This window comes from Taudactylus pleione, unplaced genomic scaffold (assembly GCF_031769625.1).
Source record: "Taudactylus pleione unplaced genomic scaffold, aTauple2 ptg000366l, whole genome shotgun sequence".
Taxonomy (NCBI): Eukaryota; Metazoa; Chordata; class Amphibia; order Anura; family Myobatrachidae; genus Taudactylus; species Taudactylus pleione.
Genome location: NW_028284767.1, coordinates 10,526,177 through 10,583,191, shown reverse-complemented (window position 1 = coordinate 10,583,191; position 57,015 = coordinate 10,526,177). Strand labels below are relative to the sequence as shown.

Below are 57,015 nucleotides of genomic sequence, written 5' to 3'. Positions count from 1 at the left end.
AGCAATACTATGCAGCTCAGGAAACGTATGCAGCCAAAAGCACATCCCTGTACAGACAATCTATCCAACCAGCACCGGCAGAGGAGAAGGACAATTACCTGCGGGCTGCCAGGAGTTATAGGTTGGAGTAGGCTTATGAGCTTATTGCTACGGTGCACTGAACCTCACTCTAGGACTACAGAGACCATCATGCAATGCAAGTTCACCATGAGAATGGCTCGCAGGACCCTACTCGCACCGAATAGGATTTAGCCCAGTGTATGCACCCTGCTATTCTCTGTACTATACACACACACACCACTGCAAATATTCTGTAGGTATAAAACAAGAAAATTATTTAAGGATTATAAACAAATATACATATCAAACGCTGCAAGCTTTGCTCCATCTGGCCGACCTATGTACAGTACAGACATAACCACGCACATATAGTGACTATAAATCCTCTTAATCCCTCCAATCCATCAATTCATACAACAACTAATAATGCAATAAGTTTAGCTCAACAGGTGCAGTACACATTGCATCCATGCCACACATGGGAAATATTATCAGAGGAGGAAGACAGGCTCAGACTTCAAACTCATTTTCCCTAAACTTTATCCTCTAACAAGTCAGACATGTTACATACACAGTACAGGTGCGTATGTGTATCCAAACTAAAAAAAAAAAAAAAATACCTCACTGCTTCTATTCATTATGGGGGCTCCATGCTCGCTCCCCCAGCATCCAGCAAACACATGGAAGAGCATAAAACCCCTTCAGTAGCTGTACCTGGAAGTGACGTGAGTGAGGGCGGAAGTGGAGATTTCTGCCCACACTTTCCACAAAAATAAGAAAGTTGGCCCCTTGCTGGCTCGCTTCGCTCTCCACGCTGCGTGCACGATGGCTCGCTTCGCTCGCCACATGGTTATATTCCACCTCTATGCCCACTTGGATGGCAGGGAATGACGTTGGACACTGGCAGATGACGTCATCGTACATCTATTGAAGGGGATCTACAGTATCTCTACCCGCAAACACATGCCCAGCAGAAACTGCTACCTTCCTTTCATGAATCCTTCCCATGAGGCTGCTGCTGATCTCCATGGGTCAGAGAAGCATGTGATTAGATCCACCAATCAGTGCTCAGCACATGCCTCTCTGACCTGTTGTGGTGTCTCATGGGACATACTCGGCTCCGAGTCATGCACTGCACTTGTGTGCAGTGCACTCAGTGTGACTTTAGCACCTCTTAACCACTTGCCTGGCACGGTCATATCAGATACGACCACACCAGGCTGGACTTTCCCTGACATGGTCGTATCAGATACGACCAGTCAAACGCCCAGTGGGCGGCTTGCTGAAAGTTAACTTTAGGTTGGGGGGGAGTCCCTTTTAGGTTGGTCCCTCTGCACCCATTGCACGTCCCCATGTTCCGGCGCACCCCCACCTGGCAGCTGTAGAGGAGATGGAGCAGCCGCAGGGGAAAATAACGTCCCTGATGGTTAATATATTATAAAAAAGTAATGAATTCCATAGGCAAAAAACCCTACGGTTTCACATGTCCCGTTAAGGCTTCTTAGACTATATGATCTGAAATTCACGAAACCTATAGAATTTCTGCCAATCAAAACTTCAAAAAGCAATGAAATTCCGATCATTAAGGCTGACACCTTTTAATGGATGTGTTCCTTGCGCAAAACAGATATGGTATGCCATCACACCCTGTGGTTAACTGCAGATTCAGCACTCTCACAGAGTGAGATTGCGGTCACTCACAAAATGGTGGAGCTGCTAATTCACAGAATTGTGTGCTCATTGGAATACACACATGCAGTCTATGCAACTGAGGTCTGAGCAGAGGATAGAGCTGCGCTGATTAGATAAGAGTGGTGTGGATGGGTGCGACAGAAAGGCGTGTAGAGGAGGGAAGATTGATCAGTACAGAGGGGGGGAGCCAGAGTGATCGTGAAATTTTACATACGAGCGTATTAAAACACGCCCGAGGCAACTAAAAAAATTTGAAATTAATTACTGTTCATTTTTAATTAATTAAAAACTACAATTTTGGCTGTACGCTCATTGTGGGGCCTCGGAGTGAGCGTTTGATGTCATGATCTTAATGTTTATTATCGAAGAGCGCTTTAGCAGGCTTTCCTAGCATTCTCAGGTGTCTGACTATACCAAATTTCGCAACAACATTGACTTCTTTCTTTGAACTGTCTCAAAATGATGACTTTGCAAGGGCCCTGCTGTACTGTGAGCTGATAAATATTACAAATGGAATGCTTCTGGAAAAGTTTGTATGCGCAGAAAACAGGGAGTTGCTTTAGATGGTTATCCTGGTATCAGAGCAACAGAAGCTCTTGGCAGTGTTTACACTGTACATCCAACACATTTTGAATGCTTTTATCACCGAAGTTTGCTTTATACTGTTACAAGTCCTACTTCCTTCGAAGACCTTAGGACTGTTGATGGGGAAATTTGTCACACTTTTCGTGAGGCTTGCCAAACTTTAATAAAAAATTAATACAGCCATAGAAATTAACTGCATAAGTTTCTTAAGGCGTGACTAAAAAACTGTCAAGATGGAATATGACCACTTAGTACAAATCAGTATATACACTCGTCAGACATAACCTTAAAACCACTGACAGGTGCCATGAATAACATTGATTAAGTGAACAGTCAGTTCTTGAAGTTGATGTGTTGGAAGCAGGAAAAATGGATAAGCATAAGCATCTGAGCGACTATGACAAGAGCCAAATTGTGATGACTAGACGACTGGGTCAAAGCGGCGGGTCTTGTGGGGTGTTCTCTGTATGCAGTGGTTAGTACCTACCAAAAGTGGTCCAGGGAACAAGAACCGTAGAACCAGCAACAGGGTCATGGGCGCCCAAGGATCATTGATGCATGTGAGGAGCGAAGGCTAGCCCTTCAGGTCCTATCCCACAGAAGAGCTACTGTAGCACAAATTGCTGGAAAAGTTAATTCTTTCTAAAATAGAAAGGTATCAAAACACTCAGTGCATCACAGCTTGCTGTGTATGGTGCTGCATAGCCACAGACATGTCAAAGTGCCCATGCTGATCCATGTCCACCACCAATAGCGCCTACAATGGCCACGTGAGCATTAGAACTGGACCACGTTTTCTTCTACATCATGTCGACAACCGTGTGTGTTTATTTGGAAAACAGATGGCACCAGGATGCACTATGGGAAGAAGGCAAGCCGACGGAGGCAGAGTGGTGCCCTGGGCAATTTTCTGCTGTGAAACCTTGGGTCCTGGCATTCACTTTGACACTTGCTACCTACCTAAACATCATTGCAGACCAAGTACACCACTTCGTGGCAACAGTATTCCCTAATGGCAGTGACCATAATGCGAAAACTGTTCAGGAATGGTGTATGGAACATGACAAAGAGTTCAAGGTGTTGAGGGCCTCTAGAGTCCAAATTCCCCTGATCTCAATTCGATCGAACTGTGGGATGTGCTAGAAAAACAAGTCTAAGCTATGAAGGCCCCACCTCGCATCTTACATGACTTAAAGGAGCTGCTTCTAACATCCTGGTGCTGTATACCACAGGACATCTTACAGGCCTTGACGGGTCAGAGCTGTTTTGGCCGGGGGTGCCATTAGGTGGTGGCGGGGGATACTGACTATCCGGGCTTGTTGGAGGGGCCCGAGTCAGCTACTGAGGGGATATTGTCCCTCTTTGCATCACTGCTGAGGAAGACTAATGTTCCTCTTGGCAGCAGTTTTGGTCTCCGATCGGGTTGGCGCCGGCATAGCGGAGAGTCATAGCTCAGGTGTATGGGGCTCTTAAGTAAAAGACGCAAAAAGAGAGATGGCAGTAGGTGGGGATAGGGAGATGCATTGTGGATGCCTGGTAGAGAGGGAGAGAGAGCTATGGGAAATGAGAGGAGTGTGGAGAGAAACATATAGGAAGAATGGGCTAAGGAGATAGAGAAATGTGGTTGGGTTGAGAGAGACGAGTGGGGGGGGAGAGTTAAATGGATTAGACAGGAGACCGGGGGGAGAGTTAAATGGATTAGACTGGAGACAGGGGATAAGAAGGGGAAATACATGAGAAATAAAAGAGGCCGGCCAACACAACAGTGCACAACAGTTAGTGACCCGGTGAATGACATATCCATAATACTAGCATCATATAATTTTTCCATAAAATTACTGTTACCATAGAAATGGGGTTACTAAAACATATAGTTATATAATTACTTATCTGACACTAATATGACAATAATATTCAATAATTTTCTTTAAGCAAAGGTCATATGGCTATCTCCATAAACTACCCATTCCAGAGTGAAACAGACATATTAAATACGCACAATGTAAATGAAAGAACAATAATTGTATTGGCTAACCACACCCATTTTTTATTCACTTAAACCACATAATTGTTTACATTGTGCTTTTTAATTGCATCAATTCAATACTAATAATAAAGATTTCATATTTTAATTCATTTTATTGTACAAATGCCCTTAGTTTTACCTCTAGAAATGCCATTCACCAATTCCATTGCCTTGTAATCATGCCCAACAAGAAGAGTGTCCCACTGAAGTATAATTAATTTTCTCCCTTTTACTTACAATTAATTCTTGTAAGGAGTTCATAAGATTATGGAATCAGAGACTAGGTAGTGGCTATGGCCATCTCAGTAATCAGCTACAGTACATGGCTCTATGAGTATGGGTACAGAGCCTATTCTACATTCCTAGCGGAAGGGGTCCATGTTTGGACCACTTTACTCAGATAGAGGAGTGGGGCACATTTATTTTCCATAATAGGGGGATTTATCAGTTGGAAAATTATATTACTAATTTCATTTGTGACATTTAGATGTCTGTGAGCACTTTCATAAGTTTACACTCCTTTTATAAGCTTCCCAGTGATTTCCAGTTATCAACTCTCCATGGGTAGTCCAAATACCATAATGCTTTGTTTACAGGACTCCTTTCAGATGGATTCAAAGCCATTAACTCCTTGAACATTTCCAATGCCTCTGGTGTAAGTATCCTCCAGTGCCAAGATAAATCTTCTTTCCTGCCAGTTGTCTGCCAGACAATGAAATCTTCAAAGAATGGGTCACATGGCAGTGTCTTCTCCCATGGGAAATACCCGGTCATCAAGCAAAAGAGAAGAACGCCAAAGGCCCATGCATCTAATGTGAAATCAATAGGTACTGCTTCCCCATTTTGGGTATTGCTTAATTCTGGTGCAGTGTAAGGTATGATACCTGATACAAGTTTAAGCAAGGTGCCTTTAGGGCGAGTTAAGCCAAAGTCTGTTAATTTGATTCTTTGACACTGAGGACCGAACAGTAGCACATTTTCAGGTTTGACATCTCGATAGACCAGATCTCTACCATGGATAAACTCGAGTGCGCTGACTAGTTGATTGGTATACAGCTTGGCAATAGGCTCTGGGACTCCTTCCTGTTGTAACAAATGAAAGATGAGATTAGGATACCTTTAAAATTACACATATTGTAGCTAGTGATGTGTGCTGACCCTTGTGTTTTTGTTAATCCAGATTCATCTTTGTGTTTTGTTTTTTCAAAACCACCCTCACGTGTTTTAGTTTTAGATCTGTATTTAAAAAACAAAACAAAAACAGAACTGCTAAAATGATATATTTTTGACCTGTTTACATGCAATCCAAAACCCGAGTTTGGTTATTAAATCCGAGTTCTGACTTGGTGCCCGAAAGTGATTCCGAACTCGAAGTTGGTTCAACTCGGAACCCCTAAATTCAGTTGTTGCTGGTTCTCTGGGAACCGAACCCGCACATCTCTAATTGCAGCTAGTTTGACCTGTACTATTAGGACTTAAATGCTTAAAATATATAAAAATATTGAATATAACAACATTTAGCAGTTATTTAAACTATCAGGGCGTTATTCAGAGTTGCATGTAAGTCAGCTGCATTGTGCGCTTGTAACGGCATATGCACCAGTTGTATTGAAGGGATGGGCATGCTAGACGTAATTGATGGTCTAGGCAGGGCTATATGTCCAAAGAACTTCTTGCATACCACCTCCAGTCACCATCCACTGTCTCACATATACACTCACCAACCATTTCACCCACCACGTATACTACCACAGTTTACTCAACTGGAGCGTCCACCTTCTGTGTGTCTCTATATGTAGCCTGCCAGTATGTGTGTTTGTTTTTTTTTTTTTTCATGTGAAGCCTATGTGTTTTATTTTTTAAGTCCTGTGGGGGTCAGTGTTATTATTTTTTTTCTATCTGTGCCAATATATTTGTTTTTTTTCCTGTTGGGCTAATGTGTTTGTTTACTTTTCCTATCGGGGCCTATGTGGTTTTCTTTGTCCCATGTGAAGCTTATGTGTTTTATTATTTTACCTGTGGGGGGGGCCTATGTGTTTTTGTTTTTTCCTATCGGGCCAATGTGTTTGGTTATTTTTTTCATATCTGGGCTAATGTGATTTATTTTTTCCTGCTGGGGCCAATGTAGTTGTTTTTTCGTGTTGGGGGCCATTGAGTTTTTTTTTTTTTTTTTTTACTAAGGATTCTGTATGTTCTGATGCATAATGGGACACTTTTGAAAAGGGAGCCCAAATTTATATTACTATTACACCTAGAGCTAGATCATTACAAACTACACAACTACAACTATTTATATTGCATGCCAAGAGTTAAGTTCCATTCCCGAATTTAAATTAAACCTGATCAGAACATATAAATATGATGGTTTATTCCAACAAGGGGCACAAAAATCTTTTTTTGCTTACCAAAAAAATTAAAGAGAAAAAAAGAACCAGGCGCTGATTGGGCAAGGGGATCAAATATTAGTGCAGCAGTGTAAAAAGAGGTTATTGGCAACCTCACATACAAAAATTAAACAAGAGAAACACTGCGCTTTAATATATAAGCTGGGACATCAATATACCACACATGAATTAAAAGTAAAAAATATATAGTATTTATTAAATGGAGCCAAATCGCACCACATGGATCACATTAATTGATGTACATGAATAATTAAGAAAAATCAGTACAATAAATCCTATTAAACATAAAAAAAAGACAAATACAGTGTGTTCAACAGTAAAAAAGAGTTGATCAGACTCTTATATAAGGTACCGGAATAAAAATGAAAAACAATAAAGAATTTGAGACATATAAGGTGTCCAAGATAATTGTATTCAAATTTGTATACACTGTATTTGTTGTATTTGTATGTTTAATAGTATGTTTTGTACTGATTTTTCTTAATTATTCATGTACATCAATTAATGTGATCCATGTGGTACGATTTGGCTCCATTTAATAAATACTATATAGTTTTTACTTTTAATTCATGTGTGGTATATTGATGTCCCAGCTTAAATATTAAAGTGCAGTGTTTCTCTTGTTTACCAAAAAAATTAAGCTTGGGCCGGCCCTGTATACAATATATGCCAGGCTGCAGAGCTGGGTGTATCTCACACTGCGTCCATCTCTGTAACGGCGTATGCACCAGTTGTATGAATAGAGAACATTAGTATACAGTATATGCCAGATTGCAGAGCTGGGTGTATCTCACACTGCGTGCATCTCTGTAACGGCATATGCACCAGTTCTATGGATAGAGAACATTAGTACCAAACATTAGTACCAGTATGTGCCAGTTTAGAGAGCTGGGTGAATCTCACACTGCGTCCATCTCTGTAACGGCATATGCACCAGTTGTATGGATAGGGAACATTAGTATACAGTATGTGCCAGGCTGCATATACTGTATCTCACACTGCATCCATCTCTGTAACTGCATACACACCAGTTGTATGGATTGAGAACAGTAGTATACAGTATGTGCTAGGTTACAGAGCTGGGTGTATCTCATACTGCGTCCATCTCTGTAACGGCATACGCACCAGTTGTATGGATAGAGAACAGTAGTATACAGTATGTGCTAGGTTACAGAGCTGGGTGTGTCTCATACTGCGTCCATCTCTGTAACGGCATACACACCAGTTGTATGGATAGAGAACAATAGTATACAGTATGTGCCAGGTTACAGAGCTGGGTGTATCTCACACTGCGTCCATCTCTGTAATGGCATATGCACTAGTTCTATGGATAGAGAACATTAGTATACAGTATGTGCTAGGTTACAGAGCTGGGTGTATCTCACACTGCATCCATCTCTGTAACGGCATACGCACCAGTTGTATGGATAGAGAACAGTAGTATATATATGCCAGGTTGCAGAGCTGGGTGTATCTCACACTGCGTCCATCTCTGTAACGGCATATGCACCAGTTCTATGGATAGAGAACATTAGTACCAAACATTAGTACCAGTATGTGCCAGTTTAGAGAGCTGGGTGAATCTCACACTGCGTCCATCTCTGTAACGGCATATGCACCAGTTGTATGGATAGAGAACATTAGTATACAGTATGTGCCAGGCTGCATATACTGTATCTCACACTGCAGCCATCTCTATAACGGCATATGCACCAGTTGTATGGATAGAGAACAGTAGTATACAGTATGTGCTAGGTTTCAGAGCTGGGTGTATCTCACACTGCATCCATCTCTGTAACGGCATACGCACCAGTTGTATGGATAGAGAACAGTAGTATAAGGTATGTGCCAGGTTGCAGAGCTGGGTGTATCTCATACTGCGTCCATCTCTGTAACGGCATACGCACCAGTTGTATGGATAGAGAACAGTAGTATAGAGTATATGCCAGGTTGCAGAGCTGGGTGTATCTCATACTGCATCCATCTCTGTAACGGCATACGCACCAGTTGTATGGATAGAGAACAGTAGTATAGAGTATATGCCAGGTTGCAGAGCTGGGTGTATCTCATACTGCATCCATCTCTGTAACGGCATACGCACCAGTTGTATGGATAGAGAACAGTAGTATATATATGCCAGGTTGCAGAGCTGGGTGTATCTCATACTGCGTCCATCTCTGTAACAGCATACGCACCAGTTGTATGAATAGAGAACAGTAGTATACAGTATGTGCCAGGTTGCATATACTGTATCTTACACTGCATCCATCTCTGTAACGGCATATGCACCAGTTGTATGGATAGAGAACATTAGTATACAGTATATGCCAGGTTGCATATACTGTATCTTACACTGCATCCATCTCTATAACGGCATATGCACCAGTAATATTGATAAAGAACATTCGTATACAGTATATGCCAGGTTGCAGAGCCAGGAGAAAACACTAGTACAGTATTTGCCTGGTTCACTGCAGGACCATCTACTAGGGCAGTGACAACCAACTTGATACACTTTGGGGGCTACATTGGGTGGCCCTCTAACTTTTATATGGGCCGTACATGGGGAAACTGTGATGAAGATTATGCTATACAGTATCCATCCAGTATAATAGGAATCAATGATAAAGTAGAATTAGTAGTTCTCCTATAGAGTTTGTTCATGGGGGTTTGTCTATGTTTAGTATGGTACTAATTATTTACTAAGCGGTGGCTAAAGGCAGAACAGCTTGTCTTCTCTGGAGGAGCACCATGGTAGCCACTCATTGGGGGGAATTTGATTGCTGGCATTGTGCTTCCAGTCATTGCTGCCATCTCCATCTGCCCTCACATCGGGCAGTTATGGTAGTGGGTGCCACCCTGCAGTCAGAATCTCTGCTGCAGTGCCACCTGGAGTGTCCTTTGGATGCACCAGACATGCAAACTGCAGTCTGCACAGCCCCCAGAGCATCCTGAGGATTCTCCAGGCAGTGCTGTTCTCGCTGGCACTGGTGGCCCTGTCCTCTTTACATGATGTTATGCGCCTACAGTGGGTGGCTGGCACAGGGCGCAAGTCAGCCCTGGTGCTGATGTCTGCTACACGCATGTACAACATGTCTGTGAACACATGGATGTGTGTGTATCTTTTTATTGTAAATGAAGTACATTTTTGAAAAATGATTTTATTGATGAAGTTTGAAGGGATGTGGGTGCTTTAAAAATGTTGCTGTGCAGTCATTGGAAATAATCATAGATTGTTTGACAATGGTTTTAATTCACTTATACCAAGCAGGGGACGGGTTCAAAGAGGCACAGCCATGCCTCCATAATAGTGTGGCCACAACCCCTTTAGCAGCACAGCATCTATAGAAAGAATTAGATATTCACACCATGATATGTCACTCCCACACAGCTTGGCCACACACCTTTTAGTACCAAGGCTCAAACTTTCTGTGGCAACCATGATGCCAAAAGAAGGCCACTTTAAAAAGGGTTTGCTGCATGTTTAGGGGGATACAGAAGTGGATGCTGTTTGCACTACAGCTGTGTCTTTGGACACAGCTGCTGTGTGAAAATATGTAAATACTACAGGAGACCTCCTGTGTGAAAATATGGCCACCTGTGGCTTATGTGATCTACTGCTGCTTCCGAAGACACAGAATCGTATTACCTTAGCCTGCCAATCGGCTATCTAAGTATGCCTAAGCTTAACTCAAAACGGCTACCCAACGCCACTGCCGAAGTCAGTAAATATGCATCGGAAGACGCCTCCAGCCAGCATCTCAGATCCAATGGCTGCATCCGAAGATGGGATCGGATCAACATTGTGACCATCTAAGGCTATTCAGATTGGCTACCTTATCTGTGCTGACGAGGCCAGTAAATCTGCATTGGAAGGTGCAGATGCTGGCCTCGGCACTCCCAGAAAACAGGGACAACATGTCCCAGTTTTTGAGAATTCTGCACAGGGCTGCCTCTGCCTCACTCCCAGACAGTCAATCAAGCTATGACTTAGGAAGCACTGCGAATGATCTCGCAGGACCCATTCTGCACATGCATGGAACAGGTCCTGCGCATGTGCAGTCCCTTCGCCGTCAGAGATCTACTTAAACCATTGGGTTTGCAGCACATCTCTGAATCAGGCTGTTTATTGTGCTTTGTCATTGAAAAACCAAAACTATTGCTTTCTGGAATCAGGAAAGAACAGCAGTAGATGCTAAAGTTATTGCTATTACCAATTGTGGTTTACATATACATCCATGTTATAGGTCAGTGATTATCCAGCAACAGAGTGCTCCAATTACAGAACTTATAGTGCACTTTACAGTAAAATACTGAACAGTTTTGAGGTTTTTGCTAAATTTGCGGAGTAATCATCTGTGTTGCTATTATTGTATATAAGTGTTTTGTAAAGGTTAATGTGTGCTTAAAGTATAGTATATTGAAACAACAGAGAAATTACTCTTTTCCTGGTTATAGCCAAAGAGGTGATGCAGCAGCAAAGATAAAGAAACCTGTTTAACTATTGGAAAGCGTTATTGCTGATTGCCTATTCACTATTGTATGGCTAACTACTGTGTTGAAATTGCTATACTCTCTTTTGTGCTGTAATCTCCTGTTATACTTATGTGATTATTATTTTCATACAGAGATCAGCGCATGACCTGCATCCTCTTACCCGCCCTTTAATATACCTATATACCAAGACCGTCACGTTATGTAATTTTACTGTGTGTATGGGGCTAGTATATCTGCTACATCCTGAGATGGATAAGCTCATGGAGTCATTGCCAAAGAAGGAGGAAGATCCGTTGGAGCTTCCATCTCAGCTGTAAGGTACCATCTACACCTAACTTATCTGTGCCCACACCAACACCTGGGGTACCACATTATCATAGGGGCAACTGTTAGGATGCTAATCTGGTTTGTGTCTGTGTGTAGTCCATAGGATGGTACCTGTGGACTTGACTCATGATTATATACTAGTAAATCCCTTGGTGTGTCAGCATTAGTATCCAAACAGTATAAAAATATTGTTTTACGTGTTTACATTTCTGATAGGAGTTCAAAATGATCTTACCCTTGGCTTTATAATGGAGATGAGATCTTGATGCAGAGCAGCTTCATACAAGAATCCATAGTGTTCCGAAGATTCAAATGCAATGCCGAACATTCCAATGATGTTTGGATGAGTTGACAAGGAGAGAGCGACACAGTATTCATACAGGAAGTTCTGCCGCTTGGTAAAAGTCTTAGGAAGGAGCTTTAAAGCCATGGGTGTTCCTTAAAAAATAAGTTTTATTGAACCACTTAAAGCAGAATAGTTATAGAAAAACTGTAACAATATTAATGACAGTGACGTGCATGTTGGCAAAGTTTGCCCTCACATGCACAGTACACTATGCTCCTGTCATTTGCACTTTAATACTGTACCAAGGTTGAGCAGATTAAAATTTCTGTGATACGTTTAAAAAAACCCTGAAATACTGCAAAATAAAGGATGCGGTCATACACAAGAGTATATATAAATGTACTTTCAGTGTGTACTTTTCAGTCAGGGATGTATATTATATTTTTCACAGCTATGAAAAAATTACATTTCAGTTTTATGAGGACCCACTGAATTATAATGATATATACAGTAAATAGTAATTAACCTCATTACTAATCCGATGGGGCACGTAGTAGTGTAGTAGCATAAAATTAGTTTCTTTTACAGTTTTATTTATAAAATAAAATATTATAAAATTAAATGTGTATTTTTAATAGGGATGTGCGCCGGACCATTTTTGCCGGATTTGGATTTGGTTCTAATTTGTCGTCCGGCTTTGGATTTGGATTTGCCAAACTGCGGTGACTGGCTTTGGATTTGGATTTGGATTTTTTTTACAAAAATTGACAAAAAAAGCTAAAATCACATAAATTGGTCTTTTTTTTCTTCCTAGAGTATTATTAACCTCAATAACATTAATTTACAGTCAATTTAGACCATATCACAGCTTATAATATTGTTTTCAACATTATTGGCCAAAGGTTGCAGTGAGCTGACTGGTTACTAAGCGACAAAGCAGCGGCACAACGACACAGACACCACAGTATAAAGCACATCTATGACACATTGCCACACAGCAATGAAAAGCAATGCACCCACCCAGTGGGGTACGGCCAGCAGAATCACAGTACTTGTTTACATAGTGGGCTACGGCCCAAGGAGTCACAGTGCACAATCTTATTCACATTACACCGCACATAGGGCCTGATTCACATTACACCATAAAGTAGTGTCTCTTATTTATGTTACGACACACAGTAGTGCCCCTTTTACACAATGCCCACAGTAGTGCCCCTTTTACACAATGCCCACAGTAGCGGTGTCCCTTACACAATGCCCCCAGCAGTGGTGCCCCCTATGCAGTCCCCTTAGTAGTAGGGTCCCCTATACAGTGCCCCCAGTAGTATGCCCCCCATTAGCATGCCACCCAGTAGTATGCCCCCCATTAGCAGGCCCCCCCAGTAGTATGCCCCCCATTAGCATGCCACCCAGTAGTATGCCCCCCATTAGCAGGCCCCCCCAGTAGTATGCCCCCCATTAGCAGCCCCCCCAGTAGTATGCCCCCCATTAGCAGCCCCCCCAGTAGTATGGCCCCCTCAGTAGTAGGCTGCCCCAGTAGCAGGCCCCCCTCAGTAGTAGGCTGCCCCAGTAGTATGCCCCCCCAGTAGTATAGCCCCCCCCAGTAGCAGGCCCCTCAGTAGTATGGACGCCCAGTAGCAGACCCCCCCCAGTAGCAGACCCCCCCCCAGTAGCAGGCCCCTCAGTAGTATGGACCCCTTAGTAGCAGACCCCCCCCAGTAGCAGACCCCCCAGTTGTATAGCCCCCCCCAGTAGCAGACCCCCCCAGTAGTATAGCCCCCCCAGTAGCAGACCCCCCCAGTAGCAGACCCCCCCCAGTAGCGCCTCCGGCCCTTGCACAACTTTCACAAGTTAAAAAAAAACAAAACTTACCTGATTCCTGATTCCCCGCTCCCGCGCCGTCCGCTCTGCTGAGCCTGTCACACACTGCGGAGGGAGCTGGAAGACGGAGCTCATGTGTGAGCTCCAGCCGGCTCCCTCCGTGCAGCAGCCAATGAGAGTCTGTGTGACTCTCATTGGCTGCTGTGACAAACACACAGCTGCCGCTGGCGGCTGTGTGTTTGTGTCTGTGTAGGGCAGAGCGCTATCACAGCGCTCTGCCCTACACAATAGGATCCCTGATGTCGGATTCTCTAGTGAGAATCCGACATCAGGCGGCCACCGTTCGGCCCCGAACGGGGATCCGAGTCAGGCGGTGAACATCCGAACAGGGTTCGGGTGGACTCGGATCCCCAATGTTCGGAGCGGTTCGGATTCCACAGAATCCGAACCGCTCATCTCTAATTTTTAAATACACTTATTGCCTAAGACATAGAAGATTATCAACACATTAAAGTTCCTTTGCTGACCCAGAGACAGTAGAGTAAAGCTCTGTAATTAGAATTGCGGAAACACTTTGTTCCTGATGTTGTTGGACTCTGCGTACAAAAATGAAGCACTAAAACACTGCACATATAAAAAGCGCATTTACAAATATATACTAAAATCCAAGATACATCCAGACCTACATCAATAGTATATGCACTAGGTTTAAGCCAGGTGTACAAACACCCACAGACTCCACACTTACAAACAGCCACATCACAAGCACAAGGCAACTTTGCTGGGCAATTTGTTTTTGTTTACTGTCATTTTTCAAACACAGCCTGTAAAGTATTAGTTAGGAGCTGATTGGTTGGTACTTTATCTCTCTACTTTCTCTCTCGAGTGAACACTAATCAGCAATATTATCTACATTAAAGCTTACCTCTTTGCCGATGGATTACTAAAGTCACTTGGCCGTATTTTCCCTTTCCCAATTGTCTAATGAATTTGTAATGGTCATCTACTTCCATCTTGACCAGGTTTTGAGCAGTGATTTCCATCATCTCTTCTAGCATTGAAGCTGCTGCCACTTCGTTATTTGGGTTCATGACTAAGTAGTCCTAATATTAAGAAAATAGAAAAGAAATGCTAATGTCTAAAAATGTAAATAGACAATTCCTTATAATTATAACATATTAAACTAAATAATCATCTTAATAGTTGCTATAATTTGGAAAACATGTAAAGTATCTTTCCAAAAACAAGCTAGTCAGCCCAGTATGCCTCTCATGTGTTGGTAGGGGACAATACTGGCCCCTACAGTGCTCTTGTAATATCTTAATAGTAATATCATAATTGCAACCTTGTTGGATCCTAAGTAATTACAGTATGCAGTCAGGAGATTGACAGTGACTAGGTGACATATTTATCAAAGGATCCCCTGGCTGCCTCTCCAGGAAGCTTGGTGCCTCCAAAGACACTCCAAAACTCCAAAATAAGGACACAGGTACCGCCGGGGGGAGCAACCAAGCTCAGATCTTGAGCTCTCTCAGTGGCAATACCAATTACAATGACCTAGGTACACCCCTGGCATAGCCCTGCAAAAAAAAACATCTTTGTGCTGCTGTCAACACAGTTGGCCCAGTGAAAGGAGTGTGGAGAACTGCTACTAGCACTTCTCTAATACAAAAAGATGTGTCAAGTTATTTGATGAGAGATTGTCCTTGTCAGTGACGTAACTAGGGCAGGGCGGCGCGGTGGTGTTTGTCTGCTGCCGGCCATGTTACAGGCCCGCCCTAGTCACTCAGCCCTAGGTCCACACTACACAGTTTCACACGTCTGTGTTTCAGCAGCCAAAGAGAGTCAGACAGACTCTTATTGGCTGCTGCGCCCACTGCCAGAGCCGGGCTGGAGCTCACTCATGAGCTCCGCCTTCCAGCTACTGCACTGGGTGATGGGAGAGACATCATAACATTTCTCCCATAGTACCAAGCGGCAGGACGGAGGAGCAGACAGCGGTGGGCGCGGCAGGAGCAGGGATTCAGGTAAGTCAGTGAGTGTTTTGTGTCTGTCTCTTATGCACTACTGGCTGGGGGCACTAAAGGGGCACAGCATAGGGGGATCACTACTGGGGTCACTGTATAAGGGGTGCTACTGAGGGCCTTCATAAGGGGGATCACTACTGGGGGCATTGTATAAGGGGCACAGCATAGGGGGGATCACTACTGGGGCACTGTATAAGGGGCACTACTGGGGGCCTTCATAAGGGGGACCAAAACTGGGGGTACTGTATAAGAGGCACTACTGTGGGCCTGCATAAGGGGGACCACTACCGGGGGCACTACATAGGGGGGACTGTATAAGGGACACTGCATAGGGGGGCACAGTACAAGGGGGCACTGAATAAAGGGCACTACTACATGGGGCACTGCTACTGGGGACATTGCATAAGGGGCTCTACTACAGAGGGTATTTCAAGAGGGGCACTACTACTCTGGGCATTAAGGTGCATATGTAATGGAAAGAAATGTTCCCAGAGTGACGAGAAAGGGGTGTGTCATGTTGACATGCCCCATTTTTAATTTTGCCCTGGGCTCCATATACCCTAGTTACGCCACTGGTCCTTGTGGACAAACTCAGGCAGATATTCCCCTCAGAGGCACTGCATGGTGTCCTCAACCAGAATACTGACAGATCCTTTTCTCAAAAGCAGAGTACGCACAACATTATTTTATTGCAAGTGTGTATTTAATCATAGCTGGATTACAGGGAAAATACATGACCTATCCCTCATGGGCTCCAAGGATCCATAAATCCAAAGACTACTGGTAACTTGGGATCAGAGCTGTAAAATTTTCTGTTATCCTTTATTGAAACTTAATGGCTTCCGGGAATCAGTGGACGGCGGGTGGGCATGGTATGGGGCGGCACTCACAAGGACTGTGTGGTCACTTACTGATTTGTGCTTCAACCAGCCGTGCCGCTGGAGAGCTACTGACTGATGACATCATAATCTCACAAGTCTCTCTTCCCTGGGCTCCGGATGGGGATTGGGAGGGATGTACTGCAGTGCAGCAGCAGTCAGGGAGCAAGGCTCAAGTCGTCGAAGCAGAGTTTGAGGTAAGACTGTGGTACAGCAGCTGCTGCTGCATAAGTGATTTATAATTTCTTCATAAATTTAATATGCTCAGTATAAATATATATATATGTATATATCCCAATGTTAACTTCGGCACCAACTCAAAATCCATCCATGGCTTGCTCTGGTGCCCTCCTCAGAGGTATGCACCCCCTAAAATATACACCAGTAAAACACGAGGCAGCACTCAGAGACTTCAAAACCATCAACCCAATATGTGGGTATTTATTATGTAATCGTGGTTGACGTTTCGGGGAGCGTATCCCCCTTCCTCAGGACAACAAAGTAAAATAATGTAACAAACAAGTGAATATATAGTGTAAAAACTTACCGTCATCCCCCCAAGCATAGGCAAACGCAGGGGGGTTTCCGTCTGCCTGGAAACCCCCCTCCCCAGCCCACACCATGACCACGATAGAAATAATAATATAATATATTGTTACTAGTGCTGCATATTCTTCTCAGTATCACAAATTAAATAATTAGCACCACCTGTGGATCTTTAAACATGTATCAGCCAGTAATAAATAACCTGTGCACCAACTAGAAGATCTGGAAAACATGCACTGTTAGAGATGCACTGCTATAGAGCCCAATATGTACATATACAGTATGGCCAGGGCAGTGCTAGGTTTTTCTGCTGCTCCTCCAGGCTCCCGGATTTACTACAATAGTCTGGAATGGTGCCTACATCTAAAATAAATACGTTCAGCTCAGTCAGGACGGCCTACTGGCGCATCTAATGGCTTACTGTGATCACTGGTCCTGAATACGCTGGAATTAATACACACAATACACTTTGTATGACGCTAATTAAAGCTGGTTAAGTACTAATTCTGCCCTCTTCATTGACAGGCCACACTCACTCTAAAATTAAGCATTTAGAAACCCCCTCTGGAAATCCTGCGTTTGCCACTGCCAAGGAAGCCCAGGTCCCACGGTAATGTCTAAATCCACTTCACGGAGAGGACCCTGACGTCATCAGCCAGTGTCCAGCGTCACTCCCTACCATCCAAGTGGGCAAAGAGGGGGAATATAACCGTGTGGCGAGCGTAGCGAGCCACCAAGCACAAAGCATAGCGAGCCTGCGAGGGGACAACTTTCTTCTTTAGGTAGCCTTAATGGGCATGGAACTGCACATCCGCCCTCACTCACGTCACTTCCAGGTCCCTAGCATGAAGGGGAAATAATCTCTACCCTGGTCCCACCGGCCGTCCGTCCTGTACCGACACTTCCGGTCCGGGGCCACCCCGTCGCACCGGAAGTAACCTCATTCAGTCTGGTCCCAGGACCATGGCAACCTATGTATACAGACCATGAGTCATGTGCATGGATAAAAAAGTAAATAGTGCACTTCTATATATTAAAACATCCTTAATGCATCACATATAAATCACTGAAAACATTAAAGTCATGTTAAAAAATATTTAATCCAAGATAGTGCAAAAACGCCATGTAAATTTTAAAAAAAGTGCAAATGTGCAGATAGATCCTGTATAATTCACATATACCAGGCAATAAAAAAGAAATGTTTGGTGAAAATATGAAAAAACAAAAACATACCAATTAAAATCCGTGTTAATCAGAGCATAGTTTCTCACAACAGTTAACTTGCTGAAACAGTAAATCTCTATCCTACACCACCATCTAGTGGTTAAACAATCAAACTACAGGCTATTACAGAATAGGTCTTCAAATTGCACACGTCCCTGGGCACATATTAGATAAAATTAGAGATGAGCGGGTTCGGATCTCAGAGATCCGAACCCACCCGAATTTTGACATCCGGGGCGAGAACTGAACAGGCGTTTGGTTCCCCCGCCGAATCTCAAACCGAGGCAAAACCATAGAGACAAAATCTTGCGACTCGCGAGCTTTCGTATCTATGTATATAAGGGACCACGCGGCGGCCGCCATTTCACTCTGGCTGTGGAGACTGAACAGGGAGGGTGGGTAGTGTAGGGCTGGGAGAGGTAGTACTTGCATGTCTTTTGTCTATTTTTTTTCTGTGTGTGCGTGATAGGCTTAGCCGCACAAGATACAGCAACGCTACCTAGTGCTGCCCAACTCCAGTCATCATCAATCTGTGCTCTGGGCCCAAGTTCTGGACCCGAAAAAAAACAAACCAAAAATTTTTTATCTTTTGTCTATTTTTTTCTGTGTGTGTGTGTGTGTGTGTGTGTGTGTGTTAGGCTTAGCCGCACAAGATACAGCAATGCAACCTAGTGCTGCCCGACTCCAGTCATCATCAATCTGTGCTCTGGGCCCAAGTTCTGGACCCGAATAAAAAACAACAAAAAAAATGGTGTCTTTTGTGTATTTTTTTTCTGTGTGTGCGTGTTAGGCTTAGCTGCAGAAAATACAGCAACGCAACTTAGTGCTGCCCGATGCCAGTCGTCATCAATCTGTGCTCTGGGCCCAAGTTCTGGACCCAAAAAACCCAACAAAAAAAATTGTGTATTTTGTCTATTTTTTATCTGTGTGTGCGTGTTAGGCTTAGCCGCACAAGATACAGAAACGCAATATAGTGCTGCCCGACTCCAGTCATCATCAATCTGTGCTCTGGGCCCAAGGTCTGGACCGCCCCCCCCCCACCCAAAAAAAAATTAAATAAAATAGTGTATTTTGTCTATTTTTTTACTGTGTGTGCATGCTAGGCTTAGCCGAACAAGATACAGCAACGCAACCTAGTGCTGCCTGACTCCAGTCGTCATCAATCTGTGCTCTGGGCCCAAGTTCTGGACCCGAAAAAAAAATAAAACAAATAGTGTCTTTTTTTGTCTAATATTTTTCTGTGTGTGCATGTTAGGCTTAGCCGCACAAGATACAGCAATGCAACCTAGTGCTGCCTGACTCCAGTTGTCATCAATCTGTGCTCTGGACCCAAGTTCTGGACCTGAAAAAAAAACAACAAAAAAAAATAGTGTCTTTTGTCTATTTTTTTACTGTGTGTGCGTGTTAGGCTTAGCCGCACAAGATACAGCAATGCAACCTAATGCTGCTTGACTCCAGTCGTCATCAATCTGTGCTCTGGGCCCAAGTTCTGGACCCGAAAAAATACAAACAAAAAAAATGGTGTCTTTGGTCTATTTTTTTTCTGTGTGTGCATGATAGGCTTAGCTGCACAAGATACAGCAGCGCAACCTAGTGCTGCCCGACTCCAGTCGTCATCAATCTGTGCTCTGAGCCCAAGTTCTGGACCCAAAAGAAAAAATTAAAAAAATAATGTCTTTTGTCTATTTTTTTTTCTGTGTGTGTGTGTTAGGCTTAGCCGCACAAGATACAGCAACGCAACCTAGTGCTGCCCGACTCCAGTCATCATTAATCTGTGCTCTGAGCCCAAGTTCTGGACCTGAAATGATCCAGCAAAAAAAATAGTGTCTTTTGTCTATTTTTCGTCTGTGTCTGTGTGCGTGTTAGGCTTAGCCGCACAAGATACAGCAACGCAAACCTAGTGCTGCCCAACTCCAGTTGTCATCAATCTGTGCTCTGGGCCCAAGTTCTTGAACCAAAAAAACAAAAAAAAAAATAGTCTTTTGTCTATTTTTTTTCTGTGCCTGTGTGCGTGTTAGGCTTAGCCGCACAAGATACAGCAGTAACGCAAGTTGCAACCTCGTGCTGCCCAACTCCAGTCGTCATCAATCTGTGCTCTGGGCCCAAGTTCTTGACCCGAAAAAAAAATAGTGTCTTTTGTCTATTTGTATTCTGTGCGTGCGTGTTAGGCTTAGCCGCACAAGATACAGCAACGCAAACCTAGTGCTGCCCGACTCCAGTCATCATCAATCTGTGCTCTGGGCCCAAGTTCTGGACACGAAAAAAAAATAACTAAAAAGTTGTGTCTTTTGTCTATTTTTTTTCTGTGTGTGTGCGTGTTAGGCTTAGCCGCACAAGATACAGCAGTGATGCAAGTTGCAACCTAGTGCATCATCAACAATCTGTGCTCTGGGCCCAAGTTCTGGCCCCGAAAAAAACAAAACAAAAAAATAGTGTCTTTTGTCTATTTTTCTTCTGTGTGTGTGCGTGTGTTAGGCTTAGCCGCATAAGATACAGCAATGCAACCTAGAGCTGCCCGACTCCTGTCGTCATCAATCTGTGCTCTGGGCCCAAGTTCTGGAGCTGAAAAAAACCCCACAAACAAATAGTGTCTTTTGTCTATTTTTTTTCTGTTTGCGCACGACTGCACATGTGTGAATTTTGTAACCGCACCTTGGCTACACTATTGGTGCCTGTGACACAGCTTCAAGACTGCAGAAAATATGGAGGGCTGTCACATGACAGGAGAGCAAGGCCAAGAACCACATGTTGTAGCTGCCGCCAGCAGTGCAAGGCCATCATCTTCCTCGCCCTCTATGAAGGCCCATGCCCCAGGGCTTAAGTCACGCCATCGATATGGTAAAGCTACTTTTACTGAAGTTAAGAAAAAAAAATTGAAAGGGAATTTGCCTTTAGATAAACAAAAAATTGGCAATATGCCATTCACTACACGAAGTGGCAAGGAAAGGATAAGGCCTTGGCCTTTCTTTATGAAGACTGCTGGTTCTGATTCTGATAGCCCTTCGGAAAAAACAACTGTGTGCCCTGAGAATTCGAAATCACAAATCCCCGAGGAGAGTGCAAGTGTGTCCGTGGTTGCCATGTGTGAGCCAGACCTAAATACTACTGTACTGGAGGATCCTCCAAGTTCCAACACGTCACATGACAGGAGAGCAAGGCCAAGAACCACATGTTGTAGCTGCCGCCAGCAGTCATCATGTTAATGCAAGGCCGTCAACTTCCTCGTCCTCTAGCTTAAGTCACGCCATGGATATGGTAAAGCTACTTTTACTGTAGTAAAGAAAAAAAATTGAAAGGCAAGTTGCCTTTAGATAAACCAATATGCCATTCACTACACAGAGTGGCAAGGAAAGGATAAGGTCTTGGCCTTTATTTATGATGACTGCTGGTTCTGATAGCCCTTCTGCTTGTAGTAGTAGTGGTGGTGGTACCATTAAAAAATTGAAAGTTGTTAAGAAGAGTAAGACAGCTCCGGAAAAACCAACTGTATGCCCTGAGAAATCGAAATCACAAATCCCCGAGGAGAGTGCAAGTGTGTCTGGGGTTGCCATGTGTGAGCCAGACCTAAATACTAGTGTACTGGAGGATCCTCCAAGTTAGAACATTTGTGTGCCCTTTGTAAATGTGGGGAAGGGCAGTCAACATCTTGCAGACGTAGTCATCGAGGATGCTTCTGTGGAATTGCACATGGAGGAGGATGATATTTTGGTAGTTGAAGGCGCTAAGGATGATGAGGATGTTGATGATGAAGATGTTGGTTATGAGGATGTCCTTTGTGTAAGTAAGGCAACATCTGTTGCCCATGGATTGAAAAAGCCAAAGCCCATTGTTGTCATGCCGAGGCAAAAGACAAAAAAATCCACTTCTCACGTGTGGAATTATTTTCACCCCAATCTGGACAACAGTTGTCAAGCCATATCTAACCATTGCCAAGCAAGAGTGAGTAGAGGGAGGGACCTAAACCTCCTAGGAACCTCCTCCTTGTTACGTCACTTGGAGCGCATTCATCAAATATCAAAGTGTATGTTGCCAAGTTCCAAAACTCAAAACGTAATAAGTCCAGTATCACCTTCCTGCTCCCTATCTGTGGGATCCAAGCGCCTTCGATCTCCACCACCGACACCTGCATCATCAACATCCTCATCCGTCATCGGGAGTAGTCCTGCTGCATCCAATGTTGTTATTCGAAGCATGATTGCTCCTCTAATATCCGTGATTCCTCAGAAGGATCCTTGATGACTATGCCTGTTGCTGCTGCTGTTGCTGTGAGTGGATCTTCATCCCAGAAGGGGACCAGGAGGAAGACTACTTGTAATGTATCCACCAAAAAACAATTACCTGTCAAACAATCGTTTGCAAGGGCAAACAAGTATGACAGCAATCACCCATTTGCACAGCGGATTACTGACGCCATAACAGCTATGCTGGTATTAGATGTGCATCGAGTATCCACCATTACTGCAGTGGGTATTTCAATAGTTAATTGAGGTCCTGTGTCCTCGCTACCAGATCCCTTCTAGATTCCACTTCGCTAGAACAGCAATTCCATGTCTGTACAAGGACATTAAAAAAACCTTATTAATGTCCTCAGAAATGCCGTTGTACCCACTGTCCACTTGACAACTGATATGTGGACAAGTGGGACAGGGCAAACTAAGGATTATATGACTGTGACAGCCCACTGGGTAGGTGTATTGCCTACAACAGCAACAGCAGCAGCAACATCTACAAAAAGACAGCTGATACAGAGGCAGGCTACTCTTTGTATAACTGGTTTCACTAAGAGGCATACCACTGAGAATCTCTTAGAAAAACTCAGGGAAATCATTGCTAAATGGCTTACCCCACTTGGACTCTCCTCGGGATTTGTGATTTCGGACAATGCCACCAATATTGTGAGAGCATTACATGTGGGCGAATTCCAACACGTCCCATGTTTTGCTTACACAATTTGCCAGACTTATTTATTTGTGTATTTACATTTGGTGTCATATTTTTTAACCCAAGGCAAAATTTTCTTATTGTCCCTAGCCTGTTTAGGAGATAGTAATTTCTGCCTGTCTCTTTAGCGACAATTAACTCTTTTAAGGGATATCCCTTCTCCACAAATTTTTACACCGTTGAATTCAGCTGTTTTTCTGCTTCAGTTTTGTCACTATTACTCCTACACACAGGTATGAACTGTGAGTTGGGTAAACCCCTGACTGTTGCTATGGGGTGGAAACTATTAAAATGCAATAGCATATTGCGATCTGTGGGTTTTGAATATAACATGGTACCTAATTCCCCATTGTTTAATTTGATCAAGATGTCAAGAACATAATTTGTGTCACATCATGCATCAGGGTTAATTTGATGGGACTATCGGATAAGTTTTCTTTTGTCACTATATCTATTAATATCTGAATATCCCCCTGCAGGGCTGCCATCAGAAAATATGGGTCCCGGGGCAGACAAAATAGACAGGGCCCCTCCAGCCCTGGCCACACCACAACCCCAGACACTTACCTCGCTCCTTCTTCTGCCCAGGTTGCTCCTCAGTCCTCCTCACACGCAGTGGCTTGGCGTGACATCATAGTGATATTAGTCAGAGGCATAACTACTGTAGGGTAAATGGCGCTCTAATAAAAATGGTGTCCCTTGAAAACTGTGCCCAGTTGGCATGTAGTAGACCTACTACATACACACTGTGACCACTAACTGTCTGTAGAAGGTCCTGAGGGACCTGGACTTTTTATATGGCTAGTCCCTTGCTACCATATGGGGGTAAAAGTACATGTTATAGTATATAAGTCCAACACTGACTGACTTACTGTATAGAGAATAAGAGCTCTGCAGCTCAAGCTATGCAATGAACTATGGTGTGGCAGCAAACCAAAATGCAGCTGTCTCATTTAGATTTGCTCCTATGTTGCCAGTTGAATTCTCACTGGCAGCAGGGATAAATGTAGAATTTCTTGCCAGGGAATTTTTAAATGTTAGCTTTGGCCAGGCCGGCCTACACTCCCGATTTGGTCGGGAGCTTCCCAAATATTGGGTGCCGCTCCCGACCCCCCTGAAAGGCAGACAAGCCTCCCAGATGCCACCTGCCCCCCTCTACCCCATAGAAACTCCCGCAGTGGGGAAGGGGGGTGGGAGGGGGCAGTGACGCAATTCGTGCTGAATCGCGTCATCATGGCCCTGCTCCCTGCTTCAAAATGCCAATAATTTCAGCATTGTGAAGAGGGGGCGGAGCCATGATGACGCAATCGCCCGCCCCGCCCCCAATGCCTCGTAAATACCCGGCCACGCCCCCCACTGCCCGGAAGGAGGGAGCTGAATGTCGGCAAGTTTGGCTTTCGCTATAAAGGAGAAAACATTTTTTTTAAAATTCAGACAATATCAGTATATTTAAGTATATATTTACAAATATTTTATTATAATACCCCCCTGTCTGTATGATACTTCTGGTGTACCTTGTCTGTATTTTGATTATAATGCTCCCCTGTCTGCATTATTCTGCTAGTGCCCCCCTGTCTGTATTTTTATTCTGAAGGCCTCATGTCTGCATTATTCTTCTAGTGCCCCCCTACTGTATTTTTCTTTTAGTGCACCCCTGTCTGTATTTTTATTATAGTGGCCCCTTTTTTTACTTTGCCCCTCCCCATTATTATTTTCTTTACAAACAGTAGCTTCTCACCCCATGTTGTTTATTTCATTAATGTGCTCCGTCCTTACCCTTTTCTCCACACACACTCACGCTCCCCCCCAACCTGTCTGTATCTTCCACAATGTGTACTCTGCTCCCCCTCCACCTGTATGTTCCTGATAGTGCTCTCCTTCCCCCACCCACGATTCGTATCATGCTCCCCCAGGACTGTAGCCTGCCTACCTGCCAAAAACGTCCAGTTCCCTCCGTTTTCTCTCGTGCGGCTCCTCTGAGGCATAGTCATTGCTTCTTAATTACATCATGAGCTGCTGCTAAATGGTCTGCAGTGATCTTCGGCACCGGCTGTTTTTAGGAAGGAGCACCAGGCTCCTGTGCAGCTTTCATCCCACCCTTGTAATGCTACTGATAGCAGTAGCGGGCGGCGTACAGTACAAGGAGTGGGTAGGCGGAGCGGGAGTGTATCCCTGGGCCTGTTAGTCACTTACTGCTATTGTGCAGCAGCTACGTGGTAGGAGCGGGTGGGCCTTGAGAGTGTCTGGGCCCGGGACTACAGTCCCGGCAGTCCCCCCCTGATGGCGGCCCTGTCCCCCTGCCAAAAAAATCAACAAATCGACAATGTAACGAAAATATAAAATAATGGCCTTCGTAATCATTAAGCTGTCTTCAAAAAATAGACCTTTTTCTACCTCCCACATAAAAGTATTCGCGAAAGAGGCTGCTACCACAGAACACTTAGCACAACCTGTAACTTGTCTATAGAATTTACCATTGAAAAAAATGTCTTGAGCCCTAAGAATGGTTGCTATAAATGCTTCGGTTGTACGACCTGTTCATATTTAAGTACTGGAGACACCATTCTACATCCATATTCGGGCAGAAGATTTAAGGTTGGGTGGCCTTTAACATGCTGCACTAGCCATGTGATCTATGTAAATTTTTGCCCTTTTTTGGCTGTATTACATCTGAAAGATGGAGTGCCAATTCAAATTTAGGGTGGCACAACACCCGGTCGGCCATAAGGGCCGCCTTACAGTCGGGCACCAGTGAACAACCAGTGGCCCAATATTATGTATCAACACAGTATAGCTACCTTCAAATATAATATCATTGATCATGTGCCAATTTCCATACATAAAAAGAAATTCATTGGTGCAGCCCCTGGCTGTAAAATTGATAATAAATTAATTAAAAAACAATTCATTGGTGCATGCCCCGGGCTGAATAATTAATAATCAAAAGAAATTCATTGGGGCAGCCCCTGGCTGTAAAATTGATAATAAATTAATTTAAAAACAAATCATTGGTTCCTAAACCAACCATAACATTAATTAAAAATGTCAGGCAGCAATGCCCCAACCAGCACATAATGGAAAGGAAAAAAGTGCAAGATGGAATAGTCCTTGGGCCCTCCCACCCACCCTTATGTTGTATATGAAACAGGACATTCACAGTTTAACAAACTAATCATCATTGATCATGTGCCAATTTCCATACGTGGTGGAGACAGGATGAAAAAATTTTTACAACGTGGTGGAGACAGGTGGAGACAGGATGAAAAAATTTTTACAACTGTAATCCAGATGGATTTTCCATCTGGATTTGTTGGCCCCACGAGGTTAACACGAGTCTCTAGGCTTGATGTATTTTATCTAATATATGCCCAGGGACGTGTGCAATTTGAAGAATTATTCTGTAATAGCCTGTAGTTTGATTGGTTAACCACTAGATGGTGGTGTAGGATAGAGATTTACTGTTTTTAGCAAGTTAACTGTTGTGAGAAACTATGCTCTGATTAATACAGATTTTTATTGGTATTTTTTAGTTTTTTCATATTTTCACCAAACATTTCTTTTTTTTTGCCTGGTATATGTGAATTATACAGGATCTATCTGCACATTTGCACTTTTTATAAAATTTACATGGTGTTTTTGCAGTTGTTTATCTTTGATGAAATATTTTTTAACATTTAGAATGTAAGCTCTCATGAGCAGGGACCTCTTCCCTCATGTGCTTCTCTTTACGTTTTCTTCTGCTCCTTACTCCCCATAAGGGCACCTAACACGTGACTGCCAACTCCCTGCTGCTTATTGTGAGTGCTTAATCGCTATTGCAGCAATATATATAAGTTGTGTCCTTGTCCTGCATGGTAATGTACTGTAAGTTACTTGTTTCTTGTTCACCTATTAGTTCTATGTACTATGTAAGGCGCTGCGGAACACTTGTGGCACTATATAAATAAAGGATAATAATAATAATAATAATAATAATAATAATAATAATAATAATAACATGACTTTAATATGTTTTCAGTGATTTTTATGTGATGCATTAAGGATGTTTTAATATGTATAAGTGCACTATTTACTTTTTTATCCATGCACATGACTCATGGTCTGATATTGTATACATAGTTTACTGACATGAATGAGGTCACTTCCGGTGCGACGGGGTTGCCACGACCAGAAGTGTCGGTACAGGACGGCTGGCCGGTGGGACCTGGGCTCCCTTTTGGGGGGATGAGGGTAAGTTTTTACACTGTATATTCACTTGTTTGTTACACTATATGTTACTTTGTTGTCCTGAGGAAGGGGATACGCTCCACAAAACGACGACCACGATCACACAATAAATACCCACATATTGGGTTAATAGGTTCAAAGTCTCTGAGTGCAGCCTCGTGTTTTACTGGTGTATATATGTATACACTTATAATTAAAAAACAAACAAACAAACATATTTTTTGCTCGCCTGGCTATGTCGGCTGAATCCCACCTTGAGGTTGGGGGCTATGTGAACATTTGTAATGGGGCCCCAAAAGGTCTAGTTACCCCTGTCATGGATGGCAATTGCAACAGTGTACGCAGATTGACAAATGATGCGTACTGCGCATGTGTATGCACCACAGTGTGCATGCGCAGGTTAGGATTGCGATAGCATTGCGATCATGCACGCAGATGTAACGTTTCTCTTAGCCACTTATATGGACCCACTTGTGAAACTAACACAATACATGAACAACAACTGCAACATATGGCTCATGGGGCTCATTTGCATTTGGATGTAGTCAGTATTATGACACGCCTCTCAGATGTAGCTGTACACGCCCACTTTACCACCACGCTCATATGTGTCGCTTTCACAAAATCCCTGAAATGCTTTTTCAACCTTACAGCATGGTGCACTCATGCTGTTTCTTGTTATAAGTTTCAATATAGCTAGTTAAAAACATGTTATGTACATACCAAAAAAGATTATGCTATCAACAGATGTTAAAAAAAGAAAGGCATAAAATAAAATAGGACTGCAAAAGAAGACAAAAAAATTTCTGAATGCATGAGCAAAGTATTTTTAATTGGTGTCTGTGACATAGTGGGTCTTTCCCACATTCTGAGGAAAGGGTTAACCTCCTGTAACCAGAGGGGAACCACACCCTCACCACAATTATAACCAGCTAAGGTATAAAACCCTGGTAAGTTTAGTTATTTAGTGGAAATGTCAGCTTCAGCAGCTCTCTCTATGCTGGACAATCTGAACCATGACTGCTGTGAATACTCTGCTCGTTTGAACTGCTGCCTCATGTAAGCTGATTTATTGTTCTTGAATTGTGTTTGCCTTATGTAAGAAGCCATTACTGGCTATACCTTTTCAGCTCTGGAATAAAAAACTTACTTGTTTGCAACACCTCAGTCTCCCATTGGTCGTCTGAACTTACCCGCTACATTGTGGTATCAGAAGTGGGATAAAGTGGGTTCTGTGCCAGGGATCCTAAAGAGACCACCATGGAAGTCGTTTTGCAACAAATGTTGGACTTTTTTAAACAGCAACAAACAGTGGTAACTGCTCCAGTACTCCCCAAAATGCAGGCATCAGATGATGTGGAGGCCTTTCTTACCACTTTTGAAAGGGCTGCTACCTTGCAAGCATGGCCCAAAGATTCCTGGGCCATACGGATTACCCCTCTGCTAACAGGTGAGGCCCAAGCTGCATACGCCACCCTGTCACTGGAAAATGCAAAAATATATGACACAGTGAAGTCTGCCATAGCGGATCGGTTTGGCCTCTAGCCAGAAACGTACCATCAGAAATTCAGGTCTCTGTCCTTTGATCCTGATGGAAGGCCATTCATCCTGGCACAGAAACTGGCCACCCATTTAAATGGCTACAGCCGGCCCTACATAATTACACCTGGCTGTTTGTTGCACTTCTTCCTGTACAAGTTGCTCGCTGAGTCCGGCTGCATCGAGTTGAGAATTTGGATTCTGCTGTCTGGCTAGTGGAAAATGCCTTGCTGGCGCAGGATGGTATGGAGAGCCTTTCTTCTTTAATTACACCGGAGTCTCCCTGTCTGTCTCCACAGGCAGTTTGGTCTCAGGATAAGGTGCCCCCATGTATGGATTTGGATAGGCACCAGTACCCCTCACAGGTGATGGCTTCATGGAAATTGAGGTCCACAGCTTCACCCTTCTTTTCACGTAAAGAGGGTTTTCAGCCCAGAAGTAGTTCTATGGGGAAGGTGATGGTTCATGTTTTCCAGAAGTTGGAGGTCCAGAGTGGAGGACTTCCCCAATAACTCCAGCTAAAGTATGTTCCTCCTGTGGCCAAGGTGGGCATCAAGAATGGGCATGTCCACATATGGATTGCTTTTTTTCCGGTGTCTTTACAGCTATAGAGAACTGCCCTCTTCCACCTAGAATACAGGAAAGTGAGCAAGTCGGTAATAGACTGGTCGAGGGCTTGGTGGACTCTGGCTCTGCTAATACACTGATACAAAGGGATTGGTTGTCTTCAGAGTTGTTCTTGCCTCACGAACTAGTTCGCATCTGTTGTGTGAATGGAGATCTTCCGGCCTTTCCCGTTGGCATGTTCCCTTTGATAATCAGGAGAAAGACTAATAAAGTACGTGTGGGTGTGTGTCCTTGGTTACCAGCCCCTGGGCTAATAGGTCATGACTGGCCTCATTTCTGGGCTCTACCAGAAGAGCAGGTGCCTGCAGCAGCCCTTGGAGAGCCATTTCCCTTCTCCCCTGATTTGTTTCTGTCTCGGGTAAAGGGTCCTAAATCAAAGAAACAAAGGAGAAAGGATCACAGAGACTGGCTTGCTTGTGATGTTTTGTTGGGAAAAAAGGTCTCTTCCCATAATGCTACTGCTCACAATGTGCCTGTAAATGCTGATGTTCCTGTTCATGTCAGTGTATCTGATAATTCTGATGACCATGGTATTGCTGAAAGGTCTAGGAACACTGATGTGTCTAGCAGCCCACCTAATTCTCGTAGCTCGGGGAATAATGCTGAGGTTCAATTAAGTAGTATTAATGAAGAGGTCTTAACACTTCCCCTTGCACCTCAAGTTGATTTAAGAAAGGCCCAACAGGAAGATCTTGCTTTAAAAGGGGCCTTTGAACAGGTTCTTTCAGTGGATTGTGTCCTCTTGTCACATGTAATAGCAGTAAAATATCCCCATTTGGTGTTGCTTAAAGAGGTTTTATATTGACTAGACAAGCACAAACAAATAGGGGAGGTGATACAACAGTTGGTGGTCCCGGGCCATTCAGAAGCAAGTTCTGGTTTCAACCCATTAAGTTTCTTTGGGGTGGTCATTTGGGATGGGATAAGACGGTCAGAATAATTTTCCCGTTCTATTGGCAAGGGGTTTAATGCTGAGGTCTCACGGTTCTGTTCCACTTGTTCAGAGTGTCAAAAGACAACAGTAAAGCGACCATCTCCTTCCCCGCTGATCCCTCTCCCAATTGTAGGGGTCCCATTTGAAAAAATAGGGGTTGATTTAGTGGGTCCGATTGAACCACTGTCTAAAGCAGTGTTTCCCAACCTCGGTTCTCAAGGCACACTTACAGTCCAGGTTTTTGTGATATCCATGCCTGAGCACAGATGGTTAAATCAAAATAACTAAGGTACTAATTAAGACACCTGTGCTTAACTGTGGTTATCCTCAAAATCTGGACTGTTAGTGTGCCTTGAGGACCATTGTTGGGAACCCCTGGTCTAAAGGTTATAAATTCATTTTAGTTGTGGTTGACTATGCCACCCGTTATCCGTAGCCATTTCCCTTAAGGGTCGCTACAGCCAAACAGGTAGCGACTAAGTTATTAGAGCTGTTTTCCAGGGTTGGATTACCTAAACAAAATTTTACCGACCAAGGGACAAACTTTATGTCTAAGTTAATGCAGGGGGTGTTAAAGTTGTTAAACACTAAATCTGTCAGACCCTCCATATATCATCCCCAAATGGATGGCTTAGTCAAAGGATTCAACCGTACACTAAAGTCTATGTTAAAGAAGTTTATAGAGACAGGAAAAAGTTGGGATGAGCTTCTACTATTTGTTGTTTGCAATCAGAGAAGTGCCCCAGGCTTCTACTGGTTTTGCCCCTTTTGGAGCTTCTTTATAGGAGGAAGCTACGGGGTGTTCTCGACCTTCTGTGGGAAGCCTGGGAAGAACAAATAATCAGGGCAAAAGCATTCTTCAATATGTGGTCCAGATGCGTAATCGCATAGACCTACTAGGTCAATTGGCCCGGGAAAATTTGTTAAATGCACAAGAGGCACAAAAACTTCTCTATAACCGTAATGCCCGAACTTGAGTTTTTTCACCTGGGAATAAAGCCCTTTTGTTGTTACCTACTCAGGGAGGTAAATTACTAGCAAAGTGGCAAGGACTATTTGTAATTAGAAAGGTTGGCGAAGTAAATTATGAAGTCTCTCAACCTGACTCCCATAGAGGTAAGCAGATTTACCATGTTAACCTATTGAAAGCATGGAAGGATCAAGAGGTGTTTTTTGTAGACCCTGGTTATGGCCATAGTGACCTTGGTCCACAGATTCCTCAGTCCAATGGGGTCTCTCCACCCCTTGAACCTTTGAATTCAGACAAGCTGAAGCCTCCCTTGGGGAACCTTGTTAATGAATTCTCAGATATTTTTTCTGATAAACCAGGGAGGATCAATTTAGTCTTATATGAAATTGTAACCCCACCTGGAGTAGTAGTTCGACAAAGACCCTATAGGCTTTCAAGGGAAAAACAAGTACAAGTAATTAAGGAAATACAAGAAATGTTGAAGTTAGGGGTAATTGAGGAGTTGTCTAGCGACTGGTGTAGCCCCATTGTTTTGGTCCCGAAACCAGATGGTTCTACAAGATTCTGCATAGACTTCTGCAAAGTTAATGCAGTGTCCAAATTTGATACCTACCAAATGCCAAGGGTCGATGACCTGCTTGATAGGTTAGGTTCGGCCAGACATATTTCTACCCTTGATCTTACGAAGGGATAATGGCAAATTGAGCTAACAGGGGAAGCTAGGAAGAAAATAGCTTTTTCTACTCTGCTGGGCCTCTTTCAGTGGAAAACAATGCCTTTTGGCTTGCATGGTGTCTTGGCCTCTTTTCAGAGGGTAATGGATTGGGTGCTTCATCCTCATCAGAATTATGCTCCAGCATACTTGGACGATATTGTAATGTATAGTCAGCATTGGAATGCCCATGTTAATATGCTTAGGGCTGTTCTTCAGTCTTTGAGAGAGACAGGTTTAACTCCTAACTTAAAGAAATGTGTTCTAGGTAAAACTGAAACCAAGTACTTAGGGTATGTGGTGGGCAGTGGATGTCTGAAGCCCCTTGTGAGTAAGGTACAGGCACTAGCTTATGCCCCAGTTCCGACTACCAAAAAAGAGTTAAGATCCTTCTTGGATTTAGCAGGCTATTAAAGGAGGTTTTTGCCTTAATTTTCTCCCTTAGCAGCCCCAGGTCTTGAGGCTGTCAGTCCTACATCTTTTGTGTAAAGACCCGATTTTAAAGTCTCCAGATTTTACCAAGCCTTTTGTCGTACAAACAGACTCCTCAGATGTGGGTTTGGGGGCAGTTTTGTGTCAGGAGTTTGATGGCATTAAACATCCGATTGTATATCTTAGTAGAAAGTTGTTCCCATGAGAGGCTAGGTATTCTGTACTAGAAAAAGAATGCCTCGCTATAAAATGGGCTCTTGAGTCATTGAGATATTATCTTTGTGGGGCCAGGTTTACTGTGTTTACTACAAGCACCATTAAAATGGTTACAGTCTATGAAAAATTCTAACGCAAGACTGACAAGGTGGTACCCGGCTCTCCAACCTTTTTCTTTTGAAGTCCGGCACAGACCGGGACGTCTATATATGAATGCTAATTTTTTTGTCCTGAACTGGGCTGAAGAGTTGGGCTTCCACCATGGGTGATTTAGGTTCATCATTTAACGAGGGAGGTATGTGACAGAGTGGGTCTCTCCCACATTCTGAGGAAAGGGTTAACCTCCTGTAGCCAGTGAGGAACCACATTCTTACCTCAGTTAAGACCAGCTAAGGTATAAAACCCTGGTAAGTTTAGTTAGTCAGTGGAAATGTGACAGAGAGGTTGCACCTTCAGCAGCTCTCTATATGCTGGACAATCTGAACCATGAGTGCTGTGAATACTCTACTCATTTGAACTGCTGCCTCATGTAAGCTGATTTATTGTTCCTGAACTATGTTTGCCTTACGTAAGAAGCCATTACAATGGCTTTGCCTTTTCAACTCCGGAATAAAAAGCTTACTTCCATTGGTCGTCTGAACTTACCCGCTACAGTGTCAATATTGGACAACAATGGTTATATATACATAAACAATGCTCTATTTCTGCTTATCTGCAGGTCCCTTGTTACCTGTGATCCTATTGAGTCATCTTCCATGCCCACCAACACACACTGATTTACACACTGCACCTAAATTGACTTGTTGTTGCTGATGTAGGTGATGTACTGGTTTGGCTGGTCTTTTAAGCTAGCTGGTGTCAACACTGGCTGCAGAATTCACAATCCTAGTTTGTGTGTGCTGTGAGGCTGACATATATATCACACCCTTGTGCAAATGATGGCTGATGGACAGCATGTGGGCTCTGTTTATCCATGAAGGTCTTTTGTTATATGTAGAACTTCTCTAATGCTACAGCCATTTCAGCAGCAGGTGCAGCTTGTGATAGCATGGTTGGTGCAGAAGCAGGCTCCTGGGGATGAGGCCTCTCTTGTTGTACATTTGGCATATACTGTGACTCAACAAAATGGGGAATTACTCCAGGATGATCCATTCTGTAGGATGTATGGCATAGAAGTCGAGGTGTAAGGATCTGGGTAATAGAGAATATCTCTGTTACCGGAACTTCTTTATCTGGAGCTTTTTTTGTGCTGTATAGGGGAGGACACGAGGTAAGTATAGAACATTATTGCATTTTTTTTCCTAGGGAGTCCTACCTGCTACTACATTATCATCATCCTACTCCTTGCTGTGTTTATGGTGGCGAGAGCTGCCCTTATGATGAACCTGTGGTTGCAAACATAGGATAAAATAGATATTACAGGTTGAGTCTCCCATATCCAAAATGCTTGGGACCAAGGGTATTTTGGATATCAGAATATTCTGGATTTTGGAATAATTGTATACATATTAAAGTGGTGTTAGGAATAGGGCCCAAATCTAACACAGAATGCATTCATATACACCTTATACACACAGCCTGAAGGTCATTTTATACAATATTTTCAATAATGTGTTGGCTCAAACAAAGTTTGTGTAGATACATGAAATTCATTTATTTGTCATAGACACCTTATACACACAGCCTATAGGTCATTTTATACTTTATTTAAGGCACAAAATTATTAAAAATAAAGGTTGTGTACATTGAACCATCAAAAATCAAAGGTTTCACTATCTCAGTCATGCTAAAAATATTCTGTATTTCGGAAAATATTTGGATATAGGAGACTCAAGTATTTGATGGAGGCTGTTCTGTGTGAAATTCAAATATGTGTTGGCCATGGCATGTTTATATACTTACATATGGCAGGCATCTAGCATGGCCATAACAGGCCCCCCCCTCTGAGCGTCATGATGTTGCAGAAAAGGGGCAGGGCTAGCAGCAGTGGTAAGTGCAGAGCTCACTAGCCATCCTGAGGAATCCTGGTTGGCTTTACGAGCGGCACTGCACAAGTGATCCTGGCTGTAGGCACCCTACTAGCCAGAAGCAAAGGCAATGGCGTGGTGACGGTGCTACCCACAGAGCCCTTGCGTTTTGTGTGGAAGCACCAGTCCCACAACTCTAGTTATGGCCCAGGCATCTAGTATGAATTAAGTTGAATGTTTAATGCTTCTTTAAATGTAAAACTTGTAAAAAAAAAATCTATACATGCTTCTAGAAAAATAATGCTGGTTATACTTACCAGACTGAAGTAGTGAGAGAGGCCTGGCAGTGTCTTGCACATACGCAACTTCCAGTATCGCGCTAGGAGGTACTTAATCTAATTATTCCTCGCATGAAGTAAATTGAAAGGAAGAGGTGGACCACCTCCTGTGCCAGACGCTGCTCATCTCATGAGACATACAGTACTGTCTTTCATCTGTCTATAACTGACTTTTTTTTCCCAGTAGTTCTCAACTATCCTTTCCAATGTGTCCCCTGCATTAACAGCTCCATACATCGTGCTCACAGCTATCATTTTATAGGCTTTGATATTTTTGTAGCTTAGCTCTCCTCATAAGTTAACCTTAAACTGCACCAACATTTTGTCTTAGGATAGTGATAGGATACTAACCTGGCTCTAAAAGTACTCCACCTCCTGCTACTCTACCTCATGCTACAAGGTGATATCTACCTCCTCTTCTCTGCTATCTCTAGCCTCCCTCTTCTCCCACTAGCCACCCTGACAAACGAAAACAACTATTACCCCTTTTCCATCAAAATCTCAGGTCTGACCTGGGATTTGGAATATGGTTCCAAGCCGGGACAGACCTGGGATTTACCGCATTTCCACTGCGGCGCTGACCCGGGAGTACCCCGGGTCGGCGCCATTCACACTGCACACAGGTGCAGTTCCAGCGCTTGGAGATGATGTCATCACCAAGCACCGGAAACTCCAGATCACCCCTGAACGCCAGACCGGAGCGGACTGGCAGCAAGGGGAGGGGGTCCTTTCCAGGTGGGGTGTCATTCGGGAGGCTGTCTTTGACAGCTGTCACTGGGGAGGGAGAGATTACAGCCTCCCCATATGAACCAGGGGTGGGGTAAAAACCAGAATGGTCCAGACCATACAGGGAGGCAGTAATCTCTCCCTCCTCGTTGACAGCTGTCAAAGACAGCTACTGAATACCAACCAATCACCATGCAGTTAACGGGTCCTGGGTCAAAAGACCTGGGTTGCCCGTTTCCATTGAGCCTGACCAGGGTTTTACCTACGTAAAACCCTACTTGAGACCTGGGATTTTTTTCTAGGAGCCTTTTCCACTGAGCTGCTACCTGGGTTGACACGGCAATAACCCGGATATTTTGGCCAATGGAAAAGGGGTATGAGACAGATAATTCAGAAAACAGAGAAAAGAAAGACCGTACCAATACTTGCACTCACACAACACTCGCATATAAATAATACAGAGAATTAAAAACAGACAATAACAATATATTGTAAACCGAACTAGACAAAACACAGCACAAAACAAATAGCTCTTATACCACTACTCCTGCAAAACCCTATCAACTAATTAAAGGCAGTAGGCAACCCTATAGAGTGCTCACCTTAAAGTTGATGGCAGTTTGGAACATTTTTGGCTGGTTCTAAACAAACGCACTTTTCCACAAATTGTTGATTATTTCAGTTTAAATAATAAATCCAGTGGTTTGGAGAACAAAATCGCTGATGTGTGGAGATAAGCAGTGATTTCAAGCTCTCCAAATATGTTTGTATAAACTTTCTTTATCAATGGACACAGGGATACATTACAGCATATGGTAAGTATTAAAACAAGAAACAATGTACAGTACTACCAACCAGTTGTTTTTTTTACAATATAAGCAAAAATATGAAAGAAGAGTATAACACAGAAAGATAACAAGACAGAGGGAGAGAATGGGCAAGGGGTGAGGGTAGAGAGGATCTCCAGCTGCCACTGACCCCAAAGCCCAATCTCAGAGTGTAAAGAGAGGCTAGATAGAATGCTGGAAGAAGGTCAACCAGATGGAGCTAACTGAAAGTAGGCAGCAGATTCTTTAAACTCCATCCAACAAAAACATGTGGGGGTCAACTCTGCATTCTTATCAAGCTGTCACGGCTTGGCGTGCGCTTGGACCCGGAGTGGAGTCGGATGAGGAATGAGGACTTGTTTGCTGGTACTTGAAGGCAGCCGGCCATAGGGGAGTATGACTCATGAAGCAGTGGCACGCGACGGGATCAGAACCAGGCTGCGAGACACTGGCGGAACTTAGAGACCCGGGGTAGGCTGGGTATAGCAGGTAGACGGGATCAGGAGACAGGTAGTAACAGGAGCAAACTGCACCAAGGCTGAGAGGGGAGTCTGCAGAAACACACTGGTACTGACACTTTAAATGAGCAAAGGAGCACAGAGAACTAGCTCACAGCATACGCTGTGATAGACGTTGCACTGGCAACTAAAGAGCCTCTGGACAGCCCTTTAGTACCCTCAGGTAGTGCAGGATTGGTTGCTAGCCTCCCCAGCCCAGACTGAACCTGATTGGCCAGAAACGACATGTGACCCAAATCCAAGATGGCCGCGCCCAGTGGTCACAGCATGGAAGCTCTGCCAGTCTCAGCCCCTCTCACCTGCCTCCAGATGGAAGCCCTTGGTCTGCGGAGACTCACAGCACCCAGCGCTATTCTCCAGGAACCTGCACCTCTGCTGGAAACACCAGCGCCGCGATCTCAGCAGCCTGTCACCCCTGGTCGTGACACAAGCATAGATAAGGTGATTGGACAAGGACATGAAAAGTCCAATGGGCAGTGAACTTTCCTATTAAAGGGGTATAACCACCTTGGCTGCATTATTAAAGTGTCCTAGGAGAGACTTTTTGTAAGTGGTTAGCAGGTGGCAAGTAAGATTTAAGTTCCAGAAGTCTGGAGAAGGTGGAAACCCATCACCTAAAACCTCCCTAGTGATTGTAAAAACCTGACAAAACAGTTGGATTTTTGAGCAATTCCACCAAATGTGCCAATGAGTCCCAAGACACTACAATGCCAATAGAAATTGAACATTCCAATATGATTTTATATAAAATACTAGGGCATTTGTATCACCTAGTCAGAACTTGTACTGGGTCTCTAGTACTTGACACTTTGGTGCAGGCAAATAATGAAAAAATCCATTCCCACAGAGCAGGTATAAGTTTTTGTGGATATCCCTCTTCCAAGTCAGTGTGAACTTGGGGGGAACAGACCATGAGTCTTCCACAAGTAGCCTGCAGATCATGGAGAATATATAGTGTGGTAGAACAGATGGACTCAAACCTTTGCCCGATGAGTTACAATTCAGTTTTGTAGTCTTTGAGCTGAATATAGACCCAGTGATCTGAGAGAGATAATACATCTCAAAGAAGGGAGAAGGGATGGATCATTTTACTATAAACCAACTGGCAGACATGTAATGGCTGAAGAATGGATCACTTCTAGAGGGTCTGGGGCACAAGCGTCTGTGTGAGGTACGCATTGTACTCAAGTGTGCATAATTGAGATAGAATATTGAAGATGCTGCATAACTGTCTATGTTTATTCCAATGGAAAAGAGTGGTATTAATCATGGGGTGGACAATGGTTGACAATACTGGAGTCTAAGGTTTGTATCCATTGGGTAAGGACATTTTCCTCTATCGTGATCTATTGCTTTGTTCGAGATCTTTGAAAAAGTCTTGAAGGTGAGGTGAAATGCATTTGTTCCCCCAAAAATGTACTTGCCGTTTCTATCTTTTAATGCATAGTCCCCGCTGATTTGTATAGATCACTTTTTTTGCCATTGGAATTGTTTACTCCTTATTGTCACAAAGCCCGCAAGTGCTCTAGAGTATCATTGTGGAAAGTATGTGACCACCTTACCTGCAGCATTAAACTCCATGGAACACTTACCTTCTTTGCAGATGGACTATCCAGCTCATGGCTAGGTAAGTTTGGGAGTTGTACACATATAACAATGATGTGGGAATAATGGCTCTAAATGATGTTTTTAGTTGGTGTTCTTCAAGTAAGCTTCGTACCTTCTATAGATCCCTAAAATAGAGTCTAAAGAGGATTGTGGAAGAGTCAAAGGCCATCTCTAGGGTCCAATTGAAGTCCCCACTATGGTGATTCCCTGTAGGAATTCTTAGCAGGATCAGTTCTAAAAAAACAACTATGTTCTGAGCTTTTACTTGGCACAGAACGTAGTGTGTGGGATGTTGACTATTTTCTTTTTTTCCTATACTAATAATCTGTTTTTCCATAATTATTTAAATCATTGTTATTTTTGAGAGTCAACAAGCCCTACAGTATATGAGACCTTCTTAGATTATTACTGCCAATACTAATACTGTGCTGCTCTTGTTCAATACATTGATCCATGACAATAGCGGTAAAGTCATCACTCTGGAAATGGCAAACCTGTTTTAGCTGCCAACAAACTAGTTTAAAGAACAGTTAAACACCATATAGAAAGGATGAATTGTGACCTTGCAAATTTCAATTGTAAAGAAGTATAATGGTTCCTATCAATACTTCTCTATGATAAATAACCAGCAAACGGCATTTCTCTTGGCAATCAAATACACTTCTTAACTATGGCTGCTGCAGCACCTCTTTGATTATTATTAGGCAAAAAATGCAATTTCTCAACTATTTACCTAGAAGAATTGATGCTGTTCTGAAGGCAAAGCATTCTTACTTTGCAGCATTTTTTCCATACCAGCCTAAAACTTTTGCACAGTACTGTGTGTCTATATATATATATATATATATATATATATATATATATATATATATATATATATATAAAATAAAAAACAGTGCAGTGGATTTCTGACTTTGTTTATGCGGTTAATTTTTATTAACCTTTTGTGATCATAGCTTTCTCATGCACCCCATGTGCAAACTCGTTTATATTAACCTGTGTCAGCTGTCTTTTTGGTAGTGTGATAGAAGCTATGTCAGGTGACTGCCTTACCTTTAAAAGCCATTAGCTGGCAGGTGAGCTTTAAACCAGGTAACATTTTTTCAGTCTAAACTATGTGATAGCAGCTAACAGGTTTCCATCAGTGTGACGGATAGTGTAGGACCTGCAGAAGGTGGGGTCCCGTGATGTGGGCTGCGGGCTTAAATGCATTGATCAATCCATGAACTAAATCCCCATTATTTATTTACTTATTTATACATCATTGTGAGTGTTTAAACATGGTGAGTGCTGGGTTTTCTGTTTTTATTTATGTAAGCAATGTGGTCACAGGCCACTTGCACCCCAGTCCTGGAAATGGCGAGCGCAGGTCTGCACCCCAAATCTAGGAGTGGCGAGTGCAGTGGATTTCTGACTATATATATATATATATATATATATATATATATATACATATATATATATATATAATATGGGTTGGGCGGGTTCGGATTTTCGAAATCCGAACCCGCCCAATCCAAGCCAGAAACCGAGTCTGGCTCGGGTTTTCCCGCCAGACTCGGTTCCTGGAATGAGGCAAAGCATCATCATCCTGGTGTAGGATTCTCGCAAGACCCGGGATTTCCACATTTCGCGCCTCCCGCCAGTCCTGGAGAGGGTAGTGAGAAGATGTGTCTAGTGTCTGTGGGAAAGTGGCTGCTGTATCAGTCAGTGGTGCTGTGATGCTGTATCAGTCTGGGGGTACCTGCTCTGCTGTATCAGTGCAGTCCAGTGGTGCTGTGCTGCTGTATCAGTCTGGGGGTACCTGCTCTGCTGTGTCAGTCCAGTCCAGTGGTGCCTAGCTGCTGTATTAGTCTGGGGGTGACCTGCTCTGCTGTATCAGTCCAGTCCAGTGGTGCTGTGCTGCTGCTGTATCAGTCTGGGGATGACCTGCTCTGCTGTATCAGTCCAGTCCAGTGGTGCTGTCCTGTGCTGTATATACTATATTCAGTCCCAATTATTTTTACAGGGGCTGCCCTGTGTGGTGTAGGGGTACGCTGCCCTTCATCAAAATAATTTTACAGGTGCTGCCCTGTGTGGTGTAGGGGTACGTTGCCCTTCATGCAAATAATTTTACAGGGGCTGCCCTGTGTGGTGTAGGGGTACATTGCCCTTTATAAAAATATTTTTTACAGGGGCTGCCCTGTGTAATGTACTGGTACGTTGCCCTTCATACAAATAATTGTACAGGGCCTGCCCTGTGTGGTGTAGGGGTACGCTGCCCTTCATACAAATAATTTTACAGGGGCTGCCCTGTGTGGTGTAGGGGTATGCAGGCCTTCAAAAACAAAAAAAATATTTTTACAGGGGCTGCCCTGTGTGGTGTAGGGGTACGTTGCCCTTCATACAAATAATTTTACTGGGGCTGCCCTGTGTGGTGTAGGGATACGTTGCCCTTCATACAAATAATTTTACAGGGGCTGCCCTGTGTGGTGTAGGGGTATGCAGCCCTTCATACAAATTATTTTACAGGGGCTGCCCTGTGTGGTGTAGGGGTATGCAGGCCTTCATAAAAAAAATTATTTTTACTGGGGCTGCCCTGTGTGGTGTAGGGGTACGTTGCCCTTCATACAAATAATTTTACAGGGGCTGCCCTGTGTGGTATAGGGGTATGTTGCCCTTCATACAAATAATTTTACAGGGGCTGCCCTGTGTGGTGTAGGGGTATGCTGCTCTTAATACAAATAATTTTACAGGGGCTGCCCTGTGTGGTGTAGGGGTATGCTGCCCTTCATACAAATAATTTTTACAGGGGTGATTCACTCCATAAAAATGTGGAGGATAAAATAGGGAAAGATCAAGAGCCACTTCCTCCTAGTGCTGAAGCTGCTGCCACTAGTCATGACATAGATGATGAAATGCCCAATGTCATAGTAGAGGGCATGTAATATCCAAACAGACAAAGTTCAGTAAAATGACCCAAAAAATAAATTTAAATCATCTGAGGAGAAACGTAAACTTGCCAGTATGCTATTTACGACACGGAGTGGCAAGGAACGGCTAAGGTCCTGGCCTATGTTCATGACTAGTGGTTCAGCTTCACATGAAAAGAGTTAAGCTGGCAAAAGCACAGCAAAGAACTATGCATTCTAAGAAAATATCACAAATCCCCAAGGAGAGTCCACGTGTGTCGGCGGTTGCGATGCCTGACCTTCCCAACACTGGACAGGAAGAGGCGGCACCTTCCACCATTTGCCCTCTGTAAGTGCTGAAAGGAGCACCCACAGTCCAGTTGCTGATTTTCAAATTGAAGATATCACTGTTGAAGTACAACGGATGAGGATAATGCTGTATCTGGCGCTGAGAAGGAAGTTGACGAGGAGGATTCTGATGGTGATGTGGTTTGTTTAAATCAGGCCCCGGGAGTGACAGTTGTTGTCCGTGGGATGAAAAAGCCCATCATGCCTGGAAAGAAGACTAAAAAATCCACCTCTTCGGTCTGGAAATATATCTATCCAAATCCGGGCAACAACTGTCTTGCCATATGGAGATTATGTAAAGGTGTAATAAGTAGGGGTAAGGACGTTTACCACCTAGGAACATCCTCCCTACAGCGCATTCATAAAAAGTTACTGTCAAGTTCAGAAACTGTGGCTAAGACCGTAAGCAGTCCAGGGACACCTAAATCCCTTTGTCTGTTGTATCCAAGTGCCTGAAAACCACACCAGCAACTCCCTCCTCGTCAATTTCCTCCTCAATCAGGATCGGAAGTATTTCTGCAGCCATGTCACTGGCATGACTGACTCCTCTCCTATCCGGGATTCCTCTGGAGGATCCTGCATTGCTACAGCAGCGTCACCATCTCAAAAACACCAGCTCATTCCAAGGCAGGCTACGTTGTGTATCACCGGTTTCAGTAAGAGGCACATCGCCGCCAACCTCTTAGAGAAACTGAGGGAAATCATCGCCCAATGGCTTACCCCACTTAGACTCTCCTGGGGATTTGTGATATCTGACAACGCCACCAATATTGTGTGGGCATTACATCTGGGCAAATTCCAGCATGTCCCATGTTTTGCTGACACAATAAATATGGTGGTGCAGAATTTTTTGAAAAACGTCAGGGGAGTGTAGAAAATGCTTTGGGTGACCCAAAAAATTTCGGGGCACTTTTGCCATTCAGCGACTGCATGCCAAAGACTGGAGCAAGAGGTTGTAACGCGGTGGAACTCAACCCTCTATATGCTTCAGAGGATGGAGGAGCAGCAAAAGGCCATTCAAGCCTATACATCCACCCATGACATAGGAAAAGGAGGGGCTATGCACCTGACTCAAGTGCAGTGGAGAATGATTTCCATGTTGTGCAAGGTTCTCCAGCCCTTCGAACTTGCCACACGTGAAGTCAGTTCAGACACTGCCAGCTTGAGTCAGGTCATTCAAGTAAAGAAGGAGCTAAGGCCCTCATTCAGAGCCGTACGCTCTGAGCAGAGCGCACGCTATGAATGAGGGCCGCAGCTATGCGAGCGGCCAGGTGGCCGCTCCATTTTCATGGAGGAGGGCACTGATTCAGAGCGAGCGCTCTGGTTAGAGCGTTCGGCTCTGAATCAGGCCCTTGGTTTTTTATATGATGACCCAGACAGAGTGCCAATGGCTGAAGCTAGTCATTAAGACAAGGGCAGAAAGCAGTGGAGAATTATTGCACCAAGTTTCGCAAGTAGTCTGTTGATTGCAGGTGGAACGAACCTGCACTCCGTAGTCAATTTAGTCTCAGCCTCTCTGACCAAATCAAAGACATACTTGTTCAGTACCCTGCTCCTGAACATCTGGATTCTTTAATGCATCTGGCCATCCATATTGACCATCGACTCCGGGAGCATAGACTGGAGAAAGACTTGTCTGTCCTCTCTCCATGATCTCCAGTTTGGGTGACTCTTTCTGATCAGTAAGAGCCCATGCAGCTAGGGGCCTTCCATCTTTCTTCCAAGGAAATGCAAAGAAGGTGATCACTGGGGTTGTCTTTACTGTGGTGGTAAAGGACATACTGCATATGCTTGCCCAATGAAGTCGGGAAAAGGCAAGTCTAGATGTTCAGGGAAAGTCACATCTAGGCTTTCCATCTGTCTCTCCCAGTAATTCAGTCCTCATTCCTTTAGTTATCCAAGTTCTTGATAGAGAAATAAGCATATCTGCCTTCCTGGACAGTGGTTCTGCAAACAATTTCTTGGACATTTCATTCTTTAACTCATTAGGTTTGGTTCCTGAGTCCTTACCTCAATCTGTCTCTGTCGGCCTGGATGGTAACCTAATTTCCCAAGGAGTAGTCAACTCCCGCTCTTTGCCTATCTGACTCTCTATTGGAACTTTACATTTGTTCCTGTTGTTTCATTGTCCATTGGCACCTGTCACCCTGGGACTGTCATTGCTTAGGATCCACAATCCTGTCATTAACTGGCAGTCGGGTGAAGTGCTGCAGTGAGGGTCCACCTGTTACTCTCAAGGTCTTGCTCTACCAGTTCGAGTAGCTGCTGTTGTGCAGATGGAGCCCTCATCTGCCATTTCTGCTCCTTATAGGGACCTCGATGACATTTTTCCTATGAAAAAAGTGGATACCCTGCCTCCACACCATCCATATGATTGTGCCATCGAACTACAGCCAGAAGCAAAACTTCCGAAAGGCAGACTATATACTTTGTTTCTACCTGAGAGTCAATCAATGCAGGAGTACATTCAAGAGGCTCTTCAGAAGGGATTCATTCATCCATCCAAATTTCCAGTTGGAGCTGTTTTTTTCTTTGTGCAGAAGAAAGACGGATCACTTAGACTGTATTGATTTCCCGGCCCTAAATAACATCACCATAAAGAACTCTTATCCATTGCACTTAATTTCAGTTCTTTTTGACCAACTTTGTGAGACATCCATTTTTTTTTAAATGGACCTGCGAGTGGCCTATAATCTGATCTGGATTAAAGAGGGTGATGAGTGGAAGACGGCCTTCAATACTTATTCTGGTCATTATGAATATTTTGTCATGCCTTTTTGGTCTATCAAATGCTCCTGCCATCTCTCAGGACTTCATTAACGATGTATTGAGAGAATTCCTTGGAGTCTTTGCCATCATGTATTTAGATGACATTCTCATCTATTCTAAATCCCTGGAGCAACATCGCCACCATGTAAAACAAGTCTTATGGAAACTCCAAGAGAACAACCTATATGTGAAACTGGAAAAGTGTCAGTTTGAGGGGAAGGAGGTCTCTTTTTTGGGATGTCATCTCTGCCCAGGGATTCTTTATGGACTCTAGTAAAGTCAAAGCCATCTCTGACTGGGTTCAACCATCCACATTCAAGGCTATCCAACGCTTCCTGGGTTTTGCAAACTATTATCGCAGATTTATCTAGTCATTTTCTTCTATTGTCGCACCTATTGTGGAGTTGGCTAAAAAAGGAGCGGATACAGCTAACTAGTATGTCAAGGCCATACAGGCTTCTAATTCTCTGAAGCCTGCGTTCATCACTGCTCCTGTTCTCCATTTTCTGAATCCAGATCTTCCATTTATAGTGGAAGTGGATGCCTCCGAAGTTGGTGTTGGTTTCCTATCTTATCACAAAAGGACCCCCGGTATAAGAAGTTCCATCCATGTTCATTTTTCTCACGCAAATTTGCTGCAGTGAAAAGGAATTACGATGTCGGTAATCGAGAGCTGTTAGCCATCAAGTGGGCTTTCGAAGATTGGAGGCACTAGTTGGAAGGAGCTAAACATCAAATTACTGTCTTGACCAATCATAAGAACTTATCCTATATTGAAAGTGCTAAAAGATTGACAAGCACATTGGGCACTCTTTTTTACTAGTTTCAATTACGTTATTTCTTATAGGCCTGGTTCCAAAAATCTCAAGCCAGATACTCTTTCACGAAGCTTCCAACCCACTCTACCTTCTACTCCTTCTGCTTCTCATATTCATTTGTCCTTGACTAGGAATCTAGCTAATACTCTCTATTCCTATCAGTCTGAAGCTCCTTTGGGAAAGCTGTTGGGATAACTCTTTGTCCCTGAGAGATTTCGGAAAGCAGTTCTTACAACTTTTGTTCAGCGAAAGCCCTTGGTCACCTGGGTATCTGCAAGACTGCTGTATTACTCTCCTGCTCAGTATGGTGTCCATCTTTGTTCCAAGGCGAGCTCAGAGAGGACAGCTCAGGGAGGACAGAAACCTCCCGTGGAGCAGAAGGGCATAAGCTTGGGATGCTTGGGAATTTGTCAGCCTGTGATGTTTGTGCCCATAATAAACTATTCATACTGCTCCTTCTGGCCTTCTTCTTCCCCTCTCAGTGTCATCTAAACTTTGGACTCATATTGCAATGGATTTTATTGTTGATCTACCTTCTGCTTCACGGTGTTCGGTCATTTGGACAGTTGTTGACAGTTTCAGTAAAATGGATCATTTTATTCCACTCTCCAAACTGCCTTCTGCCAAAGAGTTATCTGTTTTGTTCATCCAACACATTTTCATACTTCATGATTTACCTGTGGACATTGTTTCAGATAAAGGAACTCAATTTGTGGCTCATTTTTGGAAGAGCTTCTGTTCTTCTCTTGGCATCAGCCTCAGTTTGTCTTCAGGATACCATCCTCAGTCCAATGGACAGACTGAACGGGTCAATCAGTCCTTGGAGTAATATCTCCGGTGTTTTATCTCCAAATATCAAAATTATTAGGTTTCTCATTAACCATTGGCGGAATTTGCATTCAATAATTCTTGTCATTTTTCATCTACCATTTCTCCATTTTTTTTAAAAAATTCCGGACTGCATCCTAGAACTAATTCTTTGAGACCATCTTTGGAAGAACTTTTTTCACGCCAGTCTCTAGGCTCCGTTTGGTTTGGAAGAAGGTTAGGAAGTGTCTTCTCAAAGCATCTTTTCATTCCAAAGCATTGTCTGATCACCATCGCAAACCATGCAAGTTCAAGGTTGGAGATCTGGATTGGCTGTCTTCAAAGAACATCAACATTCACAAAAGTTGGGTCCTAGATTTATTGGTCCCTTCAGAATCATATCTCAGATAATTCCGGTTGCCTTTCGGCTGAAGTTACCCAACACACTGAAGATTAAATATACTTTCCATTGATCTTTACTTAAAATTTTTTTTTCCTCTGCCAGGTTCAGTTCCAGACGTCCAGCTAGACCTTCTCCTATTCTTGTCCATGGTCATCAAGAAAACATTGTGGAGAAGATTTTGGATTCCAGATTCTCATGGGGAGGTCTACAGTTTTTGGTCCATTGGAGTGGATACGGGCCGGAGGAGCAATCTTGGGTCTCTGAAAAACCGTTGCATGCTCCTGCCTTGAAAAGGATTTTTGAGACTTTTCCTGATGAGCCCGGTTCTAGAAGCAGTCACGGAGTCTTCTGGCTGCAGGTGAATAAGTAAAGTGAGCCGTGTCAACGGGAACGCAGTAAGGCATACCCAACACCTATGCGTTTCAACTTCTCAAGGACATCTTTTTCAAGATGAGCCAGAAGACTCCGTGACCGCTTGTCAGTCAAACTCGGCTATGAGTGATACATTAACTCACCTTCTGTTCACAAGCAAGAGCTGAGCTCAGAGCTTACTGGGAGATCCAAATTACCCCCATAACCGCACTGCAGAGCAGCACACCAGCACGAGACGGGACTTCTTCTTGCGGTCTCGAGCAGACAATTAAGGAGTCTGCTTCCAACACCTTGACAGCTGAAGCTGTAACAGATGCGGAATGGGGCTCCCACCATCGCTGAATACACAGCCTCAGGAGCACACAAACGACAGTTGCCTGTACTAGACGCTCCCCGCTGGCCGGGTTGAGCACACTTCCATCTGGGTAACAAAGTATATCACACACCACCCCCAACTATATGCTCTTAATACGGGACAGGAGTCTGCAGGTAATAACAATTGCTGAAAGGATACTTTCTACTCATTGTATGGGTCTATCAACCTTTTTACTAATTATTCAGTGACTTTGATAAAAAGACTGTATCCCACTTTCTCGGAGGAAAGAAACTACTTAATATTGAGCAATATGCAGGGATCACGCAATGAATGCTACATGTTCAAATAAGTAACAAAATCTCTTAAGATTAATATAATTTAATTTATGTTTTTTATTGTCTTTTTTATGATAATTGCGGAAGACAGAAGGGGGCTAGCTGGGGAGACAGAACGGGGGCTGGCTGGGGAGACAGAACGGGGGCTGGCTGGGGAGACAGAACGGGGGCTGGCTGGGGAGACAGAATGGGGGCTGGCTGGGGAGACAAAATGGGGGCTGGCTGGAACTGGAGAGACGCTGCAGGGCTGGAGTCACAGAAACATCGGGGGTGGGGGGGCCCTGTCTATTTTGTCAGTCCCGGGCCCCACAATTTCTGATGGCAGCCCTGCTTACACACATCCAAGATCTGTTTAATGGCAAATAGAATAGTCAAACAATGTTACAAGGTCAGGCAAATGGCAGGCAGAATATTCATACTGACATAAGGCAATCCACTAGCACGGCAGAGCTATACAATATCAGACAGAGAGAATGCTGTAACCAGCAGTGTGTAAGTGCCACTGACCTTAAGCACATGATCACCAATAACAGATCTATCTCAGCCCTGCAACTAACGATGATGGATATGTGCCAGTGACAGGAATGACATGATGCAATTAAGTCAGGGAGAAGTGGAATTACTGAGATTAGTAATGCTCCTGTCTCTGAACCTGACACAACTATATTTAAGATATACCATCTTGGATGTCCTCTATGGAGATCTAAACATTGGGACAGACTTCTCCTTAAATGTAGGTTTTATCCTTAAATCTATTAGATGATTTTACTGTTTTGATGTAAAATGCTTGCAGACAATTTATATTAGTAATCATTTTGAATTTAAAAAATTCCAAGTATTATTTCTTAGATTTAATAACTTTTAAAAACATTTTTTTTGTATAGACCAAGGTATATATTTAGTGCTGCCAGTAATCTTTCTCTCTTGAGCGTAAACCGTTTCATGGAGATCATACTCACCTAATAATAGAGCCTATACATGCACAGCACTCGCACACACAATACTTAGATCTAGGAAATTTAGATAATTATGCCTAGTGCCCAGGGCCGGATTAAGGTCTGTGGGGGCCCCTGGGCAACAAACATGTGGTGGCCCCTATTAAATGTGACAAACTGGGGGTATGCAGAACGGGAACCTTATGCAGAGCCCCCAGTAGTGCCAGTGCCCACAGTGGTAGTGCCCTGTATGCAGTGCACCCAGTTGTAGTGCCCCTTATGCAGTGCCCAAACGCAATACTCCCATTAGTAGTGCCCCTGTAGTAATGCCCTCTGTATAAATGCCCCCAGTAGTAATACCCCTGTAGTTGTGCCCCAAATAGTAATGCCCCCCAGTAGTAATTGGGCGTGTACCCAATAGTAATGCCCTAGTAGTAATGCCCCCTGTATAAATCCCCCAGTAGTAATACCCATGTAGTTGTGCCCCCAATAGTAATGCCCCCAGTAGTCATTCCCCCTGTAGTAGAGCCCTCTGTAGAAATGCCCCCTCTATTAGTGCCTCCAATACTAATGCTGCCTCTCTAGTAGAGCCCCCAATAGTAATGCCCCCTGATTAATGCCCCCAGTAGTAATGCCTCCCCCTCTGAGTAATGCCCCCTCCCCAGTAATAATGCCTCCCTCCGAATAATGCCCCCAGGAGTAATCCCCCCCAGTAATGCCCCCAGTAGTAATGCCTCTCCCCTCCTCGAGTAATGCCCCAGTAGTAATGCTCCCCCCCGAGTACTGCCCCACCGCCAGTAATGCCCCCAGTAGACCGCTTGCACTAAAAAAAATAAAAATAAAGTTCATACTTACCTTAAGCTAAGCCCCGCATCCACTGCAATCCGCTCGGCTGCTCCTCTGCACTACGGGAGAGACATCATGACGTCTCTCCCATAGTGCACTGCATGAGCCGGAAACTGGGGCTCAAGCCTCCGACTCCGGGTGCTGCTGCGGGGAAGAAGCTGGGCGCCCGCTGGCTACAGCATGCTCCTGGCAAATGGAGCCTCCCTGTGGCCCCGGGGTTAGGCTGGCCGGAGGAGGCGGAACTGGTTCCGTCTCCTCCGGTCCACTTTAACCCCAATGGGTGTGGGGTCGCAGGGATAATCGCCCCTGTCGCCTCCCCGTTAATTCGGCCCTGCTAGTGCCATCGTAGAATTAGCTGTTTGAAACCCTTAGTGTATTTTCCATTTTCATGGTCTTCTTTACACCATGGCAGACACAATGCATTAAACACAATGTTGAAATTTAGGGGATTTAAGAACAAATGCATAAATAATGAAGAAATGCACTGATAAGTGCTGCATGCAGTAGTCCTTAGGCTATGTCAGTGGTTCCCACACTGTGCGCCGTGGCACCCTGGGGTGCCTTGGGACACTTGCAGGGGTGCCTCAGGCTGGTGGTCCAGCACCAAATCAAATTATTTATGGTCAATGTAATGTAAATATGTAGACAAACAGAAGCACACCCCTGTCCACCACCACATAAATGAACCTAAAGATGACAGGTCAGCACAATTTACTTCACTTTACTACTTTACTAAAATTTTTTCTGAATTTCTCAATAACAAACTTTTGGCTTAGGGGTGCATTGAAAACAATGCTGATACACTAGGGCGCCGTGATACAAAAAAGTTTGGGAACCACTGGGCTATGTGATTACAGCAAATTCAATCATTTAAAAAAAATTAGTGTGTAAATTAACGGAGGGGGACTTAACCAGGAGATATCAGTGATATCTCCTGTGTAAAGATACTTCATGAATACTAAAATAACGGTATTTAAAAAAAAGTCCTTAAAAACGATATTTTAGTGTTGATGAATAGGCCTATTAATCCTTATATTTACAAGCCACGAATGAGCAATCTCAGAAATTAATGCTGTATCTAAATTTTTAGCAAATTTAATATTCTACACCAATCAGTTTTTCATCCAGGCATGTTACTAAAGGGAAAAGTGAAAACAAGAGTGCACTTATTAACCCTAGACAAAAAGAGAGAAAAGTTTGTCTCCACCCAGTCACCACCAGGAATGTCCATAGTTTTCCCTAGGCAGGTATGAAATCAGCAGGCCCGTACAAAAAAGCAAATTTTGTGCATAAACTCAGGATAACGCATGAGCCGAAGGAGTTTTTAGAAAGTTTTGAGCATGCACAGTAGCAATTAATTACTCAACTACTTGAACATTGGCATTGCATGTACTTGGCGTGTACCTCTGACGCCCACAATTTATTTTCCCCAAACAGTATTATCCACTATTGGGTTAATTTGAGAGGTGCCATTAGTTATAGCAGATATAAAACTCTTCATTTTCAAATACAATTACACATAGAACAAAAAAATTATCTAAAAGGGAAAAAAAGTGAATTCAACCAATCACAGATGAAAGTAAAAAAGTGTACAATTATACAGTGATTAAAAATTAAAATGTACCTATATCTAACCTAAGAAAACAATAGTAAAGTACCTTTTAAGTCAAATAAATATTTCAACACAGAGGGGAAATAGTGTGGTTTTATATTACACAAACAGCATTCTCTCAAGTAATAATAATCCACAAGGCAGAAATTAGTAAAGGTGGGTATCCACTAGATTATATGCTCCATGAGCCATATCATCTAGTGTTTCCCCAGCAGTGATGTGCTCAATGTCATTAGCAACATTGAGCACCCACACTGAACAAAATATATCGTTTAGTGATATCACCCTCTCTCATACCCGTACTTGCAGAACCTGACAATATCGTCAGGTTGCCCTGCAAGTACAGGCAATGACAGATGTCGTCAACGACCAGCGGGAGCGTGCATCGCTGGTCATTGACGGCATATCCACTGCTCGATATTGTGGACGATGAACGATAACGTTATCGAGTCCTGCAGTTAGATTTATAGCAGTGTAAATCCTTACATTTTCTTTGTTCAAACAGCTGTGCCACCACAGAGAAAAATGAAAAAAATTAAAATTGCATTTAATAGGAAAATTTTTTAAAAGGGTATTTATTTACACAATCTGTCTTGTAGAATAAGCAGTATCTCATGTTGATTTAACTCTACTTAGTCAAAAGCCACTTAGTCCAGCACATGACAAATGAGCAACTCAGGAATGAATACTCCAGCTGATTTTACATTAGGTGTAAATCCTTAGTTATTCCTTTTTCAGCTGTTCTACCACAGAGTGTAAAAAGTGTGTCTCTTAACCAGTGCTTTTAACGAACAAGTGCCTATAAGCTTTGCGTTCAAAATAAAAGTATTAATTCAGGTTTGTCATGTGACGGCTATCATAAACAATTATACTTATTTTCAATTATAAATAAAAATTGAAAAAGAAAAAATAATTTTCTCTGCATCAGTGATTTTTAACTATCCAGCTATAAACAGCAATGATGAAACGAGTTGTTTTTGACAAAGACAAACATTTTCACCTATTTTAATAATCACATAATTTTACTACGTTTACAAAATATAACAATAAGAGAAAAACCATTTGGAGATGTCAAGAATCATTAAATAAGAGGAACAATCAAGCAAAGGTTATATATTATAGAATTACATTTTAAATCACATAAATATTGGAAAGGATGATGCTAACCCTGAATAGACAAAGTAATTGACCCCAGCAAGAAAAGCGAGACAAAAGCAGAAAGCAACGGGAAGCCAGATGATCAAGAGAAGGCAAGATCAAGTGACCGAGAAGAAAGGGGAAGTTGAAAAGAAAAGACAGAAAGAGTTAGGGCACTCAAGGAAGGAGGAGATGGGAGGGGGGAGGGAGGGGTGGAAGCAGGCCAAGGGGGATAAAGGAGATGACTTAGGTCGGGGATGAAATATCAACCAGTTACACAAGACTAGGAAGAGTCTTGTTGTGATATGAGTACCAGGGGGACCAAACTGAGTCAAACCTGTCCACTGTATTGTTTTTAATATTTTCACATATTTAAAAGACCTATTCTCAAGCGGTAACAGTACCAACTATTTGTGAGTGTCTGCTGATCTTGATTTAATTTAAAAGAACAGATATTATTTGTAATGAACAGGGAATAGAGATCACAACGTGGCAATTCGTGACTAGAGTTTCATCCAAATGTTTATTTTAGCAGAGTTACACAGCTACTGAAGGAGTTTTTGAAGTTCAAAATGTAAGTAGCTTAGAAGGAAAAGAAAGCTGAAGATCAAAGGAGAATGTTTAAAAAATGTTTTTAAGAAAGACTGTTGTAAGTACAGTAAATATTGCATGAAAAAACAAATTGCCATATGGTATTTCACAAGGAATGGAGTACTTTACTGTAAGGGTTATTCAGTTCTGATATTCCTTATCCCATAAAGTGGTAGCAAATTCACTAACTGGATTTAAAAATGGATTGGATCCCTTTCTTAACAAAATATCTGAAGCTACAATTAGCAGAGGACATTGAGGGTCCATTATTCTTGGAGATCTATGAGATTGCCTTGTTTGGAGTCAGGAATGATGTTTTTCCTTTCTAATGGTGCATACACACGGTCAGACTTGCTAGATCAACGATGACCGATTTGAGCGATTTTACCAATGATCTCATGAACGATGAACGATTTCTAAACAGTATTTAAATGAATGAAATCGTCCAAATCTGACTGCAAACACAGTCAATTTCAGATATCGTTATCTGACATGCGGGCACGCGCATCGTTAATCGATGCATGTCAAACATGTAAACGATATGAACGACGTAATGATTTTTACAATCGTTATCGTTCATATCTTCCATAAAATCTGACTGTGTGTACCCTCCATAAGGCTAAATTGACAACACAATCATCATTTCTGAATAGAATCTGGTTTAACTAAAGGTCAAAAACAACAGAGTGGTGAACAAACACTTAACTTTCTACATGATGGCTGTTATAAACAGACAAGTTAATTTAATAAATAAGTTCCTATAAAATAAAATGAAGGGCTTTAAAGGAAAACTGTTCTAAAACCTACTTTTAATATGTTGTGAAAATGGTTATTAGGAAATACTTTTCTCTTGCTTGTTTATTATTACTTTGTCCATTGGCATGTTTCTTAATCAGAGGTTAAACCTATTCATGGATATCACTACATACAGTACAGTGCCAAGCTGTAAAACATGATAAGAGAGAAATGTCATGGCAAATCCTTAAAGGTTGTATTTAGTGACATGGTGGATGTCATATACATGTGCCTTAACTCATATTAATCATTCAGATCGGTTACCTCTTACAATAATTAAAGAAAATATAAATTATACATATTTTATTTCTTTAATATAAACTTGTTCAGATTTTTGTACATACATGTAACATAATTATCAATAGCTATTATTACTTACATTTATCTAAATGTAAGAATTCTCTAACTGGTTTGATTCTGATTTTAGGAATGTAAATCCTTAAATCGATGGCCATCCAATAATTACTTTTCTCACTATGCTTTTTGTGTTGATTTAATGAATTTTTTTTTTTTAAAGAACACAATGTAGTGCATCATTGCACACCGCAAAATGCCTTGTTTTTGCATTGGTGCTTTTGGATAGTGTGACCCTAGTATTGCAAGGTACATTCTTCCCCTTCATGCATGGGAGATGACTTTGCAACAATGCCGAGTGTGGAGAGGCACAAAATTCTGGAGAGATGCAAAACATGAACATCACATTTGACTCTGAATGGATGCTGCATGCATGCGCGCGACATCCCTTCAGTGACGGAGAGGGCTGGGGGAAGCCCAGCTAGTGAGGCTCCCCCCAGCCTGACATTATTTGGAGGCGGACACGCCTTCTAATAACGTCATGCAGGGGGCGTGGCCTATGGTAATCAGGCCACGCCCCCATTGTCAGTCGCATGCGAAGATAGGGTGCACTGTAGGGGGCCGGTACAGGGTGCTCCGACCCCTGGAGCCAGCCCTGGTTGTTGCAACGTCCTTCCACAACCCATGGCAAGGACAGTCAACACAATGCATATCGTCATCTCATTACACACTTGCTCCACAATAAGTAAATCTCGTCTCTGCACTGCTCCATAAAACAAGGTGCAGCCACTTCGGAATTCAGTAAGAACGCCTTCACTCCAACTAACTCATCCCATCTTTCTGATCAAACTGCTGCATCCCCTCAAATCCAGCAATCGTGGTTTGTAAACTTCTGTGTCTTTTGTCTTGTGCAAATTTATGTGCAAGTCGATCCATTGCCATGCTTCAAAAATTTACACCAGTGCTCAAAAATTTCATGTACAGTAAGTTTTTGTATTTGTTTTCATTGCAATTTTTTTCAGTAGCAGTCACACAGTGGCCAACAAAAATAACTTCCAGGGACACTTTGCTGCTGAGCTACATCATCTGTACATGTTACATGAAACACAATGGCATGAGTCTTGGCGCACCACAATCCTGTCATTGCCTGTTGGCTGTAACTACCTAGAATATACTTTTTTCTTTATAAAAACACAGCTTTTTAATAAATACTAATGTAGAAGCATAGAAAATAAGACCATATGGTGGTAATTGTACCTAATATGCAATGAAAGAGGGACAGGGAGAAAGATCATTTCCAAGGACACATTTATAAAAATCAGGAACTGCCATAATAAATTAGGGTCAGTTGAAAATTATATTTGTGGCAGAGTTATTTTTTCTTCTCACTTAAATACAAATACAAATAAAAAGCAGAGAAAAACAACTAAAACAAAGAAAAAGAGGTAAGAACAGCAAAAGTAAGCCATTATAACATATACAAATACTTGTATATCCAGACTCTTATAGTACATTTATTTTACCAGATCCATTTTATTCTAAAAATAAACTAAGATAAACTATAGAAAAGTAACATCCTCTGTTTTGTTTGCTTTCATTATTTTTTTTATTAATGGTTTTATTATAAATGCAACTGAATCTGAATAAACCATCACAATAATCACAATATGACCTTGATAAATAAATTGTCAGGCTTATTTAAGAAGCAAAGTGCTATGTTGTACTATATTAGTTATTGACAGCATCAGAAGAAAAGCAGTACTGAAGTAGCAGTAAAGTGATACTCTTATTGGCTAACTAGATAGATTTAAGTTGTAATCTTGAAACTACTTAGCGTAAGTCACTTCATTAGGAAAAAACATGATCCTAGTGGTCTAGTATCTATGAAGAGTGTCATGTTCATTTTATGTTATGCCCATGTAATGTATTTAGTGAAATGCTAGTACAAAACTACTCTTTGAGCATGTTAGTTGTTTGAACAAAATCTAGATTTAACTACAACTAAAGCTTTTGAATCAGATTTTTTCATCAAGTTATTTTATATTTTTGGTTTGCAGTAGATTGTGCTAATGATTAGGTTATTCAGTGCTTAACAATATTTGCAATTAAATTGGTGTTGTTTATTTAAATGCAATATACAGTTTATTTACTAACATTGCATTTAAATATACAATTTTTACTTAACTGTATCAAACAATTCAACTCTTTAATTGCCTAAATTATACAAGGCAGATACATACTATGTGGCTGAGTGCACACTTTGCATCTAAATGTAATGTTATGAAATGAGTAATAATCTGATCTTCCAGCATCTCTACAAAGGCATATTTAATTTTTTAATTGTTTACTTCCCCAACCCATCATAGTAGATAACTTTGAAATAGTAATGTGTTTACCCAAAATTATATTTGGAAAATATTGTTGCCTCTGCATTTTCTCACCTTTTCACACGCAGAGCAGACTGTGCTTGGCTTGTGCTGCTGAGAGACTGCTTCTGAAAGTGACTTCACTCTATCTTTCTAACTGTACATTCTGTATGGCTGCCAGATTCACTGACCAGCACTACTACTGCCAATGAGCTGAAGAGATGTTGAGTCTCAGTTTCTATTACATACATGCCATGTTAACTATTTGATTGCTTTTGATATTCATTAATAAACAAGGTATAATTGACCATTTTATGACATTATCTATAAAATATTTGTCAGAAAAAAATATACATTTTCTGGGCAAACTGCTGCTTACTCTACAATACATCAATAGTGGTTATATAGTATAGAATATTGTCAG

General features: G+C 42.8%; 1 protein-coding gene across 1 annotated transcript; it reads right to left on the bottom strand.

The window, feature by feature from the left end:
- Positions 1 to 4,387: 4,387 nt before the first annotated feature.
- LOC148508475 (serine/threonine-protein kinase SBK2-like) lies at positions 4,388 to 56,708 on the bottom strand. The gene is made up of 4 exons (XM_088444492.1): positions 56,667 to 56,708; positions 14,625 to 14,802; positions 11,828 to 12,030; positions 4,388 to 5,446 (listed from the first exon to the last, which is right to left on the bottom strand). Exons 2-4 carry the CDS (start codon positions 14,788 to 14,790, stop codon positions 4,886 to 4,888), a joined length of 930 nt encoding a protein of 309 aa, XP_088300618.1. The 5' UTR covers positions 14,791 to 14,802; positions 56,667 to 56,708; the 3' UTR covers positions 4,388 to 4,885.
- Positions 56,709 to 57,015: the final 307 nt, after the last annotated feature.

Bases quoted from the DNA above. Each gene is read 5' to 3' on its own strand.
- LOC148508475 (XM_088444492.1), bottom strand. From the start codon at position 14,790: ATGAACCCAAATAACGAAGTGGCAGCAGCTTCAATGCTAGAAGAGATG. The intron at 12,031-14,624 runs GTAAGCTTTAAT...TTATTTTTTAAG, and splicing joins AGTAATCCATCGGCAAAGAG to GAACACCCATGGCTTTAAAG. The intron at 5,447-11,827 runs GTAAGATCATTT...TTGTTACAACAG, and splicing joins TCTCCATTATAAAGCCAAGG to GAAGGAGTCCCAGAGCCTAT.